The 72,089-nt window shown below is 35.7% G+C and overlaps 1 protein-coding gene and 1 pseudogene across 2 annotated transcripts; both read left to right on the top strand.

Moving 5' to 3' along the window:
• Positions 1 to 31,468: 31,468 nt before the first annotated feature.
• LOC309819935 (olfactory receptor 2AK2-like) lies at positions 31,469 to 32,142 on the top strand (annotated as a pseudogene). Its single transcript has 2 exons — positions 31,469 to 31,538; positions 31,658 to 32,142. The product of its transcript is annotated as an olfactory receptor 2AK2-like (transcript).
• A 3,850-nt stretch (positions 32,143 to 35,992) lies between these two features.
• Positions 35,993 to 38,896, top strand: LOC309819934 (olfactory receptor 2AK2-like; the record flags this gene model as incomplete). Its single annotated transcript, XM_082650368.1, is given in 4 exon segments — positions 35,993 to 36,095; positions 38,246 to 38,652; positions 38,656 to 38,693; positions 38,695 to 38,896. Coding segments are annotated over 4 exon segments (750 nt in total).
• Between the last annotated feature and the right edge of the window lie 33,193 nt (positions 38,897 to 72,089).

Raw genomic sequence — 72,089 nt, 5'->3', positions numbered from 1 at the left:
CAAATGTGCAAACACAAATGTATTTTTATATGAAGGTTATATTTTATGCCACCAGGAAATTTATTATCTTTAACTATAGAAAAATATATCTACTAATTTTGGCACACTAATTTTGGATGGTTTGAAAATATTATGCCAATGACCTAACTATGAGTAAGATGCCTTTTAGGGGGCTCTTCCATCTTCCTGGTAGGCCTTTGTCTTTTCTTAATTTACCACACACATGCATTTTGATTTGCTTTGTATTGTTTAAGCAGGCCACTAACTTTGTTTTGTTCAGGTTAGAATTTATAATCTGTCCTTTGTGGGCTGTGGTTCCATTACCCTCAAATACCCTACTACTTTCTCCCATTAGTTTAACCACACCAGACACCAGAAGCGCACTAATTTCATAGAATAAACAGAACAGGGAAGAACATGTAATGTGAGCACTGGATAAAGGTGAATAATCCATTAGCAAAAATTAGAAAATACAATTTTAAATACGGCATTTAGAATATGAATAACTGCTAGAAATTCTATTAAAAGATGTACAAGACCTATATACAGAAAATTACAGATATTGCTGGAAGAAATGAAAGACTTACCTAAATGGGAAGATGCTCCATGGTCATAGATTAGAAGATCAGTACTGTGCAGATAACAATTGTACACAAACTAAATTATTAAGAAGAAAACTAAGAAACTGTTTTACATACAGAATAGTGGAGCTCTATTAGTAGCATTATGTTTACCATACCAAGCAGAACGTCATGGAAAACTAATTTTCTCAACAAAAGTTTATGATATAGAAGTATAGGTTGCTAGATAAGTGCACACATCTGGCTTCTTCAATATATTTATGTGCTTATCTGCATGGCATTTTGAGGCACGACGATCATTTTTTCTTAATCTTTTATGTTACCATACTGTTACTCAAACATGCTAGTATTTGAAATAACATCAACCCTTCTGCCATTCATAATTTTAACTCTCTGCAGAGTAGATCTAAGATGTGGAACAGCTGGGGAGATGTGTAGGATATCAATATATCTAGTCATAATAAAATGATTATGATTGCTTTGTAGTGGAGAGAATTCTCCAGGATATCTGCTATGAAGACTGTTGACTGTGGATGAAAAATGTAATTTGTTGAGGTATGTAAGTAGGTAGTGGTGTCACGTCAGAGTAGAGGCTATCCAAGTGAGTTGACGTACCACCAGATCCTTTTAAAAACACAGGTTCTAATTAACTGCTGAGTTTGTTGTTATTGTTTGTATGGTTTTGGATATGAGAAATTAGAAATGGAAATATGAGATCAGAGCTAAATTGCTCCTTGTTAAAGTAATTTGTGTACTCTAGTAACCTTCTTTCTCTATGAATATCCCATTGTAATAACACGTTTTTCCTTTAAATAAATATAGGATAGTTTCACTATTGAGTTGAGGGCTACCAGAATATTATCTTGCCTGGAATATCTTCACATGTTTGCCTAACTCTAAATGTGAGTCATCTTTAAGAACTTGGCTGAGGTGTTACATCTTCCATAGTATTTTCCCCTGATACCTGCTACTCCATATTGCCTTAAATTTCACTCTTGCCATCACTGATTGGGTTAATTGAACAGCCTCTTAGACACAATACATGCAGTAGCTATCTCTGTAACTATACTTTCCATGGTAAATAATAATGATCTGAGTGTCTCTCTCCCATTATGGATTTTTTGAAGAAAGGAACGACATACATATACATCTTTGTCTTTTAGGGACTTCACATTCTTACTAGTTCTTATTTCATAATTAGTAAATTGATATTTTGGAAATTAGTTATTCATTAGTAAATGACTAGGAAAACATAATAGAGTGACTTAATGATAAAAAAGAGTTTTCTCTAAAAATAAATTAGAGTGCAAAATTTGATTTACAGTGTATCTCTGGAAAATCAAACTTGAAAACTTTTGTTTTGAATTATTTTTACATTATGATAATAAATTCCTCTTGAGCTTCAGTTTATTTGAGTACTGAACTTCAAACTTTCCTGCTTTTTGTTGGTTAGAGATAACTTATATTTAATATTTTCATGTATCGCATTTTTATATATAATTGTGAAATACAAAAAACATACCACCTTAATTTTAAGTGTACAGATCATGTTAAGCACTTTCACATTGTTGTGCAACAAATCTCTAGAATGATTAATTTTCCAAAACTGAAACCGTATACACATTAAGTAACTCCTCATGATTACCTTCCCCAGCCTTTGACTATCAACTTCTACTTTTTGTCTCCATGATATTGAAAATTCTAGGTACCTCATATAAGTGGAATGATAAAATATTTGTCTTTTTGTGACAGGTTATTTCACTTAGCATATTGCCCTCAATATTTACCCATTTTATAGCGTAAGTCAGAATTACTTCCTATTTAAAGTCGTATTATATTCCATTGTGTGTATATACAACATTTTGTTTATTCATTCATCCATCGTTGGACACTTGTGTCCCTTCCATCTTTTAGCTATTGTGAATAATGCTACAACACATGTGTATAAATATCTCTTTGGATCTCTGTTTTCATTTCTCATTTCTTTTGAATGTATACTCAAAAGTTGAATCAGTGGATCATAGAGTAATTCCATGTTTAATTTTTTGAGGAACTTCCATACTGTTTGCACAGCAGCTGCCTTATTATACCTTCCCAACAAGAGTGTACAAGCGTTCCAACTCTTCCACATCTTTGGCATTTTTTTAAAAATAAGGGCCATCTTACTTGGAATGAGATGTTACCTTATAGTGGTTTTGACGGGCATTTGCTAATGATTAGTGATGTCGAACAGCATTTTATGACTGTTAGATATTTGTATATTTTCCTAGAAGAAATGTCTGTGTAAATCCTTTGCTAATTTTTTAATTGGGTTATTTGTTTATCTGTTGTTGAGTTGTAGGAGTTTTTTATATATATTCTAAATATTAACCTCTTAGCAGATATAGGATTTTCAAATATTTTTCAAATTACATAGGCTCATTTTTAGCACTGTTGACTGTGTCTTTTAATGCAGACATTTAGTTGTTTGTTTGCTGTTTAATTTTGATATAGTACAGTTTATATATTTTTTGTTTTTGTTGTCTATTATTTTGTTATCATATCCAATAAAGTAGATCAGTATCAAATACCATGTGGCTTTTCACTGTTTATTTCCTGGGAGTTTTATCATTTTAGTTCAAGTGTTTAGATATTTTTTCACTTTTTTGTTGTTGGTTTGTTTTTCCTTACTCTTTCATGCTACTCTCCAGCTCTATTCAACTTCTTGGATTTATTTGAAAAGGAAGCATTAAAATTTGGCCAAGTTCATGGGGTTTGGAGTCAAGAGGACTTGGGCTAAAAAAGCTTGCTGAAATTTTTTGTTTGTTTGTTTTGTAGATACTATCATATTAACAAATTTCTTTTCTATTCCAAGTTTGCTAAATTAGAAAAAAAACATATAGATACAAAATTTTATGAGAAAAATTCTGTGTCTATTGAGATGATTTTGAACTTTCTTCTTTACTCTCTAATATGTTGAAAGACTAGATTTATTTCTAATTATAAGCATATTTTTTTATTCCTTATAAACACAATTGGTCATAAGTTATAATTCTTTTTGGTATTCTTGAATATATATATATACAGATTTTGCATCTGGGTTTATAAGTGAAATTGGCCAGTAATTTCTTTGTTTTCCTATCATGATTATCCTACTCTCAAAAAATGCGTTGGACTTCTACCATTTCTTTCCATTCTTTGGAATAGTTTGTGTAAGATTAGAATTATTTCTTCCTTGAATATATGGTCGAACTTGCCTATAGAACCACATGAGGCCAGAGTTTCCCATGTGAAAATACTTATGTTTCCTAATTCAATTTATTTAATGACACATTATTATTCAAATTTACTGTTTATTCTTCTGTCGGTTGTGATAAGTTATATATTTTCTAGGAATTTACCAGTTTCATATAAATATTCAAAGTTGTTTATAATATAATTGTATCTATTTGAAGACTGAATCATATTTAGTAATTATCATTTTTTTATCATTCCTGTTATTATTAGTGCATTCTCCCTTTTTTCTTTAGTCTTTCCAGATAATTATCAATTTTATTAATTTTACCTAAGAACTAATTTTTGGTTGAGCTTTTCTTTTCCAATGGAATTTTGCTTTCCATATTATTTTATTTTTTATTAAAGTATAGTTAATTTATAATATTATATTAGTTTTAGGTGTACAACTCAATGATTCAATAGTTTTATAGCTTATACTCTATTTAAAGTCATTATAAAATACTGCCTATATTTTCTGCATTGTAAGATATATATGTTTTGCTTATTTATTTTATACATAGCAGTTTGTAATTCTTAATACCCTAACCCTAACATACGCTTCCCCCTTCCCTCTCCCTGCTGGTAACCACAAGTTTGTACTCTATAACTAGAAGTCTGTTTCTCTTTGTTATTTTTTTCATTTTTAAAAAATTTTTATTTATTTATTTATTTTTGGCTGTGTTGGGTCTTCGTTGCTGCACGCAGGCTTTCTCTAGTTGCAGCGAGCGGGGGCTACTCTTCATTGTGGTGCACGGGCTTCTCATTGCAGTGGCTTCTCTTGTTGCAGAGCACGGGCTCTAGGCATGCAGGCTTCAGTAGTTGTGGCACACGAGCTTCAGTAGTTGTGGTTTGCAGGCTCTAGAGCGCAGGCTCAGTAGTTGTGGCGCACGGGCTTAATTGCTCCGCGACATGTGGGATCTTCCTGGACCAGGGATCAAACCCATGTCCCCCGCATTAACAGGTAGATTCCTATCCACTGTCACCAGGGAAGCCCTATTTTTTTCATTTGATACACTAGTTTTTAGATTCCACATATATGTGATACCATCCAGTATTTTTCTTCTCACTGTCTTATTTCCATCCATTTTCCTGAGAATGGCAAATTTTAATTTTTTAGTGCTGAGTAATATTTCACTGTGTGTGTATGTAAGTGTGTGTGTGTATCACATCTTTCTTATCCATTCATATGTTGATGGACACTTAGGCTGCTTCCACACCTTGTCTATCATAAATAATGCTGCTATGAACATTGGGCTGCATTTCTCTTTTCAAATAGTGTTTTCTTTTTTGTTGGACAAATACCCAGCCGTGGAATTGCTGGATTATATGGTAGTTCTATTTTTAGTTTTGTGATGAACCTCCATAATATTTTGTATAGTGACTATGCCAATTTACATTCCCACCAACAGTGATCTATGGTTCCTTTTTCTACATCCTCACCAACATTTATTATCTGCAGCCTTTTTGACGATAGCCATTCAGAAACGTATGATGTGATATCTCATTATGGCTTTGACTTGCATTTCCCTGATGATTAGTGGTGTTGAGCAAATTTTCATGTACCTATTAGCCATATATGTCTTCTTTGGAAAAAGTCTATTCAGATCATCTGCTCAGTTTTAACTGTGTTGTTTGTTTTATTTGATACTGAGTTGTATAAGCTGTTTATATATTTTCAATTTTAGCCCCTTATTGTTCATATCATTTGCAAATATTTTCTCCCATTCACTAGATTGTCTTCTCTTTTGTCAATTTTTTTTTGTAGCTATGAAAAAGTTTTTACATTTAATTAGGTCCAAATTGTTTATTTTTGCTTTTGTTTCCTTTGCCTTAGGAAGAAAAATGAAAAAAAAAATAATGTTATGATTTATTTCAGAGTATTCTGCCTATGCTTCTTCTATATTTGTTATGATTTCCTGGCTTATATTTATGTCTTTAATCCATTTTGAGGTTTTTCTTTTGTATACTGTGTGAGAAAATATTCTAATTTCATTTTTTTCACCTGTAGCTGTCCAGTTTTCCCAGCACCATTTACTTAAGAAACTTTCTTTTCCCCATTTTATATTCTTGTCTACTTTGTCATAGTTTAACTGACCATAAGTGCATGGATTTATTTATGGGCTCTCTATTCTGTTCCATTGATCTATGTGTTCTAGTACCATACTGTTTTCATTACTGTAGCTTTTGTGTACATTCTGAAGTCAGGGAGTGTGATAAACCCAGGTTTGTTGTTTGTTCAAGATTGCTTTGGCTCTTTGTGGTCTTTTGTGGTTCCATATATATTTGAAGATTATTCGCTCTAGTTCTGTGAAAAATGCCCTGGGTATTTTGATAGGGACTTCATTAAATAATGAAGATTGCTTTGAGTAGTATAGACATTTTAACAATATGAATTCTCACAATAAATTAACATGGGATATCTTAATTTACTTGTATCATCTTCAATTTCCTTCATCAATAATTTATACTTTTCAGAGTATAGGTCTTTCAGATCCTTGATTAAGTTTATTTCTAGGTATTTTATGTTTATTATTTGATTTAAATGGGATTGTTTTGTTGCTTTCTCTTTCTGATAGTTCATTATTATTATATAGGAAATCAACAGATTTCTGTATATTAATCTTGTATTCTGCAAATTTACTGAATTTGTTTGTTAGTTCCAATAGTTTTTGGTTGATACATAGAATTTTCTATACATAGTATATGTCATCTGCAAATAATGACTGTTTTACTTTTTTCCCTTCTAATTTAGATACCTTTTATTTCTTTTTCTTTTCTGTGGCTAAGACTTCTAATACTATGTTAAAGAGAGTAGCAAGAGTGGGCATTCTTCATTTGTTCCTGACTTTAGAGGAAAAGCTTTCATATTTTTTTCACCATTGTGTATGATCTTAGCTCTGGGTGTGTCACAAATGGACTTTATTTTGTTGAGATATATTCCCTGTACAACAAGTTTGCTGAGAAATTTTATCATGAATGGATGTTAAATTTTGTCATATGATTTTTATGTGTCTATTGAGATGATCAAGTGATTTTTATCCTGTTTTGTTAATATCATGTATCAAATTGATTGATCTGTGGGTATTGAACTATCCTTACATCCTTGAAATAAATCTTGATTGTTCATGGTGTATGATCCTTTATATATATATATATAATTGGATTCAGTTTACATATATTTTGTTGAGGATTTTTGCATCTATATTCATAAGAGATAATTCGCCTCTAATTTTCTTTGTTTGTAGCGTTTTTGTGTGATTTTGGTATCAGGGTAATTGTAGCTTGGTTGAGTGAATTTAGGAGTCCTCTGTCTCCTTCAATTTTTTGAATAGTTTGAGAAGAACAGGTAATAGCTCTTCTTTATATGTTTTGTAGAATTCCTCTGAAAAGCAGTCCATTCTTGGACTTTTGTTTGCTGGGAGCTTTTTGATTACTAATTCAATTTCACCACTAGTCTTTAGTCTGTTCAGATTGTCTGTTGCTTCCTGGTTCAGTCTTTGAAGATTGTATGTTTCTAGAAATGTTTCCATTTCTTCTAGCTCTTCCAATTTGTTGGTATATAACTGTTTGTAGTATTCTCCTTTGATTTTTGTATCTCTATGATATCAGTTTTGATTACTCCTCTTTCATTTCTTATTTTGTTTATTTGAATCCTCTCTCTCTTTTTAAGTATATGGCTAAAGACTCCTCAATTTTATTTGACTTAAAAAGAAAAAACTCTTGCTTTTATTGATCTTTTCCTATTTTTTGTTGTTGTTCTCTATTTTATTAATTGCCTCTCTGATCTTTAATATTTTCTTTCTTCTGCTGATTTTGGGCTTTGATTATTCTTCATTTTCTAATTTATTTAGATGATAGGTTAGGTTGTTTATTTGAGATTTTTCTTCTTTCTTGAGGTAGGTCTGTATTACTATAATCTTCCCACAGAACTGCTTTTGCTACTTCCCATAGATTTTGGAAAGTTGTGTTTCCATTTTCATTTGTCTCAATGTATTTTCTGATTTCTTATTTGATTTCTTCATTGACCTATTGGTTTTTTAGTAGCACATTGTTTATTCTCCACATGTTTGTTTATTTCCCATTTTTCTGTAATGGATTTCTAGTTTCATATAATTGTGTTTAGAAAAAAAATGCTTGATATAATTTCTATTTAAATTTTTTTTGATTTTTTTTGTGCCCTAGTGTGTTATATATCCTGGAGAAAGTTTTATGTGCACTTGAAAAGCATGTATAGTCTTCTGTTTTGGAGTAGGATGTCATATAGATATCTATTAATTCTAACTGCTTTAATGTGTCATTTAGACCACTGTTTCCTTATGGATTTTCTTCCTTGATGATCTGTCCATTGTTGTAAGTGTGATGTTAAAGTCACCAATTATTACTGTATTATTGTCAGTTTCTCTCTTTATGTCTGTTAATATTTGCTTTATATATTTAGTGCTCCTTTATTAGGTTCATATATATATATATATTAACAAATGTTATATCCTCCTCTTGTATCAACCCCTTTATTATTATATAATGACCTCTGGCTTTTATTCTAGACTTTGCTTTGAAGTCTACTTTGTCTTATATGAGCTTTGCTACCCCAGCTTTCTTGTTATTTCCATTTGCATGAAATATATTTTACATCCCTTCAATTTATCTCTGTGTATGTCTTTAGTTCCAAAATGAGTCTCTTTTAAGCAATATATAGATGAGTTTCATTTTTTATCCAATCAGCCACTAGATGTGTTTCATGAGCATTAATCCATTGATATTTAAAGTTGTTGTTGATATGTATGAACATATTGCTATTTTGCTACTTGTTTTCTATTTTTTTGTAGTTCTCTGTTATTTACTTCTTTTAGAGTCTTTCATAGTGGTTTGATGATTTTCTTTAGTGGTATGCTTGTTTTCCTTTCTCTCTTGTTTTTGTGTATCTATTGTGGGTTTTTGATTTGTGGTTACTGTGGGGTTTATATATGTTGACCTATAACTATTTCTACTTGTTTTAAACCAATGGTCATTTAAGTTCAAACATATTCTAAAAGATCAATATTCTTTTTACAACTCTTCCCCATGCTGTGTGTTTTTGATCTCATATTTTACATCTTCATAGTTATTCCTTAACTGATTATTGTAGGAATAGTTGATTTTACAATTTTTGTGTCTATCAGTATTGGTGCTAGTTTTTTTAAAGTGACAAATCCACTGCTTTTGCTATATATTTGCTTATAGTAGTCAGATTTTTTTCTTTCCTATAAATTCTTACTTCTTTTTCTAACATTTTTCCCCACTTATACAAGACCCATTAACACTTCTTTTCTGATTGGTTTAGTATTGATTAACTCCTTTAGTTTTTGCTTATCTGAGAATTTCTTTATCTCTCCTTCAACTCTGAATGACAATCTTGCTATGTAGAGTCTCCTAGATTTCAGGTTTTCCCCTTTCATTTCTTTAAATATGTGGTACAGTGCCCTTCTGGCCTGCCAAGTTTCTGCACAGAAAACAGCTGATAGCCTTATGGGGATCCCCTTGTATATGGATCTTTGTTTTTCTATTGCTGCTTTTAGAATTCTCTTTATCTTCAAATGTGCCAATTTAATTAAAATATATATTTGTGTGTATCTGTTGGTTTTATCTTTTGGGGGCTCCCTGTGCTTTCAGTACCTGGATATCTGTTTCCTTCTTCTGGTTCAGGAAGTTTCAGCCATACTTTTCTCTCTTCTTCCTCTGGGACCCCTATAATGTGAATGTCATTATATTTGATGTTGTCCCAGATGTCCTTCAAACTGTCCTCATGTTTTTAATTTGTTTTTATTTTTTCTGATTGGATGATTTCCATTATTCTATCTTCCAGATCACTTACTCATTCTTCTATATCTCTTAGTCTGCTGTTAACTCCTTCTACTGTGTTTTTCATTTCACTTATTTTACTCTTCACCACTGACTGGTTCCTTTCTGTTTTCTAGTTCCTTGTTGAAATTCTCAGTGTGATCATCTATTGTTTCCCAAGTGCATTTAACATTCTTATTACTAATGATTTGAAATCTTTATCAGAAAAAGTATTTATCTCTGTTTCATTAGTCGTTTTTTTCAGTTTTTTTTCTTGTTCTTTCATTCAAAACAATTCCTCTGTTTTCTCCTTTTGTTTAACTTTCTCTGTCACTTTGAAATTAGCTGAAAAATTACCTATTCTGGTCTTGAAGGGATGTCCATATGTGGGAGCATTCCTATGCACTCTGTATGTTCCCAGTGGCCTTGATGGGAGTGCTGAATATGAATTAAATTGTCTTAACCCAGGGTATGCTGACAGCTGTCATCACCATGTTGGGGGGTAGGGCTGGAGATGGGAGGTGTAGAATCAGAGACAGATGTTAGCTGGTTTTTTTTTTCTATCCTTTTTTTTTTTTTTTTTCTGCTTCACCCAAAGTGTTGAAGCAGAAACGCTGAGAGTCAGTTCTGAGCTGGTTTCTTTCCCTCTAAGTGTGCACTCTATTTTCTCCAGTCAATGACACCTTTGCCTATGGGGGAGCAGCACTGTATCAAGAGGTACTGGAGTAGGATCTCAGTATGTGCCAGTATGCATTCTGTGACAGTTGCAGGAAACTGGACAGAGCCTTGTGCAATTTCAATCTGCTTCTTCCTCCTTTTTCCTGGGAGAAAGCAAGTATGTACACATTCTTCACAAGTGATGGCTAGGTTTATTATAGCCTTCCTGTAAGTACCACTGGTTTGCAAACCCCCAAAGGGGACTCATCTTTCCCACATTGGACACCAGGACTGGGTGCTGAATATGTGGTTCTAACTGCTCACTCCCCAGGGAAGATCTCTGAGCCCATGCAATACTCCTCTTTTGTATTCCCTCCTAGGAGCACAGGTCCCAACCCAATTGATTCTCTTCCCTTCTCTTCTTACCCAACTGCACAAAGATCTTTCTTTACAACTCTAGTTGTATAGGAGTCTTTCCATCACTATCAGTTTGTTTTCAGTGAGCATTACTCCACTTGCAGATGTACTTTTTATGTTCATGTGGAGGTGAGTTTAATGTACTCCTACTCTGCCATCTTGACCTCCTCTCATTTATCAACTTTAAGTTAATTTTTATATATGGTGTAAGTTATGAATCCAACTTCATTTTTGTACATGTAGAAATCTTGTTTTCATAAAGACATTTGTTGACAAGATCATCCTTTCCCCTATTGAATTGTCTCAGTGCTCTGGTCAAAAGTAATTTTATTATATACAGAAGGATTACTTGACTTTCTATTCCACCTTATTTGTTTGTATGTTTTTATTAATGCCAGTATCAGATTGTTTTGATTGCTGTAGTTTTGTAGTCGATTTTAAATTAAGGAAATGTGAGACCTCCAACTTTGTTTCTTAATAAAGTGGTTTAGCCTATCAGATTCTGTGATAATTAATTTTATATATCAACTTGATGAGATTGTTTGATGTACAGATATCCACTTGAACATTATTCCTAGATGCATCTGTGTGGATGTTTTCTGAAGAGATTAGCATCTGAATGGTAGATGGAGTAAAAAGGATTGCCCTCTCCAATGTTGTTTGGCCTCTCTCAATTTGTTTAAGGCCTGAACAGAACAAAAATGTGAAGGAAAGGAACATTAGCTCTCTTTCTAACACTTCACCTGGGGCATCAGCATTTTTCTCTTGGTGGTCCAGGTTCTCAGGTCATCATATTCCGACTGGAATCTAGATCACTGGCTATCTAGTGTTCAGCCTTTCAAACTATATCACTTGGTGTCTTGGGTCTCAAATTTTCAGATGGCAGACCATGGAAATTCTCACCCTCCAAACTGCTTGAGTCAATTTTGTATTATATATATATTATATTTGGGGGGAAACCTTGGTAAATGCGGGGTCCTTTCATATTTCATATGAATTTTGGATGGATTTTTCTAATTGTAAAAGTTTTACTGGGTTTTGGATGTAAATTGCATTCAATCTTTAAATCACTTTATGAATATTGATATCTTAGATCTTTCTATTCATAGACTCAAGATGTCTTTGCAGTTACTGGTGTCTATTAATTTCTTAAAGCAATATTTTATAGTTTTTACTGTAGATGTCTTTTTGCCTCATTGATTATCCCTAAGAATTTAATTACTTTGGATAATATTGTAAATGGAATTATTTTCTTAATTTTATTTTCTTATTGCTTATTGTTAGTGTGTAGAAACAGAACTGATTATTGTGTGTTGACTTTATATTCCGTCACCTTAATTCATTGGTTCTAACTCTTTTTTTCCTTTTCTGGTAAAATAAAAAAAATCTGCATATACAATTATGTTAGAGTGACATCGTGATCATGATGGCATAAGACATCATTTGTTTTTGTCCACCCCCTTAATAACATATATTAGAATTCATCTACCAAACAAAAAAGTGCCTCTGTGGGAGTATTATAATCCAGAACCTCATCCCGAATATCCCAAGAGAAGTCTGCAATCTAGTGCATTGTATAATAGGTAGCTAGATCTTGATATGATCTGTGAAATACGCAAAACCCTGTGAATCAGGACTAGATAGTCTCTTTGAGTCATGGAGCAACCTAATACACAGATCCCCCAAATCATCTATGGACACTGCCAGCAAAACATATGCCATACCCACACTAGTACCAATTTGAAGCCAGATTCTTCTGTGTACTTTGGTGGCATTGGGGATATTTAGATATTGTTAGAAAGTTGGCATACACAGAAAGTTGTTCACCATTGCAAGGGAAAAACGACAAACGAGCTCTAGCACCACCTTCAGGAAAATAAAAGTAACTATCGGCAGCTGGCTTGGCTCCTTGCAGTATCAAGAGAAGAAAAAAAAGCTTAAGAATTCTGATACAAATGGAAGCAAGATACATGGAGAAAATGTATTCATACAAGGTTTGAGAAAGCCTCAGAATGTATGGCTGGACTGACAAAAGGATTTCTAACCTGAAGACAGTTACTAAACGTGAAGAAGGTGACTGTTACCTCAAATGTACAAACATTGACACACAATTCCAAAAAAAAACAAGAAAAAAAAATGACATCTCTAAAAGAACAATAATTTTCTAGTAAACAAACACAAAGACATGGAAATATACAATTTTTAGTTAGATTTCAAAATAGCAGTTTTAAAGAAAGGATAAACTGCAAAAAAAAGACAATTTAAAGAAGTAAGAAACACAATACATGAACAAGCAAGAAAGTTAGCAAAGGTAAACATTCATTAAAAGGAACCCAACAGTTCACCTGCAGTAGCCCAAGGACCACACAGGCCCACAGTCAGCCAGGCTGGAAACCAACTCTGCCCACCAGCTGGCCAGCACCAAACCTTTTATACTCTGGGTCGGTCCCCCAGCCAGCTACCCAGGTATTGGGACCTGCCCACCTGCAGGCTGGCACCATCGCTGGGATTCCCAGGCCTTTCAGTGAGCCCCACATAGAACTAGTCTCACAAACCAGCAGACCGGCAACATCTGTATAGGCAGAGCCTCGTAGTCAACTGGCCAAGGAACAGCCATGTCTACCAGTGTGCCCATAGTAGCCCCCACAACAGAATGACTGACTCAGCCCACATAGGACACATCCCTAGATCATACAGATCTGGTGACTAGACAGAAGTGTGTGGCTGGACCTGATAAGATATTTCCTACATAACACCACTCCCAAAATACTGGGAAACATAACTGACTGTGAGAACCACACATCAAAGAAGGGACCCTGTGCAACATCCAGTGCAGGCTGTTGACACTACAACACCACAATACCAATCACAACCCCAACAAGGGGATAATGACCAGCAAACTCTGAGGAAAGACATGGCCATCATCCACACCAAAAACAGTCCTCTCACCAAAAATATTGGACTCGTTCATTCTACACAGGGATACTCACATATAAAAACACCCATTCAAGACCAGAGTAGATAACCCATTCAAACACCCATTCAAGACCAGAGTAGATAACCATTTCTCCGAAATTCATAGAGACAGAGAAAGTTATATAAAATGAAAATGCAAAGAACTAACTTCCAATTAAAAGAAGAAGATAAATATCCTGAAAGAACAGATAATGTAGCAGACCTCACCAGTCTACTAGAACCTGAGTTCAAAGAGGAGGTCATAAAATGCTTAATAAAATAATTAACAAAGATCATGGATAGAAATGCAGATCATAGTAACAAGGACCTAGACACTATAAAGAGGAACTAATCAAAATTAGAAAAGTCAATTACCAAGATAAAAACCAAGCTAGAAGCAAAGAATAGCAGAAGGATAAATAATCTGAAAGACAGAAAAATGGAGATCACCCAGTCAAAACAGCAGACAGAAAAACAAATGAAAAAATTAAAGCGACATATGAGATTTATGGCATAATATAAAGCATGCCAAACCATGCCCAATAGGAGTTTGAGCAGGAGAAGAGAGAGAGATAAGAGGAGCAAAACTGTTTTTGAAGAAATTACGGCTGAAAACAATAGACACAGAAAAAGCATTTGACATAATTCAACTTCCATTTATGATAAAACTCTCACCAAAGTGAGTGTAGGGGGAACATGCCCCAACATAATAAAAGCCATTTACAACAAATCCACAGTCCACGTAATACTCAACAGTGAAAATCTGAAAGCATTCCTGCTAAATTAAGGAATAAGACAAGGATGCCCACTATCACCACTTCTGTTCAACATGGTGTTGGAAGTTCTAACCACCACAATCAGACAAGAAGAAGAAATAAAATGTATCCAAATTGGAAGGGAAGAAGTAAAACTGTCATTATTTGCAGACATGATACTCTATATAGTGAACCCTAAAACAAAACTATTAGAACTAAAGATGAATTCAGAAAGATAGCAGGATGCCAGATTTGTATACAGAAACCTTTTGCATTTCTTTACACTAACAATGAAATACCTGAAAGAGAAAGTTTAAAAAAAATTCTGTTTAAAATTGCATCAAAAAAACAAAATCCCTAAGAACAAACTTAACCAAGGAGCTGAAAGGCCTATATGCTGAAAATTATAAAACTTTGATAAAGGAATTTGAAGATGACTCAAAGAAATTGAAAGATATTCCATGCTCTTGAATTGGAACAGTATTGTTAAAATGGCCATACAACACAAAGCAATCTGTAGATTTAATCAGATCCCTATCAAAATACCCATGATATTGTTCACAGAACTAGAACAAATAATCCTAAAATTTATATGGAAACACAAAAGACTCAGAATTGCCAAAGCAATCCTGAGTAAAAAGAACAAAGCTGGAGGCAGAACCTTTCCAGACCTCAGACAATACTACAAAGCTATAGTAATCAAAACAGTGTGGTATTGGCACAAAAACAGACATATAGATCAATGGAACAGAGAGTGAGCCCAGAAATAAACCCACACACCTATGGTCAATTAATCTACAACAAAGGAGGCAAGAATATACAATGGAGAAAATACAGTGTCTTCAGCAAGCGGTGTTGGGAAAGCTGGAGAGTTACACGTAAATCAATGAAATTAGAACGTTCCGTCATACCATATACGAAAATAAACTCAAAATGTTTTAAAGTCCTAATTATGACATGGCATCATCAAATTCCTAGAAAGGAACATAGGCAAAACATTATTGGACATAAATCATAGCAATATTTTCTTAGATCTTCTTCCTAAGGCACAGTAAATGAGGTAATGGGACTTAATGAAACTTAAAAGTTTTTGCACAAAAAATGAAACCATCAAAAAAGGGAAAAGTCAACCCAGTGAATGGGAGAAAGTATTTTCAAACGATGTGTCTAACAAGGGATAAACATGCAAAATAAACAAGTAGCTCATACACTCAATGTTCCAAAAAAAAAAAAAAAAATCAAAAAATGGGGAGATGTAAATAGACATCTCTCCAAAGAAGACACACAGATGACCAGCAGGCACATTAAAGATGCTCAACATTGCTAATTATTAGAGAAGCACAAATCAAAACCACAATGAGGTATCACCTCACATCGATCAGAATGACTATCATCTATGAAACAGAAACAGACTCACAGACATAGAAAACAGACCTCTGGTTACCGGGGCTGGGGGGGGGGGGGCGGCAGGGAGGGAAGGATTGGGAGATTGGGATTAGCACATGCAAACTAGTATATATAGGGTTGATAAAAAACAAGGCCCTACTATATAGCACAGGAAGCTATGTTCAATACCCTGTGATAAACCATAAAGGAAAAGAATATGAAGAAATAACACATATATGTATAACTGAGTCACTTTGCTGTACAGCTGAAATTAATAGAACATTGTAAATAAACTAGATTTGATAAAATTTAAAAAAGAATGACTATTATCAAAAAAGTCTACAAATAGTAAATGTTGGAGAGGGTGTGGAGAAAATAAAATAATAAATAATAAATGATGGAAAGGGTGTGGAGAAAAGGGAACCCCTTTACACTGTTGATGGGAATATAAACTGGTGCAGCTACTATGGAAAAGAGTATGGAGGTTCCTTACAAAACCAAAAATAGAGCTACCGTCTGATCAGCAATCCCACTCTTGGGCATATATCTGGAGAAGATGAAAACTGTAATTCAAAAAGATACATGCACCCTAATGTTTATAGTAGCACTATCTACAATAGCCAAGACATGGAGACAACAAAAGTGTCCATCAACAGATGACTAGCTTAAGAAGATGTGGTATATATATACAACAGGATACTACTCAGCCATGAAAAAGAATGTAATATTGCCATTTGCAGAAATATGGATGGAACTAGTGATTATCATACTATGTGAAGTAAGTCAGAGAAAGACAAGTATTATATGATATCACTTATATGTGGAATCTAAAAAATAATACAAATGAATCTATATACAAAGCAGAAACAGAGTCACAGACATAGAAAACAAACATGTTTACCACAGGGGAAGGAGGAAGAAATAAAATAGGAGTATGTGATTAACAGATACAAACTACTATATATAAAACTACTATATATATACTACTATATATATATAAATACTGTATATACTACTATATATACAAATACTTATTGCTTAAAGATAAGCAACAAGAATTTACTGTATAACACAGGAAACTATATTCAATATCTTGTAATAACCTATAATGGAAAATAATCTAAAAATGTGTGTGTATATATATATATATATATATATATACACATTTGTATATGTATATATGTGTGACTAAGTCACTTTGCTGTACACCTGAAATTAACACAATATTGTAAATCAACTATACTTCATTAAGAAATAAATATTAATTGATAAATTGAAAAATTTGATAATTGAAAAAATTGATGTGTCTTGATTTTCTTTCTGATTTCAGAACTTACTTAAACATTGTTATTGGAAGTAGATTTCCATTCTGAAATATGATAAAATAGTGTTATTGTCTACTTTGTTTATCTTCTAAAGCAATAGGTTTCTGCCCTGTCAATTCAGTGTTCACATGTCAAAACAAATATTTTGTAATGTCCTCTTTAACACCTAAGTTGCAACACATAGGAAATATTATCTATCGAAATGCATAACATTAAGATAGTCTGTAATATAGAGCAAAGTACATTATCCACTCATTTGTGTGTTCACTCAACAACGGACATATTGCTTTAACTGTGTGTGTGGCACTGGAAAAGGCACCGGTGATGAGGGAGTAAACAAAGATAAGAGCTGATCTCATGAAGTTTACATTTCAGTGTGGAGATGCATTCAATTAATAAAATAAATGAGAAAAATTAGAGCTCATAAAAAACTAACAACTGCAATTAAAAGACTGGAAATTGGGATAGGGAAAGCCAGAAAGCTTTTTAAAAAAATATTAGCAGAAACACTTTATTTATTTTAAAATACAATAATCTTTTTTCATTGTTCAAAATTCATGTATCTTTAAACTGGGAAGAGAAAATTCACCTACCATCACACAATTGAGGGAGTGGCATTGTGTGAGGTGTCAGATTAGGTGACGATACCTGAAAGCTTGAAGCAACTGCTCTACAAGGTGGTCAAAGGACATGACATCAGAATGAAAGGAAAAGGAGGAAATAAAGATGGTGACTGAGGGCTTCCCTGGTGGCGCAGTGGTTGAGAGTCCACCTGCCGATGCAGGGGACACGGGTTCCTGCCCCGGTCGGGGAAGATCCCACATGCCGCGGAGTGGCTAGGCCTGTGAGCCATGGCCGCTGAGCCTGCGCGTCCGGAGCCTGTGCTCCACAATGGGAGAGGCCACAACAGTGAGAGGCCCGCGTACCGCAAAAAAAAAAAAAAAAAAAAGATGGTGACTGAAAGTGAGGAAATGAGTCAATTCCTTAGACATGTCAGGACTGATCAATGTGTGCATCATTGCTTCTGCATCAGCTGAAAGAGACTATGAGGGGAGGCATCTACCAAGGGAGGAAAATAAGTATCCCTTGGTGATCAGTATTCAGTATGGGGGATGTGTGCCTCAGTTGCAGGAAGCTTGGTTGGGAAAACTCTGATATTATTCATGTTAAACTAGCTCACAGACACTGTGCAAGAAATCTGGTTCAAGTGAAAGAACTAGCACTTCAAGCTTTATATATGTAGCACTGAACTGACATTTTGATTTACTATATATTTTTTTATAATAGCTTTATTGATGTATAATTTACATTCCTTTTAAGTGTACAATTCAATGAATTTTAGTAAATTTACAGGGTTGTGTAACCATCATCACAGTCTAAATTTAGTACATTTCCATCATCCCCAGAATAAACTTTTTCCAGGGACTCTATTCCCACTCCCAACCCAAGGTAACCACGAATCTGCTTCCTGTCACTATAGAATTGCTTATCTTGCATGTTTTATATAAATTAAATCATATAAAATACAGTCTCTTGAGTCTGGCTTCTTTCCTTAGCACAATGTTTTTGAGGTTCATCAATCTTGTATCATATATTTCATGTTCAACATCCATGTTGTATCACTACTTCTTTTTTGTTCTCAAGGCAGAGTAGAAAATTGGGCTGATTTCCATATCATTCTGAATGAGATTCCATATTATCATTAGTTTTATTTGCTTATTTTTATCACAAATAATCCCTAGAATTCTTACAGGTTGGATTATGGAGAGGAAAATTGTAGGTGCATTAGTTGGACAACTTAATAAATTAAAGTTATGTTTATACTTCATTCCAGGTCTCAATGCTCTAATATTCCACCTATTAACTAGCAAAAAATCCGGTTAAGACCTACAAGTATTACTGAAAAAAAATGAAAGTAATCTAAATGGAAAGATACTTCATGCTCATGAATTAGAAGACCAATACTGTAAAGAGGATTTATAAACAAAAACTGAATTATAGATTCAATGCAATCTTGATTTGTTTCTCAAATTGGAATGTCAGTTTTAAGGAAGAAAGTAATTTGTTTTTATTTACATAAAAGTGGAACTCCTACTGGATGTGATATTTCCCGCTGCAAGCAATATAAGTCTATAGAATCTACCAACTACTCCCACGGCATTCAGTGGAACAGGAAATATGGAAATCTGGGAGAAACTTTTGGGAACATTCCTAATTGTACTAAGAAAAGATAGCAGAGAATAGATGAATGCATGATGTTTGGTGGAATAGGAAGAGGAGGAAGCAAAATGAGGTTGAAGTAGATCCTGGCAATTGACAAAGACATGCCAAGGACCTTATTTCAGATGAAAGGTTCTTGAAATTCTACCTATCTCTGAAGGGGGAAAATTATAGGTTAGTATGGTTTACCTGATTTTGAGTAAATCTGGAGTCCTATTGGTTAGTCTTCTCAAAGAAGGGAAACTAAACCCAAAAAGAACAAAGAAAAAAATACCCCTTTTCCACTACATATAGAATGGAATCTTGGATAATGTCCCTGTTTGACCTGGTTCTTCTTTAATCTGGTGGTGGTGGTGGTGTGTGTGTACTTTCATCTTTCAGATGTTCTAAGATATAACAGAGAGAGCCATTAGTTACTTGGGGCAATTACTGTAACGCATAAGTTCATATCTTAATGGTGACTTCTTGTCATTTGGGACTGTTTGAATGGAATATCAAGGGAAGAGAATCTCAAAGACATCTAAATTTAGTAAAGAAAACTCTTCTTCCTGGTGGTTTTGCTTTGTATTTGTTTTGGAGCACCATAGGTATAATAGATAGCATTAAGACATTCGGTCCTGATACTGTATTTTGCGAAAAGCAGTGACTTTCTTTTCAGGTTTTGTTTGATACTAACAACTGATGTCTTAACCAAGAAACAAGACCATATTGATCTTACCTCTTGCAATATAAAATTGCACTCCCACTTGGACTCTTGCTGTTTCATTCATAGTGCAATTTTCATGAGTTATTTTTTTCTTTTTTGTTTTCTTCATGTGTACCATGCACATTACATTCTCTATTAGAATTTTAGGTCAACTTTTATAATTCCCAAAAATTAATTGTGGAAAAGTTTTGCTTTGTAAATGCATACATATAGAGAACTAGCACACCTTAGTCTATTAAACACGCCCACAGATTTGATTTGCATTTAATAAGCTAATAACAAACAGGAATGTGTCCTAATGGACGGGTTATTTATTAACTTTTACCACCATCATTATGACATAACTTGCTTAGGCACAGGGCAAGCATGTTTTTAAGTTAATAAAAATCATAAATGGACTAAAAGAATGGAAGTCACATTTAAAATATTGAAACTAAAATTAGATAACCATTCTTGGCTATTTGAACTGTTGGTGATATTTTAAGGCTGTAAAATAAAACAGGAATCTGTGGTCATGTTGCTAAATTCTCTTTCTTTTGGAAAATTTCAGCAATATACTTGTTTATGGAAGACTATAAAACTGAAAGTGTTTAGGATTTCTCTTCTTTTAGTGACTGTAATACTGTGTTTTGCTTGATGAATCTGTAAACTGAAAATTATAGCTTCATTCCAGAGAGTGAGAAGAATTATTCCAACAGATGGCATGAAAACACCATTCTAAACTGTATGATCACTGATTGTAAATTGCATCTGTAAAACAATCCTTTTAAACAGAGTGATGCATTTTATCATACAGATTATAGTTCTATGCTTTTTTGTTTTTCAATGTGTGTTAACATTTTCTACTCCAATATAATATTTATTGCTTGCATAATTATCAGATTAAACAACAGAAAAACAACAACAAAAAAGTAGAGATATTTCAGTGGAATTATTCTTAACATATTATCCAGTACCTCATGGAAATATAATTTCATCAGCAAAAACTTATGATATAGAACTACAGGCTGCTGAATAAATGCACACATCTGGCTTCTTTATATGTTTATGGACTGAATGCTGACTGGAATGCTATGGTATGATAATTCTATTTAAATTTCCACATATGATCATATGTTTCCCTGTCCTTAAACATGCTATGGTTTGAAGTAACATTTACCCTTCTCTGAAATTTATAATTTTAATTCCCTGCAGAGTTGATTGCAGCTCTATTTACAATAGCCAGGAGATGGAAGCAACCTAAGTGTCGATCATCGGATGAATGGATAAAGAAGATGTGGCACATATATACAATGGAATATTACTCAGCCATAAAAAGAAACGAAATTGAGTTATTTGTAGTGAGGTGGATGGACCTAGAGTCTGTCATACAGAGTGAAGTAAATCAGAAAGAGAAAGACAAATACCATATGCTAACATATATATATGGAATCTAAGAAAAAAAATGTCATGAAGAACGTAGGGGTAAGACGGGAATAAAGACACAGACCTACTAGAGAATGGACTTGAGGATATGGGGAGGGGGAAGGGTAAGCTGTGACAAAGTGAGAGAGTGGCATGGACATATATACACTATCAAACGTAAGATAGCTAGTGGGAAGCAGCTGCATAATAGAGGGAGATCAGCTAGGTGGTTTGTGACCACCTAGAGGGGTGGGATGTGGAGGGTGGGAGGGAGGGAGATGCAAGAGGGAACAGATATGGGAACATATGTATATGTATAACTGATTCACTTTGTTATAAAGCAGAAACTAACACATCATTGTAAAGCAATTATACTCCAATAAAGATGTTAAAAAAATGCATAAGAGCTGGGAAGACATATAGAATGTCAATGTATCTAGCCATAATAATATAATTATAATTATTTTGTAGTGGAGAGGTTATTGTATTCATCAGGATATATACCATGAAGACTATTGAATATGGATTTAAAAAGGCAATTTGCTGAGGTGTGTATGTAGATACTGGTGTCATGTCAGAGAGGAGGCTCTTTGTACTTGTCACCATATGAACAAATTCTTTCCAAGGAAGAAGATTTTAATTAACTGTCAAGTTTGTAGTTGTTGTTTGTTGTGTTTTGCTCTGCCTTTTAAAATGAGAAATTGAAATATGAGATCAGAACTTTTTAATAGAATGATTTTTACACCCCAGTAACTAACTTTCTCTATATTTACCTCAGTGTAGTAACTCATGTTTCCTCTAAATAAATATGGAGTATTTACAATGTTGAATTGAGGACAGCCAAAATAATAATTTGCCTGGAATATCTTCACATCTTTGCTTAGCAATAAATCTGAATCATTTTTAAGGTCTCCACATAATTTTTTCCTCTTCCTAAGTATTGCCTTCTCATACAGGCTTACTCCACCTCCCCTCCATTTTTCCACTTGAACTACCCCCACCCCACAAAGGGTTAGATGCACTTCCTCCTGAACACGATGCACCCATGCATATCTCTGTAACTGTATCATAATGATCTTATTGTCTACCTGATTCTTTGTGGACTTTTTGAGGGAAGAGATTACATATAAATTTTTGTATTTCAGGGGGTTAGTATTCTTCCTAGTAATTATTTGGTAATCAGTAAATGATTATAAATAAATCATCAAATGAGTGAATAGCTGTATAAGATTTTCTCTGAAAAATTAAGTGAATTAAATGCAAAACCTAATTCGGAGTACAGCTCTGTACAAACAAAGTCTTTGATTTTAATTATTTTTACCACATGATAACACTTTTGTTTTTGAGCTCCAGTTTGATCCAATCCTGAACTTAAAATTGTCCTGAATTTTAAGGGACAAAAGTGCTAACAGAGTGATTATATGTCTAAATGACAGCTATCTGGCATATCAATTCATCTAATCCATCTTCTTCATAACATATTTGCTTAAACTACATTTTACATTTGATTACACATAGCAGAATGATTTCTTATGCTTTTTTTCCTTATTTGTGTGAACCAAAGAGTTGAAATCTGAAGGTAAAGTGACCTCCTAAATCTTTCTCAGTCCACATTTGGATTCAGACACCCATACGGACTTAGTGTTTCCCAGGTAGTGGAAAATAGGCATTTGCCTTGTATGGGATGGTGAGCTGAGGACAGCGAGGCTGCCCTCTAGCTAAGAAGAGCGCAGCCCTGATCATTGACCTTGTGGTTGTGTTGGGCTGATCATGTGGGCAGTGAAGTTGTCATTTTACAATCTTAATTTTACTAAATTCTCTGCTGGAATGGTTGGCTCTTTTTTTGTTTGTTTGTTTGATTATGAGTCTTTAATAGAACTAGGTCACACTTGGATGTGGATAAATATTGAAAGGGTTTGTGTCCACACTGGAGCAAAGCAGTAGAGATGGCTCCATTTCTGATTTCATCTTAGTTTATATAGAATGATAATAAAGATATTAACATCAATGACTATAATAGCCATCATTAAAACTAATACCTATTGAGTGCGTGTTTTGTGCCAGGCAACACTGTGAGTTGCTTAGCTGAATTAACTAATATAGTTTCTAAAAATTGCCCTCAATAGTAGATGCTCTCATGGACCCTGATCGAAAGATAGAAGTGTATTTCTAATTAAATACCACAAACAGTAAATTCCTGGTTCTGTACTCTTTGGGCAAAGTAAATTATTCTCTTCCAACTCCCCTCCACCACTGCAATCCGCCTCTACCCCCTGAGTCAATGTATAGAAACCTAAGGACATACTTCCATTTTCATACCAAGGCCACCATTTTAATTTTCCCATAAACATGCTAAGTAATTTACTTTTATTGTTATATAACACAAAAAATATTTTTCTCACACAATATGAAGTGAAAATTTAAAAAATGATAAACTGATAGACACTGCTAAGTTACTCCACTTAAAACAGATTTGAAACTCAAGAAACTTAAGGGAAATTTTCTAAGGACATATGGAATTTTGTATTTGTATTTTTGTTTTCTTTTTCTCAAGGAGTTCATCCAACACTGTACAAGTTTCAGCACGCTCAAAGTTAGATTTGTTCCTTAGTATTCTAGAAACATTTACATTAGTAATTGGATTTGAGGCAAGTGTTAACCATCAAAGGGACTTAAAATTTTATTTAAAATATGACACTCAGATTCCAAAAAAATACTCATGTTTCTGCCTAAAATGCTCATGCAGTGATTGTCTGCTCATTGAAATTTTTCCTGAGGAAATTGTTATAAGGCATTTTAGAGAAAAGTGTTAGAACATATTCCAAATAAAAAATATTACGTATTATAGTTGGGGAAAATGAAGATAAAGATATGTGCTAATCCAATAGGAAGTTATACCCTAGTTAATACAGGTTGTAATAAGACTGTGTTTATATCCTCTGAAGTGTAACCTATATCATTTTGCTTCTGAATTTATTGCATTTTATGTATGTGTGTGTATTCATATATATATATGTATATATATATAATAGGTATGTGTGTTTGCATATGTAGTGTGTGAATATGTGAATATGTGTGTGTATATGTATTATATATATGTATATATATATATTTGTTGTTGTTGTTTATTTTTAACCTGAGCAAACGTGTTGCCTATGTCATCTCATTTCATAGAGTTATTTTAGAGAGATTGACTTATTAAAATCTAACCTCTCTTTAATTTACCCAGACTAAGTAAATCTTGTTGCAATAGAATAACATTAAGTGAATAACATGCCATTATCTAACTTCCTCTCTATGAACTTGGGTACAGTGAACTCTAACTTGCTATAACATTCGTATTGGACCTGTGGACTTTCAGAAATAAGTCTCCTGCTACCATGAGTATGGTAATCTTCTTAAGATTCTTTTAGGCAAAAATTTATTGCCTGGGTCATATAATTCCTTGAAACATCATGCTTATTTTATTCAAAATATAACAAACTATGTAACAGTTGGTTATCATTATGTACAGTCTAACCTATGTATTTTTTAAAGGTGAAATAGAAGTATGTGATAATTTTTAACAACTATATGCTAATTTTTATCTGATTGTTTTCATTTGAACAAAATTATTATGTATATTCACACACACCTCATTTTTTTTTTTGGAGTGCAGACAGCCAATGTTTTTAATTGTAGACTAGAGACCAAGTTTTCCTTAAAAGTCTTTTGCAAACAACATATAAATTTCCATCAGCCCATTTTATTTTATTTATTTATTTTGCAGTATGCGGGCCTCTCACTGCTGTGGCCTCTCCCCGCCCCGCGGCACGAACCCGTGTCCCCTGCATCGGCAGGCAGACTCCCAACCACTGCGCCACCAGGGAAGCCCCCATCAGCCCTTTTTAATTTGAGCCTTTAGAAGTCTTTCATAAGGTTGAGAAAATGACCTTTTTGTTTAAATTCTATTCTCCACTGATTTTTTCATGCTAAATGATTGAAGGCTTATTGTTCAAGGGGAAAAAATAACAATAATCTTACAAAGTCATAGTATAGTAATAGTTCTGAAAATGTGTTTCAAATTATAGATTTTTCAAAAATGTATTTTTATGACTCTGCAGTAGTGCCACATTAAATAGATTGATCATTAAGAATATATGTGGTCTTTCTATGACCCTCAAGCAATACAATTTTATTTTAAAAGATTATTGAAAAAGGAATTGCTGTGATTCTAATTACTACCTCTAACTGGGGTAGTAGGGAATCATTCTTATACTGATTTTCAGCTCCATCTCTTATTCCCTGATTATTATTTTATTTCAGGTAAAATATCCTAGAAGAATGATCTTTATCTCTGTATAAGGGGCAATATACCTCAGTGGAAATGAACTTTAAATGTTTTATGAAATGAAAGACAATGATATGTCTATCTAGTGGATAACCTATGCTTTCAAGGTAAGCATCAGGGACATGGCTTGATGAAGGTAAAGAAGTCTCATTCATGGTAAAAACCACATTCAGTATCATGTAACTGTTTAGACTGCTGTATCATCTGAAGTCAAAAGAAACTAGTTCCTTGATGAGTTTACTGCAACACATACTTAAAGCAAAAACTGTGACTACTCTTAGACATTATATTTTAAATATTGTATTTCACTTCAATAGTTATGTTAAGATTAATTTTATTATTTTTCTTGCATGCACATATTTTTAATTTGGACTATTTCTTGGATGGCTAAGTTTACACAGATATTACTTATGCAAAAATAATATAAAGGTCTGTATTTGAAGTTTATTTACTTATATTGAATTTGAATCATCTCAGGGTTACAAGGGCAAAGGGGCTGGGGAGCATCTTGGTGCAGTGAGCTAGGACCAGGATTCACTAGTCCTGTGTATCCTCTACCTAAGAGAGCATGTCCCTAGAGCATCCTTGTATTCCCAGTTACAGTAGGGAACATGTCTTCTTCTTCCTTATTTTATCTTCAAGTTTTTATGTTATGCTTAGCATATAATTATAGTCCATAATATTTTGGGAGTGATGAAAGTGTGTAAAGGAGGTAAAGTATTTCAAAAAGTACAAACGTATGGGGAGAATTTTATGCAGTTCTATTCAAATAAATATTCTGTAAGTCGTATGGCTCCATAACAGTGCAAGCTATTAATAGTTCCATTTTTATAAACTTTTATTGTTGCCTGATGATATTGAGTAGACATATGCTCTATATCCATGGCTTTCAGTTCCACACATTTTTTGTTTCCATGCCCTGAGATGAGTTACAAATATCTTTAAATTAACCCTACAATAAAGATTTTTAATAAAAACAGAACTCAAAAGTCAATGGAACAATGCAAAAAAATATTATGAATAAGGATAAGGATCTGGAGAGGGTGAATCATGATAAAAATATGTACACATTTAATTGTTTCTTTGATGAAGTTGTTTAGGTAGAAATTTGTGATTTTCAGTTTATAGAGCTAATAATAGTAAATGAGTTCTCAAATCTACCATAGTGAATAAAAATGTTAATATTGCTTCTTCTCTCACTGCCAAAGTTTCTGGTTTTGGTTACAACACATTTTAAGTGGATGTTATTTTAATTTGACATTAGCTGACATTAAAGGTGCTAGTTGGGGGCTTCCCTGGTGGCACAGTGGTTGAGAATCTGCCTGCTAATACAGGGGACACGGGTTCGAGCCCTGGTCTGGGAGGATCTCACATGCCACGGAGCAACTAGGCCCGTGAGCCACAACTGATGAGCCTGCGCATCTGGAGCCTGTGCTCCGCAACAAGAGAGGCCGTGATAGTGAGAGGCCCGCGCACCGCGATGAAGAGTGGCCCCCGCTTGCCACAACTAGAGAAAGCCCTCACACAGAAACGAAGACCCAACACAGCAAAACTAAATTAATTAATTAATAAACTCCTACCCCCAACATCTTCTTAAAAAAAAAAAATTTAAAAAGGTGCTAGATATTACCTAATGCACTGGAGCTATATTATAATTAGACTCTTTTAGGATTGAAATTTGTAATCTGTTTAAATCTATTGGTAAATATAGTACCATAAAATCTTCCAATCTTCAGTACATTTCTTTTTTATTAATGCTAATTGACTCTCTCATTTGGAATTTTGTCAAAATCAGAGAAATGACTTTGGATGTTGGAAGAAGAGGCTGGGACATGGGAGATTTCTTCTTATGGGGGATATGAGATACAGGATGTCTTTTAGCTACTTCTGAACTTAACATTTATTTTAGCACTTTTCTTTCATCTATTAAATGATTTATTTTTTATAATACATAATAGGTGGCATAGACAAAAATTGAGGGCTTCAACTTTATGGAGAGGGTTTTACACCATTAATTGTTTTTAATACTTACCACAGTATAAATTAATTATCCTTGGAATCAGAGTTGAGAGAAAACCTAATTAGATAACTTTTTATATGCTTATCAAAAGACTTAAAATTTCTCTCTTTATTTAGAAGAAATAAATAGGGGGCTTCCCTGGTGGCACAGTGGTTGAGAGTCCGCCTGCCGATGCAGGGGATGCGGGTTCGTTCCCCGGTCCAGGAAGATCCCACATGGCGCGGAGCGGCTGGGCCCGTGAGCCATGGCCGCTGAGCTTGCGCGTCCGGAGCCTGTGCTCCGCAGCGGGAGAGGCCACAGCAGTGAGAGGCCCGCATACCGCAAAATAAATAAATAAATAAATAAAAGAAATAAAGAGGATAATAAATATATGTTTTAATCATGACACAAATTTAAACTATATTCCAGACTGCCATGAATTCATGGGGAATCAAGTGTGATTAATACATCATTTGACCAAAAACAAATCAGAGCTAAGGGAAAGCAGCTCAGTTAACTACACACTCTAAAATTTGTCTTGTGTGTAAAGATTCTGATTAAACCCAGAACATCCACGACCTACTCTCTGAAAGTAATAAAAGACCAATATCTGACAAATTTTCTACTATTTCAATAATTTTTCTCTGTAAAATCTCGTAGGTGGCATTTCCTCCTCTTACTCTCTTGTCAACCTTTTTCAGATTCCTTCAAGCTTGATTATTTAATTCCAGATATTTATCACCATAATTACATTATGACATGAAATATACAACTTTGAAATTTAGGGTAGATTTCCATTCATTAGTTTACTAAGAAGTGCTATCTGATGATATTTATTATATTCCATAAATCACAAGCTATGTCTGTTATTCCATTTATTTTAAAAAACATAAGCCAATTTTTATGATAAACATGTAAATTATTGTATTTAACTCTCATCGTTTGTTATTAGTAATGTGAAAATATTTTCGACTACTGTAAAGGGGATGAAAGTATATAGGAATATTACTAGTTTTAGTAATATTCAAAAAGCAATTGTTAGCTCTGTCTTTTTTTTGTTATTGCTATTTTTTGTGTCTCTTATTTCTGGGCTAGGACATTAAAAAATTTAACAGTATGGTACAATGCATTTTTAATTTTGTTTTCTGAATTAAATAAGTATTCATCTTTATATCACTGTGTTTTTTGTTTCAGGTAGAAACACTGTTCTTTGGAGTAAGGATCTATAAAGATAGCCTGTTTAATAATATTTTTATTAAGAATTGGTTTCAATTAGATCAAATTATTTTTGGAATATATTAAAGTGTATAGTATCATTCTTATTTAACTTACTGATATGTTTATTTTTAGTAGGACTTGTCTGTTTTATATCAGCTTGGCTGATAACAGGTAACTATAACTTTGTAATAGTTCATGGAATTCTGCTTGTCATAATTGTATTCAGATTTGCATGTTTAATTCAGCAGTGATTTTGTCAGTCCTCTTGTTTGTCATATTTTGATAACAGTGTTGGCTAGTTTTGTTGAAAATATTTTGAATTTCTTATCTTTGTTTCACAATAGCTTTATAATAAGTCTTACCTAATACTTTCAAATTTCTACTGTGGTATCAGTAATTTTCTAATTCTCTATCTTGATTTAGAAGTAACTGATAGTCTTTTACTATTATTTCTTTCATGCATAGCTCAAATTTAAAAAAATCATCCTCTCAATAGTAAAGAACACAGTTGGGTTTAAAATAGAAGAATTTGGATTTTACCTAGGCTAAAAAGCATTGACTTTGGTCAGTAATTTTATGGCTCTCTGACATTCTATGGTTCAGGAGGATTCCCATGGGGATTTTCTATCCTTCTGCCCCATTTTGCACATTCAGTATGTGCTCTCAAATTTACAAGGTGGGTAGAGGTGCTTCCTTGACATATACTTCACTCCTGTTCTGAATTTTGCAGTTAACCTTGGGAGGTATTTTATTTTATGTTTAAATACAGTTTTATATATGCAGATAATTTTAGATAAATCTGGAATATTTTATTATGTCTCTTCTTAGGCTAATATTATTATATGCTTGTTTCTTTTTGTGTCCTGACATACTTCATGGTATTTTAAGAAAGAAATTATAAAGAGGGTATACATGAATTCTTGTATGCATAATGACATATTTATAAGATCTCCCAAGCTTTTCTCAAACTGTCCTATGGTTTCTCACTTATTCATTTGTATTAAAACCTTTTCTCATAGTTCAATAATACCCTTATTATTTCTCAGTATAGCAGCCTGTTATTAACACATCTATCTGTGTCAGTCTACTCACTTTGCCTCATCCCTGCTGTCTCCTTATGTAGACAGGCTGACAGTCATACATGGTTGTGATAGAGAATAGCTGTAAACTTTTGATGGACAAAATCAGTCTGGTTCATATTTAGAGTTTCAGAAACAATGTGTCATGCCCATAATATAGATACACAATAAATCCTAAGATGCTAAATTTAAATGCTAAATTTAATATTTTCTTCTGCAATTTTATTAAATGTTTTGAGACCAAGGGACCTCTAGTTAGCAGACATTATTTGCTCTGGAATTACACAAGGGACAGGTTTATGTCAGAAATTAAAGGAGAAAAAAATTAAATTTATTAGCTTTGAATCAACCATTTTTAAAATGCTACTTGAGTCAAAGTTAAATAAGTTTTAAATTTATATTTTATTAATTCATACTCAAGTTTTTCCTCATGTCTGGTATATTTTTTCCTCAATTGATTAAATCTCTTCTACATTCACAGAAAGAAGTAAACACCAATTAATTCATAAAGGCTGCATGTGTTATTATACTTTATACTATTTCATAGCCAATATAAATTCAAAATGGAGTACAGTAAACATTTAAAAATTATAATATATATGACCAACACTGTCATGACAATTTTATTATTTATGCAAGTGAATTAATTAGAAGACTATGTTTATAACAAAAGAACTCAGCTACAGTGTATCACCCTGAAGATATTAATATTTACAAAAGAGGAAAATAATTTATGTTGGCAAGGCATCTCAATGTTTATTTTTATTTTCAAAATATATTTAATTCTACATTCAGTAAAAAGGTTTTTTTATTTTATTTTATAATTTGTTTAGTGGCTATTGTTTAACAGAAAAAGATTTACTGTATTGAGTAGAGAGAGATATATTCACCTAAGGTGATTCAAGAAAATTTTCTTACATTTAATAATCATCATCTTTTTCTCTTAAAGGGAAATCAGAAATGCTACATGAAATTCTCAAATATTATCTGCTTTTATATTTTTAGTTAAGCCATGAAAACAGGAAATCAAACTGTTTAAACAGATTTTGTACTTTCTCCGTCTTTTCCAATATGATCCAATCGACTCTTTTCTCTTTGCTGCCATTGCAATTCTGTTTTCAGTGGCTCTGATGGGGAATATCATACTGATTCTTCTCATCCGATTGGACACCAGACTCCACACTCCAACATACTTTCTATTCAGTCATCACTCTTTCATTGACATCATGTACATCTCCACCACTGTGCCCAAGATGGCAATTAACTTTCTGTCTAATAGTAAGACCATTACTTTTTTAGGCTGTGAGATTCAAGCATTTGCGTTCTTGGCCCTTGGTGGAACTTAAGCCCTTCTTCTTGGTTTCATGTCTTATGATCGCTATGTAGTCATCTGTCATCCATTATGTTACCCTGTACTCATGAGCAAGAATATCTGTTGGCTCATGGTCACGTGTGCATGGACCAGTTGTTCCATCAACTCTTGAATACATACAGTGTATGCATTTCAACCTCCCCTCTGTAGCTCTCAACTCATTAATCATTCTTCTGTGAAGTTCCATCCATGTTGCCATTGGTGTCTCAGGACACTTCCCAGTATGAATATATAATAGTCCTCAGTGGCCTTATTATTCTGTTGTTATCCATGTTGCCATTGGTGTGTCAGGACACTTCCCAGTATGAATATACAATAGTCCTGAGTGGACTTATTATTCTGTTGTTACCTTTCATGGCCATTGTAGCTTCCTATGCCTGTGTGCTTACTGTGGTATTCCACATGAGTTCAGGAAATGGACAGAAAAAAGCTTTCTCTACTTGTTCCTGTCACCTAACTGTGACAAGCTCATTCTATGTGACCTCTCTCTCCACCTATACAAGGCCACCCTCCTTTCAGTCCCCTGAAGAGGATAAGATAGTAGCAGTGTTTTACACCATTGTTACACCTCTTCTGAACCCATTTATCTACAGCTTGAGGAATAAATGAGTTATGGGGGCCTTGAAGAGACTATTGGGACCATATATATTTGTACAGAAAATGTGACTGTAGGACCTCCCTTTTGGCTGAGACCGAACAACATAAAAAGCTATGCCTAGAATACTGTTTTGGAATATGCATACTCTAAGAATACTGCCTAGACAAATGTAAAGTCTATGAAAAGTTTATTAAATAAATAAAATGATAAAAATCTTGATTCTTTCCTGATATCAGAAGTACCTCACACATTGTTATTGGAATTAGATGAATTTTCAGTATAGAAGCTAAAGAAACAGTGTGATTTTCCAAATTGTTTAACTACTAAAGCAGTAGAATTCAACTCTGTTACCCCACAGTTTTCATATTATAAATATTTTAATTGCCCTTTTAGAACCTGAAATCCAATGCATGGGAAATATTATTTATCCAAACACATAAAATTAAGAGAATCTATAAGTGATCAAATGGAGCAAAGTACATAATCCACTCATTCAACAAATGTGTAATGTTTTAATTACATGTGTGACACTAGTAATAAGGAAGTAATCAAAGATAAAAATGACAGATGTCTCTGATCTCATAATGTTTCTATTCCAGTTTGGGGAGATATTCAATATATAACAAATTTTGCAGTGTATCAAAAAGTAATAATGAAAAAGTAATAATGAAAAAATAAAGCAAGAAATTTTAATGGGAAATTTGCAATATTATTTAAAATTGTCCACCAAAGGTACACTAAGAAGGTGATATTTGGTCAAAGACTGAAAGAGGATTATGAAGTAAGTCAAATGGATAGCTGGTGATGTGTTTTCTGGTAGAGGAAGAAGCAAATGAGAATGTCACATGTAGAGAAAATGCTTGGCAAATTCAAAGAAGATCAAAATGTAAGTAAGTTGATGGGTTGTAGGAAATGAGTAGATATAGTGAAAACAGATTATAAAGTAGACTAATATAAAAAATTTGTGTTTAATTTAAGATGATCCAGAATCATTATTGGGTTTTGCAAAGAGGATTGAAATGGGCTGTGAAGCCATTGCAGCAGTCTCCTTGTGATAAAATATATTGGACCAAAATGGTAATTGAGGAGGAGCAAGAAGTAGCCAGATTCCATATTTGAGGTTTTTTGGCAGATCTGATGTGAAATGTGATGAAATTTTAAAAGCTCAGAATTAGGCTAAGATCATGAACTGAACAAATGGAACAAGTCATTTAATTGTGCACATAATTTCCACTCTGGCAGTAGCTCCTCCATAACAGCTCCATCATGTCACATAGCTATTATTTCATTTTTGAGATGAGAAATTTTATGATCTACTCTCTTAGCAACTTTCAATACATAATACAATACTATTAACTAAAATCAACATTATGCACATTAGATTGAAAACTTACTCCTATTCCAACTGGAGGTTTGTTCTCTTTGAACAACATCTCCCCATTTAACTCAAACCCCAGTCATGATACCCACCATTCTAACCTCTGTTTCTACAATTATAGCTTTTTCAGATACCACATATAAGTAATATCATATAGTATTTGCTTTTCGCTGTCTGACTTTTTTTCACTTGAGGGCATAATGCCCTCAAGCTCCATCCATATTGTTCCTATTGGCAGGATTTTCTTTTTATTTATGACTGGAAATATTTCATTGTGTATTTATGTACCACAGTTTCTTATCCATTCATTCATTGACAAACACTTAGGTTGTTTCCATATATTGGCTTTTGTGAATAATGATGCAATAAATGTTGGAGTGCAGATATCTCATCAGTATTCTTTTTTCATTTCTTTTGGATTATTCCCAAAAGTAAGATTGCTACATCATACAGAAGTCCTATTTTTAATTTCTTGAAAAAAGGCCATACTGTTTTTCATAGTGGTTGTACCAACTTATACTCCCAATGACAGCACACAAGTGTTCCTTTTTAGCCACATCCTCAACACTTGTTACATATTGTTTTCTTGATTATAGTCATTCTATCATGAGTGAGGTATTATGCCATTTTGGTTTTGATTTGTACTACCCTGAAAATAATAATGTTGAGCATTAATTTTATGTACTTGGTGACCTTCACATATATTCTCTGGAAAAATCTATTCTGGCCTTTTGCCCACATTTAATTGAAATTTTTATTTTTTTGCTATTGAGTTGTATGAGTTTTTTAATATATTTTAACTCCTTAAATATATGGATATATGGTTTGAAGATATTTTTTTTCCCATTCTGGAGGTTATATTTAACTTCATTGATCCTTTATTTTGCTATTCAGAAACATTTTAGTTGGAGCATTTCCTGCAAGGCAAGTCTAGTGATGATCAACTAACACCATTAGCTTTTCTTCGCCTGGGAAAGTCTATTTCTCCTATATATCTGAATGATAACTTTGCTGTATAAAGTATTCTTGGTTAGAAATTTTAATCATTTAACACTTTGAATGTGTCATTTCACTCTCTCCAGGCCGGTAGAGTCTCTGCTGAGAAATTCGCTGATTGACTAATGGGGTTCCATCGTGAGTTACTTTTTTCCCCCACCTTCCTTTAAGATTCTTTTTATATCATTGATTTTTGAGAGTTTAGTTATAATGGTACACAGACACTTTCAGTAACATGGCAATGAGCAAAACAAAGAACATGTCCAGGTCCATATATGTGGAATGTGGAAGTCATTTCTTCCATTAAGATAAGAAGAATGCAGTGAATATTTGTAAAGCCATATTCTTTCACTCACAGACCCCAACTATCCATCCACAAGAAATTGTCTGGGAAAACCAGTGCTCACAGAAGATAATTTTTACACTTATCATGGTAGATAAATCAATATGGATCTTGGAAAAGGAAAACTATTCTAGAGGAAAATTCCAGGAGCAATAATTACAAAATGAGAAAACTATTCAACAAGAAAAAAATTGGCTTTATTTATGAATGTTCTTCAACCAAAATATAGGGTGCATTCAAATGAGTGAGATTTGGGAATGTCTATGGAACAATTCTTGTGTTGTTCCTAATCTTGCTTTCCACATGGGCGTGTATATTGCTGTTCTCAGGATCCTGATTCATCAACTATGTTAGGTATTTCAATGACTTGCATTTTATGAGTCATAAGATAAATGAAGACATTTTGGAACCTTCTGCATACCTGCTCATCATCCATGACTAAATGAGACTTTTGGTTGTCTCTGGAGGAAAGTGTTGAGAATATTTTCTTTGAGTGAATTAGGTGACCAAACATTTGGTAATCAAAAAAAGTTAACTCCTTAATTAGTGATTTTAGTTCACAATCTCTTTTCTACTTATCTCCTTTGCAAAGTTATTCTCATTTGTAAATATTTTCTCTCTCAAAAAAAGCACAATTTTATAATTGACAAGAATTATGATTGAGCAAGATGAGAGAATAAGAGTTTCCTCTGTTTGCATTTCCCACAGCAACAAGAACGTGGCAGCCATCCAAGAACAAAAATGACTTTTGAGGAGTTTCGTAAGCCCAGTAGGAAACTGTGAAACTCCAGCGGAGCCCAAGATCAAGAAAGACATCTTTGAGAGGGCATGCCTGACCCACTTGTCAAGGTCTTTGACAGTGGTCCTCATTATGGACTCAGAAAAAACCCCAATCCCCTGTGGATTCACCTACAGCCCTGTTAACCTTGGTCCTGTCACCAGCACTCTCCACAAAGAGATCTCGGAAAAGCCACACATCCATTGCCAATGAAGCAGGCCTGCAGAGCCCTGTCCTCACTGTGGACACTGAAGCAGCCCTGTGACTTAGTTCCTGCCCTACTCTATTGTGGTAGAGAGCCAGTCTCACCTCTTGAAAAACTGCACAGTTTCCCAAGAGGAACCCTTCCAGGGACTTGGTGGGAGCCACACCTACCCACAAACCTTGTAACAGACCTGCTTTCTGTAGGCTTATCTGTGTACCATGAGGATAATCCTTGTACCAGTGACAGCCCTACTGACCAAGGACCTGAGGGAGTCCCATTCATCCACAGACCTCAGAAGATCCACACTTGCCTCAGACCTTGGTAAGTGGCCTGACCAAAACAGTATTAAAAATAACTAGAGATAAATAAAGTCCATAATGTATAGACAATATAAGAAGATGTAAAGTGTAGCATAAATAAAACACACGTGGGGAGTAAAACTGTTGAATTTTTGTCTGCTACTGAAGTTCAAGTTATATTAGATTGAAATAGGCTGTTATGACTATAAGATGCTTTATATAAGCCTCATGGTAACCACAAAGCAAAATCTTATAGTAGATATACAAAAGATGAAGAGAAAGGAATCAAAGCATACCAGTACAAAAAATAAACATATTACAAAAGGAAGACAGTAAAGAAAAAGAAAGGAATGTAAGAACAACAAAACAGTTAGAAAACAATGACCATGGGCTTCCCTGGTGGCACAGTGGTTGAGAGTCTGCCTGCCGATGCAGGGGACACGGGTTCGTGCCCCGGTCTGGGAAGATCCCACATGTCGTGGAGCAGCTGGGCCCGTGAGCCATGGCCACTGAGCCTGCACGTCCGGAGCCTGTGCTCCGCAACGGGAGAGGCCACAACAGTGAGAGGTCCACATACCGCAAACAAAAAACAAAAAACAATGACCATGATGGCAATAGTTTTCCCTTGCTTATCAATAATCACTTTAACTCTAAACACATTAAATTTTAGAATCAAAACACATAGAGTTTCTGAGTGGCAAAAAACTAAGACTCAACCAAATGCTGCATACAAGAGACACACTTTAACTTTAAGATCATATTTAAGCTAAAAGTGAATGGTTGGAAAAAGATATTCTATGCAAGTATTAACCAAAATAGAGCAGTATTGGCTATACATATAGCAGACCAAATAGTCTTTAAGACAAAATCTGTCACAATGGACAAATAAAGTCATTATATAATGAAAAGATAGCCAATTCATCAAGATATAAACCAATAGTAAATATGTGTGTATTCAACATTAGAACACTAATGTTCTAATGTTGAACAAATATTAAGAGAATTGAAGGGAGAAATATACACAGTACAGTAACAGTCAAGGACTGCAGTACCCACTTGCAACAATAAACAATAGATCATAAACACAAACTGAGGAAATGACTGACTTAAACTGATCTTTAGACCAACGAACCTAACAGACGTGTACTGACATACAACAGCAACTAAACACAAATCATTCTTCTGAAGTTCTCATGAAGCATTCTCCAGGATAGCTCTTATATATGGTCACAAAATAAGTATGAACCAATTTAAGAAAATTGAAATCATATCAAATATCTATTTTAATTACAATGGTAGGAAATAGAATGAATATTAATGAGAAATTTGAAAATTTTACAAATATGTGGAAAATTAAAATTGCACTCTTGAAAAACCAGTGGGCCTAGGAAGAAGAAAACAAGTGGGAAATCAAAAAGTGTCTCGAGACAAATAAAAATATATTAAAAAAAACACATATTGGACACAGCAAAAGCAGTTCTAAGGGGAATGTTTACAGTGATGAACACTGATGTTAAGAAAAGAAAGAAATTAAACACCCTTTGTTTGCATTTTAATGACATAGGAAAAGAAGAACAAACTAACCTCAACATTACCAGAAATAAATATTTTTTAAAAGAATCACAACAAAAATAAATAAAATAGAGATTAGGGAACACAATAGAAAGAAACTTTAGCTAGACAACCATAAAAAAGGAAGGAATCAAATAAATAATATTATTAATGGAAAAAATGATATTACTCTGATTGTACAGAAATATTAAGGATCATAAGAAAATACTGTGAACAATTATTTGAAAGCAGATTGGATAACCCAGAAAAGAATATCCTGAACAGGATAAATTCCTAGGAACATGCAATCTTCCCAGACTGAAATCATGAAGAAATAGAAAATCTGAATAGATCAATAACAAGTAAGGATATTGAAGTAATAATCAAAATAATCTCAACAAATAAAAGCCAAGGACTAGATGTCTTCATGGGTGAATTCTACTAAACATTTAAATAAGAATTAAAGCCAAACTTTCTCAAATTCTTCCAAAAAATAGCAGATTTGGTAAGAACACTACAAGAAAAGATAATTGCAAAATATCCAGATTTTATATTTCTGTCTTTTCCAATTGGGACAAATAAACACTTGCCATTTTGTTGTTATTGAAAACTTCTTTTCAGTGACTCTGAAGGGGAAATATCATAGTGATACTTCCCATCCAGTTGTATCAATACATCTGACTCCACAGTCCAATGTACTTTCTACTCAGCTCTCTTTCATTGACATGATGTACTTCTCCACCACCATGCCCAAGATGGCAATTAATTTTCTGTCCAATAGTAAGACCATTACTTTTTTAGGTTGTAAGATTCAAACATTTTTGTTCTTGACACTTGGTGGAACTGAAGCCCTTCTTCTTGGTTTCATGTCTTATGATCGCTATGTAGCCATCTGTCATCCTTTACGTTACCCTTTACTCATGAGCAAGATGATCTGTTGGTTCATGGTCACATGTGCATGGACCAGTTGTTCTGTCAACTCTTTAATACATATGCTGTTTGCATTTCAACTTCCCTTCTGTAGCTCTTGACTCATTAATGTCTTTTTCTGTGAAGTTCCATCCCTGGTGCTTGCTATTGGTGTCTCAGGATACTTCCCAGTATGAATATACAGTTCTCCTGAGTGACCTTATTATACTGTTGTTACCTTTCATGGCCATTCTAGCTTCCTATGCCTGTGTACTTACTGTGGTATTCCAGATGAGTTCAGAAAAAGGACAGAAAAAAGCTATCTCCACTTGTTCTTCTCACCTGATTGTGGCAGGCTTATAAAAGGATGAGGAAGCAGCAGAGTTTTACATCATTATCACACCTTTTTTTGAATGCATTTATTTATACCCTGAGGAATAAAGGGGTTATTGGGGTCATGAAGAGATTGTTGGAGGCATGCATATTTATACAGGAACTGTGACTTTAGGAATCCCTTACTGATTGAGATTAAGCACAATTAAAACCTGTCCTTAGAATACTGTTTTAGAATATATAAAAGCTAAGCAATATAAATAAAATAAAAATTGATAAATGTCTTGATTTTGGGGGGTTTCAGAATTTACTTAAACATTGTTATTGGAACTAGATGGATTTACAATCTGGAATCTGGAAAAAGAGTGTTGTTAACCTTGTTTGTCTTCTGAAGCAATAGATTCCACCCCTGTCAATTCAATCTTCACATCTCACAACACATTCTGTAATGTCCTCCTTATCACCTGAAATGCAACACACAGGAAATCCAATCTATCCAACCACATAACATTAAGATAACCTTTGTAACATTGAGGTAAACTGCAGTATAGAGCAAAATACATAATTCATTCATTTGTGCATTTACTCAACAACTGATTTATTGCTTTACTCTGTGTGGCACTAATATAGGCACTGGGGATAGGGGAGAAAATAAAGAACTGACAGAAATCTCTGATCTCATGAAGGTCCCCAGAGTGGGGACACATAAAATTAATAAAATAAGAGAGAAAAATTGAGAAAATATACAAAAAACCCTAATAATTGTAATGAAAAGGGCTGGAAATTGGGATAGGAAAAGACTGACAATTTTATAATTTTACATAATATTGTCCATGAAAGGGCAAATATGAGGGTGATATCTGGTCAAAGATTGAAGTGAGAGGAGTTAATAAGTCAAATGGAGTTCTGGTGAAGAATGTTCTGGGCACAGAAAGAAGCAAGTGTAAATGTCCTGAAGAGAGGGCATGCCTGGCAGTTCAAAGAAAATCGAGGATTACATTGGTGGGTTGTAGAAAATGAGTAGAGGTAATGGAGCCAGAATTTTAAATATAAGGATGACCATTGTGAGGATTTGGGCTTTTAATCCAATAATTGGCAACCATTATCATGTTTGCAGAGAGAATTGAAACGGGCAATTAGGAAGTCATTGCATTAGTACAGTTGTGACTAGATACTGCCTTGGACCAAGGTGGTAACAGTGGAGGAGCATGAAATCACCAATCTTTGGAGATTAGTATAAGGCAAAATTTATGGCTTAAGAACAGATATGATGTGAATTGCATGGCAATTAAAAGAGTGCAGAATTGATTTAAGATCTTGGACTAGTCAACTGGAAGTTAAAAAAAAAAATGTCGTTACTTTTCAGGAAAACCACAGGAGAAACATTTCCGTCGTCCAGTTTCTTTGTGCTCTTTCACTGTTAGCACCTTTGTCCCTGTAGTGGTCATTATTATGACTTCTATCAATGTTGAGTAGAAGCCCTTATTAATGGAATCAAAGAGGAATTTATCTTGTGTCTGACTTTTCTTTCTCAGTGCTTATGAAATTCAACCATATTTTTGCCTCAGTAAGGACTCAGTGATGATGTCATTTTTATTGCTGACTAGCTTTCCATTGTATACATACATGACTAATGCTTCTATTGGAATGTTGGATATTTTTAGCTATTATGAATAAAGCTGCTATAACCGTTCCTATACAAATATTTTCTTATGGGCATATGCACTCAGTTCTCTTAATTATATACCTAGAGATGAAATTGTTTGACCATAGGTAAGTTATACGTTTAAGTTTAAAAAAACATTTAAATTGTGGTATTGGTATCTAATATTCCAACTAGGCATACATGAAAACTTCTTAACACCTAAGTTTTTGTGTAGGTAATGCAATGAATTGGTGCTAAATTTAAAGTAAATTTTCTGTGAAATATGTTAGAGAATCACTGACAACAACTTTGTGTCCATTGTCAATATGTTTAATTACAATTTTAATAATCTTAGGATTATTAAATAAATCCAATAAATTGGATTTTCTTTAGTTAGCTTATTTGTTTACAATATAATGTGCACCCATAAGCCCACCACCAACCCAAGAATTAAAACAGTAAAATTGGGGACTTCCCTGGTGGTCCAGTGGTAGAGAATCCATATTCCAATGCAGGGTATGTGGGTTCAATCCCTGGTCGGGGAACCAAGATTCCACGTGCCATGGGGCAGCTAAGCCCCTGCACACCACTACTGAGCTCACGTGCCTCAACTAGAGAGCCCGCGTTCCGCAAACTACAGATCCCATGCACTCTGGAGTCCATGCACCACGACTGCAGAGCCCACGCTCCCTGGAGCCCACGCACCACAACTAGAGAGAGGAAACCTGCAATCCACAACTAGAGAGAAGCCTGCGCAGCACAATGAAAAGCCCGCATGCTGCAGCAAAATATCCTGCATGCCTCAATGAAGATCCCACCTGCTGCAAGCAAGACCCGATGCAGCCAAAATAAATAAATAAATACAACAGTAAAATTGTTAGAGCTCTTCAGAGTTTCACCTATCCTATCTCATGCCTCCCCCATTATTCTGATTTTCTAGAATATTATTCCCTTGCAATATTTATAATATTACCAAATATATGTATTCTTGGAAGTTTATAGAATTTTTACCATTAGAATTTTGGACTTTATAAAAATTTCTTGTGCTGTAGGTCATGTTTTTTAGAACTTACGTTTTTTAACTTGGCATTATTTTGCTATATTTATAGAGCTAGCTATAACTGCAATCTATACTTTTCATTGTTAGATAGCATTCTATTTTATTATATTATCAAACACTTCTTTTTGTTTGTTTGTTTTTTTGTCAATCGATGCTTGACTTTTTCCAGTTTTCCAGTTTTCGTCCAGTTACATGTGGTGCATTTATGAATATTTATGTACATACCTCCTGTTTCCCATGTACAAGAGTTTATATTGGATATACATATATGAGTGAAGTTGCTGGTTCATAGTGTATTAAAATGGTCAAGGTTATTGTATAATGCCAAATATTTTCCAAAATGGTTGTAGCAACTTATATTTGCAAGAGGAATGTATATTATTCTGAAGATTGTCATCTCCAAATTTCAGATTGGTCATTTAAGACATCTTAATTTTTAATAATTAATTGGTTTTAAATAATAATTAACTTTGGATGTTTTCCTTGTTTGAAATATTTTATGCACGTAAACTATTTGTGCTTTATATAAAATGGTTGTTTTCCTGCCTTGCAAAGCTAAATTACACTAAGTGGGAGGCAGAAAAAAGAAAACTGTAATGTATGTGTAGGGGAGGATAAGTATCATTTCTTTTTACTCTTCTAAGTTCTTGGCTGGGGTCCCTGTAAACAAAGACACAATAACAAGAGAAAATAATGTAAATATTATGTGGTATATTTGATTGGGAGTCTTTATATTAAAATGAAGTCCTATCAATAGAGCTAAACTGATTTAAAAAAATACCTAGCATTTTTGAACTAGGTTTGGTGAAGAATGGAGTTGTAGAAAAATGTGGTAGGGTAAAAACGGGTATGACATAATTGTATTAAACAGGGAGAAACCTAGAAAGTTTAGATTCCTCTCAGTCTCCTGCCACGTTATAGATAAGAATGTTCCTTTCCTCCATATGTAGGGAGGGCATCTCTTATATTAGGGTCTTATGAATTGCTTCAGGGGAAGGTCAGAAAGTTTTCTTTACCTGCCATTTCTAAATCTTTCATCTTAAAATATTTGAAAAGGCAAGGTGCCATATTTAAAGTAGTGTGTCCTGAACCCTGTCAGAAGGAATGAAAATAATATTGGAAGAAATATAAAATCCTAGGTTGTTTTAATTTCCATTATGATGGCTCCCAAATTTTCATGTCGACCATTTAGTTCCCCCAAATATACAAGTTTTATATCCAATTGCTAGCTTCTACTTTCAGGAATTTCTTCTTCTTCTTTTGCTGCTTCTGCTGCTTCTTCTTCTTCTCCTCCTCCTCCTCCTCCTCCTCCTTCTCCTTCTCCTCCTCCTCCTCCTCCTCCTCCTCCTCTTTCTTCTTCTTCTTCTTCTTCTTCTTCTTCCTCTTCTTCCTCTTCTTCTTCTTCTTTCTCCTTCTTCTCCTTCTCCTTCTATAATTTGGCCTAAGCGCTCCATACATTCTTGACTCTTTATTGATTTCAGTAAAATTTTGTAATGTTTTCTAGAAATTTACCTATTTTTACCTGCATTTCCAACAAGGTTTCTAATGTATGTTAAATATGAGTTCTGCACTTCAATAATTGACATATTTTAGGAAACAATTATTTGAAAGATGATTTATATATGTTTACATAGAAAATCATGGTTAATATAGAATACGTTCACAGATAATAAGATAATCACAAATCAAACACACCTGTATGAAAGTAGTAGCAAATTACTACCATATGTGAATGCCCCTCCAGTCCTCTCCCATTCTTTACCTACTCTTCCTCTCCATAGGTGGCGCTATATTTACTTGTAAAAGGGTAGTTATTTGTGTATTTTGAAATTGAATATATGGACTCACACAGTACGTCATTCTTTGTATCTGGCTGCTTTCATTTAACATGTTTCTAAGATTCAATAGAATTTAGATTAGCAGTGGTTAATTCATTTTCACTGCTATATAGTATTCTCTTATGTGACTAGATATGGTCCCTTTAATCATCCTGCTTGTGATGGATATTTGAGATATGGTTTGGGGTATTGTGAATAGTGCTGGTGTGAACAGTCTAGTAATTGCCTTCTTGTCCACATATACATGTATTTCTGATGGGTATACACTTAACAGTAGAATTTTTGTATGATAGGCTCTGTGTATATTAGGGTGAAAATTTACTTACAGTTATATGACATAGGCAAATGAAGAAATTAATGTTAAATTGGAAATATTCTGAAATAAATGATATGCACATAAGCAATGCTTGGAAGGAAGCCAATAAGCTTAAATGACATTATCAGGAAAGAAAAATAATGAATGTAAATAAGTAAATTTAACAAGATTGCTATTTGTGTAATTCTTTCTTTTTTAACAATGACAGATAATTTATTATTCAACAAAAACTGAGGCATAAGGACTCAAGTAAAGAAATTAACAGAAAATATTTTACAAGGGACCTTGAAGACAGAGCCCAACTAAAACAAAATTAATGCTTTACCATATACTAAAATAGGGATTGAGAAAACAAATTTTTCCATTCCACATTCATAAATACATTGGAAATTTATTTTTTATTTATACAGCAGGTTCTTATTAGTCATCAATTTTATACACATCAGTGTATACATGTCAATCCCAATCGCCCAATTCATCACACCACCACCACCGCCACCCCACAGCTTTCCCCCTTTGGTGTCCATAAGTTTGTTCTCTACATCTGTGTCTCAATTTCTCCCATGCAAACCGGTTCATCTGTACCATCATTCTAGGTTCCACATATAGGCATTAATATACAATATTTGTTTTTCTCTCTGACTTACTTCACTCTGTATGACAGTCTCTAGATCCATCCACGTCTCAACAAATGACCCAATTTCGTTCCTTTTTATGGCTGAGTAATATTCCATTGTATATATGTACCACATCTTCTTTATCCATTCATCTGTTGATGGGCATTTAGGTTGCTTTCATGATCTGGCTATTGTAAACAGTGCTGCAATGAACATTGGGGTGCACGTGTCTTTTTGAATTACGGTTTTCTCTGGGTATATGCCCAGTAGTGGGATTGCCGGATCATATGGTAATTTTATTTTTAGTTTTTTAAGGAATCTCCATACTGTTCTCCATAGTGGCTGTGTCAATTTAAATTCCCACCAACAGTGCAAGAGGGTTCCCTTTTCTCCACACCCTCTCCAGCATTTGTTGTTTGTAGATTTTCTGATGATGCCCATTCTAACTGGTGTGAGGTGATACCTCATTGTAGTTTTGATTTGCATTTCTCTAATAATTAGTGATGTTGAGCAGCTTTTCATGAGCTTCTTGGCCATCTGTATGTCTTTTTTGGAGAAATGTCTATTTAGGTCTTCTGCCCATTTTTGGATTGCGTTGCTTGTTTTTTTAATATTGAGCTGCATGAGCTGTTTATATATTTTGGAGATTAATCCTTTGTCAGTTGATTCGTTTGCAAATATTTTTTTCCCATTCTGAGGGTTGTCTTTTCGTCTTGTTTATGGTTTCCTTTGCTGTGCAAAAGCTTTGACGTTTCACTAGGTCCCATTTGTTTATTTTTGTTTTTATTTCCATTACTCTATGAGGTGGATCAAAAAAGATCTTGCTGTGATTTATGTCAAAGAGTGTTCTTCCTATGTTTTCCTCTAAGAGTTTTACAGTGTCCAGTCTTACATTTAGGTCTCTAATCCATTTTGAGTTTATTTTTTGTGTATGGTGTTAGGGAGTGTTCTAATTTCATTCTTTTACATGTAGCTGTCCAGTTTTCCCAGCACCACTTATTGAAGAGACTGTCTTTTCTCCATTGTATATCCTTGCCTCCTTTGTCATAGCTTAGTTGACCATAGGTGTGTGGGTTTATCTCTGGGCTTTCTATCTTGTTCCATTGATCTATGTTTCTGTCTTTGTGCCAGTACCATATTGTCTTGATTACTGTAGCTTTGTAGTATAGTCTGAAGTCAGGGAGTCTGATTCCTCCAGCTCTGTTTTTTTTCCCTGAAGACTGCTTTAACTATTCGGGGTCTTTTGTGTCTCCATACAAATGTTAAGATTTTGTGTTGTAGTTCCATAAAAAATGCTGTTGGTAATTTACTACGTATTGCATTGAATCTGTAGATTGCTTTGGGTAGTATAGTCATTTTCACAATATTGATTCTTCCAATCCAAGAACATGGTATATCTCTCCATCTTTTGGTAACATCTTTAATTTCTTTCATTAGTGTCTTATAGTTTTCTGCATACAGGTCTTTTCTCTCCCTCGGTAGGTTTTTGTTTTGTTTTGTTTTGTTTTGTTTTGTTTTTGCGGTACGCGGGCCTCTCACTGTTGTGGCCTCTCTCATTGCGGAGAACAGGCTCTGGATGCCCAGACTCAGTGGCCATGGATCATGGGCCCAGCCGCTCCGCAGCATGTGGGATCTTCCTGGACCAAGGCACGAACCCGTGTCCCCTGCATCGGAAGGTGGACTCTCAACCACTGTGCCACCAGGGAAGCCCTCCCTAGGTAGGTTTATTCCTAGGTATTTTATTCTTTTTGTTGCAATGGTAAATGGGAGTGTTTCATTAATTTTTCTTTCAGATTTTTCATCATTAGTGTATAGGTATGCAAGAGATATCTGTGCATTAATTTTGTAACCTGCAACTTTACCGAATTCATTTATTAGCTCTAGTAGTTTTCTGGTGGCATCTTTAGGATTCTCTATGCATAGTATCATGTCATCTGCAAACAGTGACAGTTTTACTTCTTCTTTTCCAATTTGGATTCCTGCAATTTCTTTTTCTTCTCTGAGTGCCGTGGTTAGGACTTCCAAAACTAGGTTGAATAATAGTGGTGAGAGTGGACATCCTTGTCCTGTTCCTGATCTTAGAGGAAATGCTTTCAGTTTTTCACCATTGAGAATGATGTTTGCTGCGGGTTTGTCATATATGGCCTTTATTATATTGAGGTAGGTTCCCTCTGTGCCCACTTTCTGGAGAGTTTTTATCATAAATGAGTGTTGAATTTTGTCAAAAGCTTTTTCTTCATCTATTGAGATGATCATATGGTTTTTATTCTTCAATTTGTTAATATGGCATATCACATTGATTGATTTGTGTATATTGAAGAATCCTTGCATCCCTGGGATAAGTCCCACTTCATCATGGTGTATGATCCTTTTAATGTGCTGTTGGATTCCGTTTGCTAGTATTTTGTTGAGGATTTTTGCGTCTATATTCATGAGTGTTATTGGTCTGTAATTTTCTTTTTTCATAGTATCTTTGTCTGGTTTTGGTATCAGGGTGATGGTGGTCCACAGAATGAGTTTCGGAGTGTTCCTTCCTCCACAATTTTTTGGAAGAGTTTGAGAAGGATGGGTGTTAGCTCTTCTCTAAATATTTGGTAGAATTCAACTGTGAAACCATCTGGTCCTGTACTTTTGTTTGTTGGAAGACTTTAATCACAGTTTCAATATCATTACTTGTGATTGGTCTGTTCATATTTTCTATTTCTTCCTGTTTCAGTCTTGGAAGGTTGTACTTTTCTATGTATTTACTCAGTTCCTTCAGGTTGTCCATTTTATTGGCATGTAGTTACTTGTACTACTCTCTTAGGATCCTTTGCATTTCTATGGTTTCAGTTGTAACTTTTTCCTTTTTCATTTCTAATTTTACTGATTTGAAAAAAATCATTTTTTTCTTAATGAGTCTGGCTAAAGGTTTATTAATTTTGTTTATCTTCTCAAAGAAGCAGCTCTTAGTTTTATTGATCTTTGCTGTTTTGTTTGCTGTTATTTCATTTATTTTTACTCTGATCTTCATGATTTCTTTCCTTCTACTTAATTTGGGTTTTGTTTGTTCTTCTTTCTCTAGTTGCCTTATGTGCAAGGTTAGGTTGTTTATTTAAGACTTTTCTTGTTTTTTGTGGTAGGATTTTATTGCTATAAACTTCCCTCTTAGGACTGCATCCCATAGGTTTTCGGTCATTGTGTTTTCATTGTCATTTGTTTCTAAGTGTTTTCTATTTCCTCTTTAATTTCTTCAGTGATCTCTTGGTTATTTAGTTGTGTACTGTTTAGCCTCCATATGTTTGTATTTTCTACAGGTTTTTTTTCCTGTAATTCGTTTCTAATCTCATAGCGTTGTTTTCAGAGAAGAAGCTTCATATGATTTCAATTTTCTTAAATTCACTATGGCTTGATTTGTGGCCCAAGATGTGATCTATCCTGGAGAATGTTCTGTGAACACTTGAGAAAAAAGTGTATTCTGCCACTTTTGGGTGGAATGTCCTATAAATATCAATTAGGTCTATTTGGTCTATTGTGTCATTTAAAGCTTGTATTTCCTTATTTATTTTCTGTTTGGATGATATGTCTATTGGTGTAAGTGGGGTGTTAAAGTCTCCCACTATTATTGTGTTACTGTTGATTTCTCCTTTTATAGCTGATAGCATTTGCCTTATGTATTGAGGTGCTTATATGTTTCATAGATATTTACAATTGTTATATCTTCTTTTTGAATTGATCCTTTGATCACTATGTAGTGTCATTCTATGTCTCTTGTAATAGTCTGATTATTTTAAAGTCTGTCTTGTCTGATATGAGTATTGCTACTCCAGCTTTCTTTTGATTTCCTTTTGCATGGAATATCTTTTTCCATTCCCTCACTTTCAGGCTGTATGTGTCCCTAGGTCTGAAATGGGTCTCTTGTAGACAGCATATAACTGGGTCTTTTTTTTGTATCCGTTCAGCTAGTCTGTGTTTTTTGGTTAGAGCATTTAATCCATTTACATTTAAGCTGATTATCTATATGTATGTTCCTATTACCATTTTCTTAATTGTTTTGGATTTGTTTTTGTAGGTCTTTTTCTTCTGTTTTTGTCCTGCCTAGAGAAGTTCCTTTTGCATTTGTTGTAATGCTGGTGTGGTGGTGCTGAATTCTCTTAGCTTTTGCTTGTCTGTAAAGCTTTTTATTTCTTTGTAAATTCTGAATGAGTTCTTCACTGGGCAGTGTAATCTTGGCTGTAGGTTTTTCCCTTTCATCACTTTAAATATGTCCTGCCATTCCCTTCTGGCCTGGAAAGTGTCTGCTAAAAAATCAGCTGATAACCTTATGGGAATTCCCTGGTAGATTATTTGTTGCTTTTCCATTTCTGCTTTTCATATTTTTTCTTTGTACTTCATTCTTGTTAGTTTGATTAATATGTGTCTTGGAGTGTTTCTCCTTGGGTTTATCCTGTATGGAACTCTCTGCATTTCCTGGACTTGATTGACTATTTCTTTTCCCATATTAGGGAAGTTTTTGACTATAATTTCTTCAAATATGTTCTCAGGCCCTTTCCTTTTCTCTTCTTCTTTTGGGAACCCTATAATTTGAATGTTGGTACATTTCATGTTGTCCCAGAGGTCTCTGAGTCTCTCCTCAATTCTTTTCATTCTTTTTTCTTTATTATGTTCCTCGGCAGTTGTTTCTACCATTCTATCTTCCAGCTTACTTATTCATTCTTATGCCTCAGTTATTCTACTTTTGATAACTTCTGGTATATTTTTCGTTTCAGTTATTTTGTTGTTCATCACTGATTGTTTGTTCTTTAATTCGTCTAGGTCATTTTTAAAAGTTTCTTGTATTTTCTCCATTCTATTTCCTAGATGTTGAATCATCTTTATTATCATTACTCTGAATTCTTTTATCAAAGCTTGCCTATTTCCTCTTCTTTTATTTGGTCTTGTGGGGTTTTTACCTTGCTCCTTTTTCTGCAACATATTTCTCTGTCATTTCATTTGTCCAACATACTGTGTTTATGGTCTTCTTTCTGTAGGTTGCAGGGTCATAGTTCCTCTTGTTTCTTTTGACTGCCCACTGCTGGGTGAGGTTGATCTAGGGGCTTGTGCCATCTTCCTAGTGGGAGGGCCTGGTGCCTGTGCTCTGTTAGGTGGAGTTGAATCTTTCCCCTGTGACTGGTAGGACTGCTTCAGATGGTGTGTTTTGGGGTGTCTGTGAGCTTAGTACAACTTTAGGCAGACTGTCTACTGATTGGTGGGGCTCTGTTCCTGTCCATATATACAAAGAAGAGATTGATAATTACCAGAGGTGGGGTGTGGGGAGTTGGTGAATTGGGTGAAAGGGAGCAAAAGGTACAAGTTTTCAGTTATAAAATAAGAAATTCATGGGGAGGCTTCCCTGGTGGCGCAGTGGTTGAGAGTCCACCTGCCGATGCAGGGGACACGGGTTCGTGCCCCAGTCCGGGAGGATCCCACGTGCTGCAGAGCAGCTAGGCCCGTGAGCCATGGCCACTGAGCCTGCGCGTCCCTTCCTGTGCTCCGCAACGGGAGAGGCCACAACAGTGAGAGGCCCGCGTACCGCAAAAACAAAAAACAAAACAAAAAAACAAAAAAAAATTAGGTGGGCATATTTATGTGAGTCTATTAAAGGGTTCTCTACATTGTTCCAATGATATACATGTCTATCACTCTGTCAGTACCACACAGTCTTGATTACTTAGCTGTATAATGAGTTATGAAATCCTGTAAATTGATGCTTTCCACTTTAATCTTTGATTTTCAAATATTGAACCAGTGTTACATCCCTGAAATACACCACTTATTCATCATACAATTCTTTTTACATATCGCTGATTTTAATTTAACAATATTTTGTTAGTGATTTCTGCATTAATATTCAAGAGGGATGCTGTTTTGGAGTTTTCTTTTGTTGTACTGTCTTTGTCTGATTTGGGGATCAAGGTATACTAGTTATATAAAATGAATTGGCAAGTGTTCCCTCCTGTTTTATTTTCTAGAAGATATTGTGTAGAACTGATGTTAAGTCTTTAAATGCTTGATAGAACTCTCCAATGAAACCATCTGAGCCTGGGGATTGATTGATTGATTGATTGATTTCTTTCATCTTTTGAAATTTTAAAATAGTTTTTTCAGTTTCTTTAATAGTATAGGGGTATTTACATTATCTATTTCATATTAGGTGATTTGTGGTAGTCTGTGTGTTTTTTAGGAATTGGTCTATTTCCTCTAAGTTGTCAAGTTTTATGTGTATACAATCATTCACAGTATTCCATTGTTTCCTTTTTGCTATCTACAGGACCTGTAGTCATGTCCCTTCTTTCATTCCTGCTATTGATAATTTGTCTTGTCCCTTTTTTCTTAGTCTTTCTCAAGGTTTGTCTACTTGATCATTTCAAAGAATCAGTTATTTGTTTCATTGACTTTTCTCTATTCTGTTTACAATTTTATTTCTGCTCCTATTATTATTCCCTTCCTTCTGTTTCCTTTGTGTTTGGTTTGCTATTCTTATTCTAGATTCTTGACGTGCTAGATTAGATTATTATTTAAAGACTTTTCCTTTTTTCTAATGAATGAACTTAGCACCATGAATTTTATTTTCACCACTGCTTTCACTGTGTCCCATGAATTTTAATGTGTTGTATTTTTTTATTTCAATTTTTTTAAAATTTCTTTTTAGACTTGTTTTTTGACCCATGGGTTATTTAGAAATGTGTTATTGAGTTTCTAAGAGCTGGAGATATTTATGTTGTCATTGTGTTATTGATTTTCTAGTTTGATTCCATTAAGACCAGAGAACATACTCCATATGATTCAACTTTTAAAATTTGTTGAGGCTTGTTTTATGGCCCAGGAGAGGGTCTGTCTTGCTATATGTTCTGTGGGCACTTGAAAAAAAAGTATATCCTGATGCTGAATGAAGTATTTTATAAATGTTGATAAAGATCCTGTTGTTTGATAAGGTTGTTGAGTTCTATTTCCTTGCAGATTTTCTGCCTAGTTATTCTGCGTTCTAATTATTAAGAGGGATGTCAAAGTGTTCATCTACATTTGTGATTTGTCTGTTTCTCCTTTCAGTTTCTACAAGTGTTTTGCTTCCCATATTTTACAGTTCTGTGCCCTGGTATATACACATTTAGGATTGCTATGCCTTCTTGTTGGATCAACTTTTTTCTTTATGTAATTTCCCTGTGTCTCAAAATATTTTCTTGTTCTTAAGCCTACCTTTTCTGATATTAGTCTCTCCACACTTGCTTTCTTGGATTAATGTTTGCATCTTTTGCTACCCTTGTACTTTCAATCTACTTATATTATTACGTTTGAAGTGAGTTTTTAGTAGACAGCATATATATGGATCATGTTTTTAAATCCACTCTGTCAAACTATCTTTAATTGGTTTGTTTAGACCATTTACATTTAACGTAATTATTGTTAGGACTAAAGCCTGCCATCTTAGTTTTCATGTGTTTGTTCTCTCTATTTTTGTTTCTGTTTTCTTTTTACTACCTTCCTGTGGGCTACTTGAACATATTTTTAGAATGCCATTTCCATTTATTTATAGTTTTTGAGTGTATTTCTCTCTTTATCTTTTTAGTTGCACTAGTATTACATAATATACACAATTTTTCATCGTCTACTGGTGTCACTTTACTTGTTTGAGTGAGGTTTAAAACTTCTCATTTTATGTCCATTTACCCTCTCCTACTTGTAATATAATTATCTTAAAATGTTTTCTTTGCATATATTAGGATCATGTCAGACAGTGTTATAATGTTCACTTCAATCATAATTTTAGAAAACTCAAACCAGAAGAAAGCCTATTGTATTTATCCTCATTTCATTCTCATGAAAGTAAATGTATAGGTTCTCATTCTGTCTTTGTTGGCATAAGTGGGAATGCAGACATGGTTTTTATCTGTATTTGGAGGACTGGAACAGCCATTGTATAAAAATTTTTCTATCTGGAAATACTGCCCCTTCCTTAGTCTTTTGACTAAAATAAAAAGACTTTGTTGGGGATTTTTTTTGGTGTTCATCCATTAGTATTTCTGGGTTGCCAACTTTTTTAGCTCCAACACTGGGATATATGAGGCAAAAAGAAAACCCATAGGGAAGACAATTGTAGCTGTATGATAGGAGAAGTCTTAGGAGAGTCTGGTGTCATTGAAAACAAAGCTTATAATAGCATAGTAGCCTTACAAGTGGGGAAGGTGCACTAGGAGAATTCAGTCCTACTCAGTTGATTCTTTCTGAATGTTGTGTGTGTTTCTGTATGCAAACAGATATCTATACATCCACATATATTTACATAAATGATAGATATGTCATAAATTCATATTACTATTCCCAATTCAAATTCAGAGCTACAAGGTATCTATATCATGCCTGCATCTCTCTTTTTTTCCCCTAGTGGCTCTATTCCTGGAATTCATAAGGTCCAGAATGCTTTAATGCCTTCAATTATTTCTGTGGACCCTCACTTCCTTACCATTGGAGTCAGCAAAGCTCCTCTCAATTTCACCTCTTCCCAAATTGTTCTGTGACTTTCCAGTGACCACCTTGTGGCTGTTTTGGGGTCACCTCTTCCCTTTTTCTAAAATTCCCCAGACAATCCATTGTTTCCCTCTAGTTTCTCCTTCATAGGCCATGATACAATGCAGGTATTGTGACTGTTAGTGATTTGTCCTCATCTACTTGTAGTTTGGGGCTTGTGTGTTGCCTTGTCATCTAGTTTTATTGTAAATGGTGGCCATGCCTGGTAGGTTTTACTTTCCAGTTGCTCTGGTCTTTTTATGTGACCCTGCTGCCATCTTCCCTGGATCCTCCTCTATATAGTGTTCATTTGCATTAATATTATCATCAGCTTCTTTTGTATGTTGGAGGACCATTTTTCCTTGTCATCTTTCTGATCAAATCTTTGCCCGTTTTTCTATTAGGTTGTTAGCCTTTTTTCTTCTTAACTTTAAAAACTACTCCAATATTTGGAAGATCAGCCATTTTTGAAAAATGAATTGAAAATATTTTTTCTCAGTCTATTTTTTGAGTTTTGACTTTACTTATGGGTAGTTTTTGCTATTCCTAAATAAATTATCTTTATGCAGTTGAGATTATCAGTGTTTCTGTCCGAGCTTTTAAAGTATTTCACTATTTATTTTAAACAAGAATGACCACAACACCTGTCACACCTAACAGAAATTAAGAGTATGTCCTTCTTTTGTTCAAATATTAAGTCAATGATCAAATTTTCCTCTGTCTCATAAACAGGTTTCATTTTGTTTTTACATCTTGCCTGTGTGAACCAGAATCCAAAAAATGTTCATATGCTGTAGTTGACATATCCCTTAACCTTCTTTTAACCTATAGGATTCCCTTCAGTTATGGACATAGAAATACTAATACATAATATAAAATCACAGTTATGATTAAATCAGTAGGAAAAGGTCAGAGTGGGATAGACTGAAGAATATGTTTAGAATAAACTCACTATTGAAAAATGTGAGTAGGAAAGCTGTGACCAAAAACATCAGTACCATTTTCAGTTGTTATAGAGGCTATCGACCAACTTACATATACTGCATACCAGCTGTGAATGAGCCACTGAACCCAGAATGATGAGAGAACAAAAGGCATCTAAGCCCTGGTTCCTGCTAAGACCCTAAAAATCCAGTAGAGTAGATGACATTAAACATTGAAAAGTTCTACAATACTTCAAGAATTAAATGTTTTAAGACCAGGTTAAAAATGTTTAAAATTAAACATTTTAAACATGAATGTCCATAGATCACTGGATCATCTGTCATTTTAGATCATACTTTAGTTTTATCTGGATGTAGACACTATAAGTTCTTTGGAAACAAGAAAATCTAGCCTAAATTCTAATCAAGTAGTCATACCACCTGAGCAAAATAAGTGGTCCATTCACTTGACCTGCATACCACAGTAACTTCTATTCAATAAGTACTCTTGGAACAACCTCCCCATGACTTGCACTGTGCTAGGTGATGAGAATGTAAGAACAGGGCTTGTAATATATTTCTTTCCTTACTCCTGTAAATTGTAATTAGACCAGTAGCCAAGATTTATAAGATAAAACTAGAGACACTGAGTTCTGAGAATTGTCAGAGAAAATAATTAGTCCCTACTGTATACCGACCACCTAGCACAGTGCCTGGCACACAGTAGGGGCTCAGTAAGCATATTGGATGAGTAGATGAGTATATATGTGAGTCTGTGGCAGGGACCTGAACCTTCAAATCCCACTATTTGTATGCAACCCTAGCCTTTGCTTTCTTTGCTTAAATCTCAAAGCACTCTGAAAATATTTTGCAAAAGAATTTGTGTACTACAGACAACTTTAATGCCTTTTGAAGTAGTATTGATTCCCTATACCTAGCTGTTATACTTTTTCTCTGGGAAATTTTTAAAATTTTGATTACTCTTTCACAATAATCAGGAAAAGTTGAGATAAGTTACTGGTGGAAACTGTAACAGACTTGCAGGCAATGGTCTGAATGTGGCATGTTGATTAATTTTGTTTGGGCTGTTTTTGTTTGTTTTTTGTTTTGGTGGTGTTGTTATTTTTAAATATCAGATATTAATTTTAGATAATTGTTGGCTTTTGAGTTTTGTGTGCTACTGTGTCCTAATCTTCAATTCAAGTTTATAAAAATATTCTTCTTCAAGGTTTTCTACATTGTCGTGTTTTCATTTTTCTTTCATTTAATTATATATAATGAAATATATGTATATATTATGTGCATTATTTGTATATATGTAAAATATAGTCATGTAGTCATATAATCAGCTTTGGTCAGTTTAGAATTCTAGAATTAAGTTAAAAGTAGTCTACACTTTTTCCCAAATGGATAATCAGGTACAAGAAAGTATTTTTATAAAAGACAGCAACAACATTAGAGTGTTTTTATGCTGAGAAGCAGAAAGTAAATGTAAAGAAGGTAAAGATATTGGAGATGGCATTTACTCTAAGTGCAAAAGGAAGACAAATATTTTGTGCTATTTTTTTATTGTGAAATTTTCCCTACATACACAAAAATAGGTTGTATATCAATAAACCTCAATTACCTAGTTTCAACAATTATATTGGAGGTTTTTAAGAAGGGCAGTGAGAACATGTAATCTATGTTTTAAAACATCCTTTGTGCTGCTGTGTAGAAAATAGATTGTTTAAGAGTGTCAGCAGGCAAACCAGTTATGAGAACCCTGTAGTGTCTATGGGAGGGATAACAGTGAGGTAGATTGGATAACTAGCCATGGGAAGACTCCCTGCAGGACATGCTGATGGAGTGGATGAGGGATGTGAAAGAAGAGGGTGACTCTGTGAGCATGCAGGTAGAGAGTGGTGCCATTGCCGATGTAGGGAGACTGGGGTTCAACACGCATATATCAGTTCCATGAGTCTCCTGGAAAATATGTGCACTCACTCTGAGATAATTGATCTGAAGTCTCCCAAAGAGGGAGAACCAAGTATTTTTGGTATGAGTTCTATGTAGTTGTAAAAAGGAATGAAGATGATCTTTGTAAATTTCAGTATGATGTCTAGAATATGTTATTAAGTGCAGAACAGTGTGTGAGCAATTCTATCAAAGAAAGAAGGGGACAGAAAAAATATGTATTCCTTTATAAAGGAAAAAAATAAAAACAATATCCATAAGGTGAGGGAAGGAAAAGGATGGAGGGGACAGGAATAGAATCCAGATTTCTCTAAAGGTTGTTTTTATTTATTTTTTTACAGTTTTGACAATAAAATTACAAAAAAATGTTATGTAATTATGAAACAAACAAGTAAAAATGAAAGAAATTTTTAAATCTTTTTTTATTCCTTATTCTTTATCTTTCTTTCTTTTTGAAAACTTAGAAGTTCTGAGAGATCTTCAAAGCAAGTTTGACTTTTGTAACTGCTAGATTGGAAAGTATAGTAAATTATTTTAGGAAGGTTTTCAACATAGGTTAAAATACAGGTGATTAACCAGGAAAGAATCACATTCTGTGAATATAATGTTTAATTAATGTTTTGCTAATAATAATTATTAATTAATAATATCATTAACCTAATTTAAATATTATCAATACATATGGATAATAATTATTAATGATATTAATAATTAATATATACTATCATTAATGAATATTATTGATGATGTTTATTAACAATAAATATCATTAATAAATATTATTAATGGATATTAATGATCATTGATAATTATTATTTATTTATTAATAATTAATGATATTGTTAAAATAATTAAAATATTGTCAATGCTAAATATTAATAAATAATAAATAGATAATATATTTAATAAATATTATTAATAAATATTTTGCTAATACTAATTATTAATAATTATTACTCTGTAAAATTAGCTGTAAGAATACCAACAATAAATCAAACCATTATAGAGGTTTCAGAGGGAAGGGATCCAGAGAACCTCATTAGATAGATGGAGAGGTCAAACAGAGTAAGAGTAGCTACTAGAAAGAGTCAATGAAGTAGTGAGAAAGAACAAAAACGTAGCATTTCAACAAAACTCTGTAAACCTTCATTTTCTTTATGAAGACAGTAAAAACTATCTCATTGGGTTGTTGTGAGGTTTGAATGCAATGATATATTTAAAACTCTCAGCACATGCCTGGCAAACAATGGATCAATGAATAATTGTAGCTGATATTATTAAGGATGGTCTGTGAACTCAGGGAATTAATAAACTTTATGTTGTACACCAGGAATCACCAAATTTTTCTATAAAGGACGAGATTGTAAATATTTTAGGCTTTTCAGGCAATACAATCTATGTTGTAGCTACTTGATTTTGCCCTTGTAGGGGAAAGCACATGCCAACAGTAATAAGTAAATGAGTGCTGCTGTGTACAAGTTTATTCACAAAAGCAGGTGGGATTTGGCCCACAAGACATAGTTTTCAAACCCCTGGTCTACATTCATAATTGAAGGAGATGCTAAATTTCAATTAGAAGTTAGCGCAGACAAAGCTGTCATTTTTTCCTACAGTAGTCACAGACTCCCTGAATTTTATTTGTTAATGAAGTGTTCTTTAAAAGGACAAAATTACTGAAACAATATAATGATTTTTATTTTATAATATCAAGCAGTTTTCATGGGGGGGGGTAGAGAATTTGTGAGTAGATGTTTTATTTAAGAAGTCCTTCCCTGCCCCAAGGTCTAAGAAATATTTGCCTACTTTTTCTGCTAACAGTATTAACATTTTGTTTTTTACATTTACATTTTTATCTCAGTGGAGTTTTTTTTTTAAATGATCTAACTTAGGGATACAGTTACTTCTCTTTTTTCACGTTGAGGTATAATTGATATTTAACATTATATTAATTTCAGATGTAAACATAATTTGATATTTATATACATTGAAAAATTATCACCACACTAAGTGTAGTTGTAAGTCACCATATATAGTTAAAATTTTACTTTCTTATGATGAGAACTTTTAAGATCTACTCTCTTAGCAACCTTCAAATATATATTACAGTATTATTAACTATAGACATGATGCTGTACATTATATCCCCATGAATTTCTTTTCTTTTTTTTTTTTTATTTTTGCGGTACGCGGGCCTCTCACTGTTGTGGCCTCTCCCGTTGCGGAGCACAGGCGCCGGACGCGCAGGCTCAGCGGCCATGGCTTACGGGCCCAACCGCTCCGCGGCATGTGGGATCTTCCCGGACCGGGGCATGAACCCGTGTGCCCTGCATCGGCAGGCGGACTCTCAACCACTGCGCCACCAGGGAAGCCCTGCCCACCTAATTTTTGACAAAAGTGAAAGAGAAATGACAATCTCTTCAAAAATGGTGCTGGAGGAACTGACATCTATAGCAACACACACAAAAATGAACTTGACCTAACCTCACACCTTAATGAAAATTTAACTCAAATGTATCATGGACAAATATAAAACTGTAAAACTTTTTGAAAAATATAGGAGAAAATCCTTGGTCTAGGAAAAGTGTTCTTATGTTTGACACCAAAAGCATCACTCATTAGAAAACTGATAAATTTGACCTAATCAAAATTTAAAACTTTTCATCCTCTCCATATGAGCTTTCACAGAGAAAAAAAAAAAAAGTCACAAAGGAGAAAATATTTGCACAAGGCACATCTCATAGTAGACTAGAATAAATAACTCTCAATTCATAGGAGTGAAAACAATCCAATTAGAAAATGGACCAAAAACATGAAGAGACCTATCACTGAAGAGGATATACAGATGACAAATAAGCACACGAAATGATGTTCAATGTCGTTAGTCAATAGGGACTGCAAATTGAGACCACAATGAGATATCACCACTTTGGGATGACATGCCGGGAAACCTATGAGCAGAGGCCAAACCCTTCATTCTAAGCTCTGCTCAGAGTACACTATGATGGGCTGGGTCTGCTGATGCCACTCACTAAAGGACTGTCGGAACTGCTAAAATATAAATTGTGACACCACATAATGGTGAGGAAACAAACAAAATCATTCATATATTGCTGGTGGGAGCATAAAATGATATGGTTATCTGAAAACTGGATGGTCAGTTTCTTTAAAAAATTAAGCATGTGATTATCATACATATCAATGTTGCACCCCATTTATCCCACACAGACTTGTGGTTACAAAGTCTGTACCTGCATGTTTAAAACATCTTTACTTAAAATAGCTCCAAACTAGAAACAATCCAGATGACCTTCAATGGGTGAATGGTTAAACTGTGGTACAATATCCATCCATCTAGTGGAATACTACTCAGCAGTAGAAATCTCAGTGAATCCTGAGATTATCATGAGTGAAAAAAGCCAATCCCCAAAGGTTACATACTCTATGATTCCACTTCTATAAATTCTTGAAATGATATATAGATGATAGATAGATAGATAGATAGAAATGGAACACATCTTAGTGGTTGCCAGGAGTTAATTAAGGAGTGAGTGTGGGAGGGTCATGTGTGTGACCATAAAAGGGCAAAATGAGGACTCTTGTGGTGATTCAGTATTTTGGCTGAATCTGGTCAATATACCAGTTATGTTATTATACTTTAGTTTTCTGAGATGTTACCATGAGGGAAACCTGAGTAAAGGACACAAGGGATCTCTCTGAGACCTCTCTGTATTATCTGTCACAACAACATGTGAAATTACAGTGATCTCAAAATAAAAAGTTTCCTTTATTAAAAAAAAAAGGAACATCAAGTGATTTTGTCATGTGTGTGTTTATATACTAAAACTATCTTCTGACATAAGAAACACCAGGTTCCATTCTAATGGGAAGAATTTTAGGCTCAGAAACATTAAACAAGTTCTGTTATTACACAGTTAAGAAATGATGAAGGCAGGATTGAGCACAATTATCTCTGAATGTCTAAGTTGTCTCTGATGTTAAAGGATCCTCCATGCAGGAAGCATGATGGAGAGAGTAGAGAGAAAGGTTAACAGGTCCCAAGTCACCTGGAAAGTGAGCACCTCCCTGCCCCTTGGACTCTCTATAATCCTGGGTCCCATCCAAGCATCCAGCACAAGGCAGAAAGGGATGAGGGTCACAGTCATTTATTTTCACATTTTTCTCCCTCATTACATTGGGCTAGGAAAAAAGAAGTCATGAGTGTATAGAATTGTGCTAGTCCATTGTCTGTCCTTCGAATCAAACTGGGATTCAGGTTCCAGCTGTAAGTTCTCACTCTGACTCATTGTCAGAGAGAGTTGACCACTGTTGCTGGGGGCCAGGGTGTAGGGAGAGAAATGCAGGAAACAGGCATGGACTTGACTGTGGAAGGTTCATGTTCCAGGGTTCCCATCTGGGTACCTGAGGATCCTCTATGTAGATCATATGTGGGGGAGCCCACAGCAGCTCCTCAAAGCAATCAGGGATGGCACACGCAGGGGGCTGGTACTCAGGTGGTGGGACATCAGCCACTTCTGCACAGGGAGGACATGAGAGAGAGAGATGACATCATGAGGACATCACCTACCCTCCTCCTGAATCTATGCCTATTACTTAGTCTGGCCCAGGGGGCCATGTCTATTCTAAACCAGGCCATGAGTAAAGTCCCTCATTGTTTTGGTGACAAAGAGGAGAAATAGAGAGGAGCAGGTGGATGCTCAGGACATCAAGTTCTTTGTGCTGTGTGAAGGGGGTAACCTGTGGGCAGGGACCAGTCCCATCATGCTGCCCTTCTCAGGAGACAGTGCAATGTCTGGGCCAGCTGATGCCACTTACTAAATAACCATGAAGATGAATATAAGAGACAAACCTGAGAAGTCCTTGTTCTCCCCTCTGTGTTCTAGGATCCTGTGAAGGGCCTCTCCATAAGGACATGGCAAGGGTTCACTCCTTGGTCTCTGGTTGGCTTCATGAACGGTCCAATATAAGTCCTGCATGTTCATTAGCATCTGGAGACATTTTCTCCTGCTCTTATTTATGCCCCTTTGCTTGAGATGCCTGGCAATTATTCTTGATGCTACGTGATAATTCTTCTTTAACTCTTCACCTTCAAGGAGTTCCCATTCTTGTAGGAAACTCCTAATCTCATGGTTGCTCCAAGGTTTAACACACTGGTCTGGAAAGGAGACAGGGATGTAGATATGCTCTGGCATATCTCACATGCACACCTGAGGGTTTCTCAGAGACCCTCCCTCTACACTGATAGGTCCAAACATGACTCTATCCAGTTAGTGGGAGGTGACAAAATTTAACATGAGATGTTGAGGGATTCATCATCAACCTGAGTCCTAATGCCAAGCCATAGTCACTGGAACAGGTCAGGAAAGCATCTGCGAGCCTGATGTTATTCCAGTTGCATAAGTTAATTTCAGAGACTATTGACAGGGCTTTGATGGTTCATTTACTTCCTGGGAGGGCCTCCTGAAGAGGGGTTCACTTCCCACCCCCCAATGGGGCCTTTCACTGCCTCTGGTCACCAGGGCTGGGGGCGGGGACAGAGAGGTCCCAGGACTCTAAGGAAGCCCTGTCCTCCCTGGGGCCTGAGATGAGCAGTTCATACTGGGAAGCTGAAGGAGGTGAGATAGAAAGTTTTCTCTAATTAAACATGACTGAGAACATCTTACCTGAGGGCAGTTCTTCTCCCTGGGTTTCTTTTACCTTCTCTACTTCCCGGAGGTGTCTAGTAATTTCAGCCTGAAATGTCACTTTCTAATGAAAAATAAAATAAAAGATGACTATTGACACAGTAGGTAATCTCTTAAAAACTTACTTGTGATTGCTTAAATAATTATCCAATCACAGCAATGAAAATAAAAATCAATCTTAAGAACAGATCTAGAAAACATTCTGCAATAACAGAGAATATTAGTTGCAAACTCTTAACAAATGAGTTCTTTCAAAACAAAGCAGATTTCTTTCTTATGCACCCTGGCACTGAACCAGGAGAAAGCCAGAGGAACTATTGAACCAAAGGTTTTCAGACACAGGACAACAGGAACACAGGACAGTGGTTTGAAAAAAAAAAAAACAAGTGAAGGGGATCCGCAAGGGCCACACAGAGTGCCTCAGGGTGTCCAGACCTTAGAGCAAGGAGAGGGATCTAAACAGGGCCTGGGAGTCCAGGCTGAAATCTTGGAGGAGTGAATGCTGCTGGATATCCTGTATCACAATGGCAAGTACAGGACAAGGAAGCTGCACAGGAGACAGACAGACAGACAGGGACAGAGAGATGAAGGGAACTCTGAAGATTACAGGGAGGTCCCCTGTCTAAGGACATATGAGCCCTGTGTGGGCAGGAACTGCCTGGACTGAGTAAGAGCCACTGGAAAAGAGCAGGTTGGGAAATTGCTGGGGTCACTCAGACCAAGAAGAATCTTTGCTCCCAGCAGCCAGAGTGAAACCAAAAACCCTAATCCAAGGTTTTCAGACACAGACTGCTCAGAAAGGGTATTGCCTCAGTAGTGTGGCCAAATGATCCAGACAGAAGCCTGTCCTGGTCCCAACTAACAAAGATTCAAAGCAATCCTCAAAAGGCTCAAACTGTTTTGAAGTACCTTCTCTGCACCAGAACAAAGTCCAACATTAGTTCAAGGAACACAGAATATCTAGCACTCCAAAATGCACAATGTGGATCTCCCACTTAGAATCACCTGGAATGCAACAAAACAGGAATACAATTCGTCACTAGCAGAAACTTGATCCATAGACTCAGAAGTGACACAGGTGGCAGAATTAGTAGAGAAAGGCTTTAAAGCAGTCATTAGAAACGGACTCCCTGTGATCAAGTGTGGAGAAGCAGTAGCATCAGGAGATAATAGGAAGATATAAGCAGCCTATATGGAACTTCTAGAGATGAGAAATACTCTACCTAAATGAAATATCAAAGTAGACACATAATCCCATTAAAACCATAAATTTGTGGGAAACATCCATCAAGCACGGGAGTGGCAGCTCAGAACATCTGTGAAGGTCATGAACCCAAGAACCACAGTGCCGGCTTCTCATTCCTAGCTTTGAAGTTACAACTGTGGGTCCCTGTTCAGGGTAGTTGCCATGCAGTGCCTTGGTGACTTCTCTGTGAGATGAGTATAGTCATAACACCTTCCATCAGGCTTTCTATGAGGATTAAACGAGTGAATATTTGCAAAGAACAGAGAAGGTTGTGGGTGTACTTTTAATGACTGCAAAAGTACTTATGAAATAAAATGAAAGACAAATAACCCAACCATATTCCCACAAACAAACAGGAATCAGGTTTCCTCCAACTTACCTCCATTTTTATTCTGAGTTTTCTCTGCAGCCTCAGGGCCTAATCCAGGAGCTGAAGAGAGCTGGCACTTACTCTGTTTTGCTGGAATTCAGGAGATTAGGTGGTCTCCTGAAATGTGTCTGGTCCTCTCTGCTTCTGGTAGTCTCTGAAGCTCTTGGGAAGTCTAGCAGCTATTAAATACCTTGGGTGTGATTGAATCAGACACACCCAGTATACTCTCTTTGGATTAACTGAAGATAAACCAATTTAGTACTTTTGTTACAACTGCAAAATCCCTTTAATGCAGCACCTACAATACAGTTTGATTGGATAACTGGGATAGGATTAACTAGAGATTAATACTGGGTTAACTCCATTATTGATTCCAAGGATCTCTAGGCTCCAGTGTCCTCAAAGGCAAAGTGAGAGTTTGTGACATTCCTACAAATGAACCACCCTCCCCTCTGTGAGTTAGAGCTAAGGGTTAGGGAAGCCCTTTAGGTTTGGCTCAAGGACTATGTGTGTCATGTAGAGGGTGGTTTCAGTGGAGGGTTAGGGGAAGAGCCCAGGCCTCAGCTGGTGAGGGTGGTCACAAATTCTAGAGATGCATGTGGGACACTTTATGAAGGACTTAATTTGAAAGAAGGGTTTAGGGAGGGGAGGAGAGGGGGAGAACAGAGCTTTTCTTTTTATAAGAGAACATTTTTCAAAGAGAATTGTTTATGCTAAAGGAGGGACACAGAGGGGGAATGTGAGGGGGATTTATAGATGGGACAACTGATGATGGGAGAGAAGGAAGGTGCTTAGATTGTCACCAAGAAGGTTGGCAACACAATGCTTAGAATTTTTTGCCTCAGAATCTCAGATGTAGTCTAGGCTACTATGGACCTTACTCAGAATTAATTTTGAATCTTCAAAACTATCTAAGAATCATCCACAAATCTACCCAATGATTCAGATTTACGGAGTTTATATTATGACAAGATGGGGAGGGGCATATACAGTGAGTGGTATCATCTTAAATCAGCTCAAACTTAATGTGTAGTGGCTCCAGAGTCATCCTTGATTCTTTTCATGTCACCTAAATATATATATATATATATATATATATATATATATATATTGCAGGTAACTTCTTCCACCTGTTGCGGGTTTCAGCATCTGCAAAACAGCTTAAAGAACATGACTTAGAAATTATCTATAGCCCTTGAGGTGGAACTAAAAGTCCTCGACTTTGTTTAATGGCTAAACCATTATTTTGGCTTACTGACTGTTTTCCTTTCTGCATTCTCTCACTTCTGATTAAATTTATTCTTTGGAACTTGAGGAAGGCCTAGGAGGATAAAGTTTTTCTATAGATAATAAGAGGCAGGTGGAGAACATGGGGGCGTTTCTGTCCTGGGAAAGACCCATAGGGCCCTGCTCAGTTACAGTCTCAGGACCTGGAGCTCCTAAGGGCAGAAACTGGTCCCAATGCCCAGGAACTGACCACCACCCACAGTGGGCACTGGGTATGAAGGCTCTGGTTCTCAATGAAAGTACTGAGCCTCAGAACTCCAACTTGCTCTGTGATTTTGTATACATCCTATGTTTTTTTGAGTCCTTGTATCTTCCCCTGAAAGGAGGGGGTAGGGAGGGGACTTAAATCTTACAAGTGATTGAGTCAGGTTAATCCAGTACATTATCCTTTTGACTCACTGATTACATCTGCCAAATCCCTTCAGCTGTACCTAAACTAGTGTAAGATTGGATAATTTGGAGATGATGTGTTTGATCTCAACTAGAGCAGTGATTCTAAAGGATTCTAGGCCCTGTACCCCACCTGCAAAATAAGCTGTCTCATCTCTACAAATGCACACCCCTGATTCTTGAATTCTTTAACTTCACAAGGAGCTCCAGTCAAAAAGAAAGTGCTGAACCCCAGCCTCTATAAAACTGTGGAATTAGCTAGGTTTTCTTTACTCTGGAATTAAAATAATTCTGGCTTTAAGGGTCTTTCCCATGGACAACAGCAATAGAATCCTCAGGGGCAACCTTGCTCATACAGTCCTTGATGTTCACACCAAATCTCCTTACAGGGTCTTACTGGACAGAAGAGATTGCCCTGGGGAAGGGCCCCTGGTCAAGGGATGGTGGTGCTACAGTCCCGGGAAGATGTGCCTATGTCCACACCTGTTGGTGACTGATGTGTTGGTGGATTGCCCATGTCAACGGGTCCTGGCTGTGTCCCTCTGCTTGTGAGTTGATATACAAGTAGTGATTCTGAACCAATCCCACCCTCAGCCAAAAATGTTCTACTCTACCCAGGGGCAAGATAATGGGGCTCTTCTAGTGATCCATCAGCCAGCTGAGCTCTCAGCAAGCCTATCGTCTCCATGGGAAAGCAATATTGTGAAGGACCTGCAGTACTAGTTATTGTGCCTTATTTTAGTCATTGTTAAAAAAGTGAATTAATAAGGTTACATGTGTGTAAATGACAATAAAAGTTGTTCAAGGGAAAGATTTGTGAAATTTGGACTTACACAAAAGTAAAATAATGTTTATAAATTTGACCCAGGAATTGTGGAGACACAGGTTTTTAAAAAAATTTTTATTAGAGTATAGTTGATTTACAATGTTGTGTTAGTTTCAGGTGTACAGCAAAGTGCATCAGATAATATGTGTATATATATATATATATATCTCCATCCTTTTTTAGATTATTTTCCCATATAGGTCATTACAGAGTATTGAGTAGAGTTCCCTGTGCTATACAGGAGGTCCTTGTTATCTATTTTATATATAGAAGAATGTATATGTCAAACCCAATCTCCCAATTTATCCTTCAACCCCCTTTACCCCCTGGTAACCATAAGTTTGTTTTCTACATCTGTAACTCTGTTTTGTAGATAAATTCATTCATACCCTTTTTTTAAGATCTGTGGATACACAGGTTTAAGAGACCCAATATAAATCATATATTCAGATTATCCAAAAAGTGAGTGCTAAAGTAAGAAGCATCAGCTGCAACCTCATAAGAGGCAACTGAGGTCCAGAAACATTAAATAACAGGATTCTGCTCACCCAGCCAGAGAATGCTGATGGAAGGATTCCACCCCATTGATTCTTTATCTAAAAGTTTTCCCTGATGCTTAATGACCCTCAAGCAGCAAGAATGTTGGGGAGAGGAGAAGGAGAGGGATGACAGGTCCCAAGTCTCCAGGAAGCTGAGCTCTCTCCCTGCTCCTTTGTCTCTCTACATTTTGGGGTCCCATCCAAGCCCTGACCACACGGCAGAACTAGGGGATCCTCCAGTTCATTTCACATTTTATTTTTATTCCATTGGGTTTGAGGAAGAGAAAGTCATGAAATCCCTTGTCTCTCAAGTGGATTTGAGAATCAGATTCAAATTTTAAGTTCAAAATCTGTATCCAAGTCAGAGGAGGGGACTGCGTGTATGGGGTCTGCTTGGAGAAGGCAGAAAATGGGCATGGAGATAACATGGAGGGGTGGTATCAGGGATACCAGGGTTCAGGGCTCCCATCCAGGTCCTGAGGATACTCCATACAGATCATATTTGGGGGACAACTGCAGCTCCTCATAAAGACCAATTCATGAATCTTTTTCCTCCCTTACCCACGGCATCCACTTCACTAGAATATCTCATTCCTAGCATCTAAACATATATGAAATGAATTGGTTTTTTCAAATTGGATCTAGAATAGTGAGGCATTAAGTGTTACTCCCACGGACAATGGCCACAGCATTTTAATAGTGTCCCTGCCCTCATTGTACTTGGTATGCAGACCAAACCTCTTTTTATGACTTTTCAGGGCAGACATTTTTCACACCCTGTCAACTGATGGCTTCAAATCAAGATGATTTTTCTCTCGATATCCAGGCTCCAGCCATACTTACCTTCTCATTCCCTGAATACAGTGGGTGCAATTTTGTTTTGGGGTCTTTGCTCCTTCTGTGTTAGATGCTTCCATACTGTGATCTCCCAAAGCCATTCATCAAGCTGGTTTGCGCTACCTGAGGATGTCTGTTAGTCACCCTGTGCACAGAGGCCTTCTCAGATGGTGACACCCCGCATAGGTGCCACCCCTTTTCAGTCCTCAAACTCAAGTCACACTCGGTATGGTTCATGCAACTCCTGGGTCAGGTCAAGTCCAGCTCTCCCACTGGTCTCTAAGCTCAGTGAAATCATGGATCCACAGCTTCCCACTCCTGATTCTACAGTCGATCAGCTGGAAGGCATTTCAAAGGCCAACTCCAGTGATTCAGACTTCATTATTCAAGGCTGGGACCCAGGGCTCTGTGTTTGTGACAAGCTCCCTGGGTGATTCTCACATGCAACCTGGGCTGAGCTCTGCCTTGAGGAAGAGCATAAGCTTTGCTATGAGCTGCACCTGACTTCAGGGGTCTCCTTTGTCCTCCCCCACCTCACGCTGTACCATGGGGGTGGGGACTCTGGTAACTGTGAGTCACACCCATGCTGCAGATTAGAACTTCCTGGAGACAGTTTAATATTCTGATGAGGGTCCTTTGCAGAGATTAGTATATAATCCAAGATGCGGCTGAGCATCAGTAATTCTAAAGGTCCCAGATGGTTCTAATGAAAAATAAGCACTGAAAATGTCAGGCTTTAAGAGTGTCCAAATGGCTAGGGTTTTCTTTTTTTGTTTTGTTTTTGTTTTCCTTGAGAAACTGAAGAGAGTGTTGAGAATCCCTGCAGATTGGGAAGAGGACTAGGGAATAAACTACTCTGGAAGGGTAAGTGGATTTGATCATGTTTTTAAGGTTTTGAGGGCTGTGTCTTAGATATATATGTGGAAACACTATGTTCAGCTTTAGAGCTTAGGGAAAAAATCAATACAAGAGAAACTGTTGCTATATTTCAGTGTAAAAATATTTTCAGTGAAAATATAACAATTCTTTGAATTAAAAACACTTTCTGTGTAAAAATATTGAAGTTTTTCAGCTGAAAATCAGAAATAAGAGGTGTACTGTCAGTATATTACAAGGAAAACTCCTTGAACTTATTGAACGTATTAGGTTTTCCAGTGGAGAAAATTCTGTGCAAGTAAGAACTATGGGTCACTGTGTGAGCCAGTGAATGTTTTTGATGTGCCATGGAAATAACTTGGATGTATTTTATTTGCAGAAAGAAGTTCATTACAGATTCTTGAGTTACATGAGAAAAACTATATTTTAAAGGAGACTAACAGGGAAAAAGAGAGAGAGAGAGAAAGAAGCTGTTTGGGGGAATTGACAGCTATTTTATTCTAACTATGTGTGATGAGGCTGAGTGTAAGTAACACTGAGGGCTATGGAGAGAGGGCTCAGAACCACACACAGTGATCACCTGTGTGCTCAGGGAAAGCCCAACCCTGACCTCGCACCTGAGGGAGCCGTGCCTCCTTATAGACACTCCAGCCCTTTGGTCTCACTGGTGCCCCCTTGTGGCATCTGGCACCTTCTGCAGGTCTCTGGGGAAAGAGTGAGGAAGAGGTGCCCCTGACTTATGGATCATCCAGGTCTAAGCCTGGGGCAAAGCAGCATCACTTCAGTCCTGACTCCTCGGATGCTTCATGAAATCTGAAGGCAGCAAGTTGTCTCTGGAGACCTCTGGGTGAATGGGTGCAATGGAAGTGGGTATCCAGCCTCTAGCTTCAGTATGACTTCCCCATCAGCCAAGAGAGGGGAACAAGGACCCTGGTCCCCCTGGAGTTGATTCCTTTCTGTGTCCTGAAGGAGAGTCTTTGAACGGCCAGGCAGGGGTAAGAACCCGTAGCCCAGGCCAAGTCAGCTTCTGACACCAGTGTCTCCACCTGTAGCCAAAAAGAAAAAAAAAAAAAAAAAAAAAGCTCCCAGAGGAAGGGCCCTGTGAGCTGGGTAGCTGCACTGAAGTCTCAGCAATCATGACAGTGCCCACGACTGTCCTGGCTAATCTATTAGTGGATTGTCACTCCATCAGGTTCTAGTGGAGTCCCTCTGCCTGGGCTTGACACTCAAGACAGAGGGTCCAGATCCTCACATATGTTCATTTTTGGATCTGTGGCCATTTCAAGGTGACCTCTAGTGACCAGTAAGCCAACGCAGTCCTCACAAAGCTTACATTCTCCATGGAAAAGCAATATTTGTCAAAGGACTGCAATTCTTATTTTGACTGATCTATTAAGTATTGGTTAGAGTGATAAATATGGTCAGATGTGTATAATAATGAGAAATTTTTAAAGAGAAAGACTAGGGTAAGTTGGCATCTACGTAAGGGAGAAATATATTCATTTTCATAAACTTCTCCCAGGAAATTTAGAGAAAGAGATGTAAGAGATAATGAGTCTGCCATGTAAAAGATACAAATATATATATGTGTGTGTATAAGGCAAATATTCTTCCAAAATTGACTATTCAAGTCAGAAACCTCATTTCAAATTTAAAACGAGGGTAAAACATAGTAAAGTTAAATTAAAGGGTGATGATGCCCTGCTAGAAAATGTTGAAGGCAGGATGGAAAACCTATCATCTCTGAATCTACAAGTTGCCCCAGGATGGTCAATGACCCTGAGCACTAAGAATGAGTGGGGAGAGATGGATGGCAGAACTCAAGGCACCCAGGAAGCTGAGCCCCTTCTTGGCCCTTGGCCTCTATCATTCTCTCTATACATAATCCTAGGTCCCATCTAAGCTACTGCCACTAGGATGAAAGAGATGAGGGTTGTCTCCTTCAATTTTACATTGTATTTTCATGACATTGGGTTTGGGGAAGGAGAAGAATCTTGAGTGTATGTAACTGTGATGTTCCACGGGGTCTCAAGTGCAAAAGGGATCACATTCAAATTGTCTTTAAGTTCAGGACCTGGTTCAGACTTGGCAGAGGTTCATCTCTGCTGCTGGGGGTGATGGGGTGATGTCTGCCAGCAGAAGTACAGGAAATAGGCATGGAGATGACCGTGCAGGACCCAAGGTTCATTATACCTGTCCTCAATATACTTCACTTTTGAGGGGGGCACCCAGAGCTCTGACCCTCAGGAACGTGGATGGACTAAGCCTTGAGCTAGTCCTGGGAAGTAGGAGGTGGCCATCATAAGGACCTACACTAGGTAAGGTAATGGTCCAACATGGCTGACTGTTGAATAAGAGGTCAAAAATCAGAGAGCAGAGGACACATTGGTAGCAGTGTATTATGCATGCCCAGCTGACCATGACACACAGGATAGCCCAGAGTGTTATGGAAAGAACTCTGGAGAAGAGCAAAATCATCGAGACCTTCATAGGTGGCTGCCAAAATCAAAGTTCAAAGGTACTGCTTTGCAATGAGAGCTACATGTATAAGTAGGGATGAAAGGGTTCAGGAATTACCTGAACCATATGGTGCCGCAAACACTTCAGAGGCAATGTGAACATAATTTTCAAAATGGTCATTGACCCTGGCAATCTTAAGGTGAGATACACGTGCAGCCACCAGGGTATTGCTTTACTCATAGAACCAACAAAGATAAAGACTTGGGGAGTGAAAAACTGATGCCAAGCACGATCAGAAAAACAAACAAAAAAACACACAGTCAATAACCTTGTCTCTTGTTTTGAGTTAATTTTCACTCCCAGATTTCATCCAATAAAAAAATACCAGGTCGGGCTTCCCTGGTGGCGCAGTGGTTGAGAGTCCGCCTGCCGATGCAGGGCACACGGGTTCGTGCCCCGGTCCAGGAGGATCCCACATGCCGCGGAGCGGCTGGGCCCGTGAGCCATGGCCGCTGAGCCTGCACGGAGCCTGTGCTCCGCAACGGGAGAGGCCACAACAGTGAGAGGCCCGCGTACCGCAAAAAAAATTAAAAAAACCAGGTCATCCGGAGGAAGAGCTTTCAATATCACAATAATAACAAGTGGTCACTATATGCCAATCCTTCTCAAAGAAACTTGCAGATATATACCAGAGTACATTTGTTAGCTTGTACTTTCATATGAAAACCCCATAGACAGGGTGGATTAAACTACATACATACATACATATACATTTTTTTTTCTCACAGTTCTGGATGTTGAGATGTCTAAGATCTATGTGCTGACTAACTTGGTTCCTAGTGAGACTTCTCTTCCCAGTTTACAAAATACTGCCCTTATTTCTATGTCCTTACATGGCCTTTCCTCAGTGCCTGTGAAAAGAGAGAGGGTTTGCTCTGGTCTCTCTTTCTCTTCTTATAAGCGCACTAATCCTATAGATCAAGGACCTATCTGCATGATCTAATTTAGCATTAACGAGATCTCTAAAAGACATGTCTCTAAATACCTTCATATTTGGGGTTAGGGTACCCAACATAAGAATTTGGGTAATGAAATTCAGGCCATAGCACAGAGCAAGGACACACTAGGGAAAGCAAATTCTTTAGCTCTTTTGACAGCTGCTGGTTACAGAGTCTGAATTGACAGTAAAGGGTGCTCTGTTAAAATGATGTGCCCTCCCCTTGCTACTCCCACTCACCCATATGTAAAGTTGGTGCTTTCTAATGTGATTAAGCTATTTGTAGGACAGAGTTCCAGGTTCCAGTTCAGGACTGATGCTTTATCAGAGATATATTAACAGTTCCTCTAAACCAAAAGCTAGGCCTGTCAGAAAATGTTTTGAGCTCCCCATTCCAGCATGATCCTTATGGGCAAATTCCAAACTGCTCTGTAACTTTACACCTTAAGGAAACCATATTTTTATTGAACTAATTATTCTTGCTTGGTATGTTCTTTGTGTTCCATCCCATGAATCCCATGGTTTGTGCTACAGAAAGCAAATCTAGGTGAGTGGCAGTCAAGGGCCCCCTTCACTTAGACTTCTCATTGCATATGGCTTATGAAGTGTTCCATACATTATTCTGTGCTCCTATATTACCCTTCCCCTTTCAGGGCTGAAGTACTTGTTCTTCCAGCTACTAGGAGTGCTAGTATCAGACATTCTCAGCTAGTCTCTCTCAGGGCACTTTTCTTACTTAAAAAAAACTGCTTTGCTCAGAGTTATGCTCCCTTCCTGTGGGTAGGCCACGTTCAAGCAGTGCTCCTCCTGTAGGG

The sequence above is a fragment of the Grampus griseus genome (assembly GCF_964374135.1).
Source record: "Grampus griseus genome assembly, chromosome: 3".
Taxonomy (NCBI): domain Eukaryota; kingdom Metazoa; phylum Chordata; class Mammalia; order Artiodactyla; family Delphinidae; genus Grampus; species Grampus griseus.
The sequence above is the reverse complement of the archived record's forward strand: the minus strand, read 5'-3'. Positions and strand labels throughout refer to the sequence as shown.